This window comes from Rhipicephalus microplus, unplaced genomic scaffold (genome assembly GCF_043290135.1).
Source record: "Rhipicephalus microplus isolate Deutch F79 unplaced genomic scaffold, USDA_Rmic scaffold_12, whole genome shotgun sequence".
Taxonomy (NCBI): domain Eukaryota; kingdom Metazoa; phylum Arthropoda; class Arachnida; order Ixodida; family Ixodidae; genus Rhipicephalus; species Rhipicephalus microplus.
In genome coordinates, this window is record NW_027464585.1 from 41,814,695 (window position 1) to 41,886,783 (window position 72,089).

Genomic DNA, 72,089 nt, shown 5'->3' on the forward strand with positions numbered 1-72,089 from the left:
TCTCGAGAGGCATTTGAAGCAGAAAAGTATGTAGGCACAACATTCTATAAAGTTATAGTATATTTGTGCACGGCAGCAATAGTTCCTACACTCGAGTATTAGAGCTGCCGCGACGCCAACAGCCACTGTTATAGCTCATAAAAAAATACGGTCGGATGCGAGGTCATCGCTTATTTCTCTCGCAAGACCCGCATTGTGTTGTACGTACACACTACTAGGACAGCCGTTACCACATCAAAAACATTGTCATTGAAGGGCTAGTGGTGTACTGTATCCATTGCTAACAGTCACACTTGTGATACGCACGTAAAAAGAATATAAGAAAACAACACGAAACGACTAAACGAGGTTGATGTGACCACAGAACACCTACCACGATGGAGACAAAGTTTAGTCTGCATGCTGCGCCCTCTCCAAGTAACAAGAAGAGGAATAAAAAAACGTGACCTCCGAAATGGCTCATGCGCTGCAAGTGTTTGCATTCTCGGAGGCTTCAAGAAAAAAGAGTAAGTGTGGCAGTGATCGAGAGATGGCGAAGTGTTCGGAATGCCGTGGGCATTGTATGCATGGCTTGAGGGTATTCGCCTTCGTGAAAACCTGATAAGCTCTAGTAATTATTTCTTTCATTATTAGCGGCCATTGATAAACTTATGTTTGTCTAAGCATCAGAAACAATATATTCAGGTGTGCGCATGTTGTGGTATTGATAGAAAACGTAAAATATGTGTAAGAAAACCTACTTGTAACTTGTGCCACTATGGTCAGTCGAAATTCATCGCTATATAAGCTGGTGCGCTTTTACTGTAGTGTGTGAGTAAACACTTCGAAGTCATTTTTTCGTTGGCACTCACGCGCGTCGGACGCAAGAATCAAGTGCTTCGTAGGAGCGGCGTTTGCGGCACATGCTAGCCACGGTAACAGGATGAGCGAAGAGCAAGACGCAGGATACGAGATAATTTTGCCCCCATTGCCCAAGGGACGTGTCAAGCAAAACACTGTGTTTTTACACGGTGATGTGCCTGGCAGACTGTATCGAGTAGAAGATTTTCGAGACGCACTCGGACCTACTGGACTGCTGCTGGAGGTGTTGGCACTGGGGGCCTACCAGATAAATCATGTCTGGGCAGTCACAATGAACAACGCAGACGCTACGAGACGCTTGCTGGACGTGAAGGAGCTGAAAGTCAAGGGTCGGCGCTGCATGATCGTAGACCCCCAGGATTTGCAGATGCAGCTGCGTCTTCATTGGCTGCTGTATGGCATCAACATTTAGGGCGTGCGAAAGGCGTTGGTGGCCTATGGGAAGGTCGTACATGTCACCAGGGTGAAGTGGCGTGTTCAAGGAGTCAGAGACAAGGGATCAACCACACGGACAGTGCTTAAGCTCAAGAGTGGCGTGAAGGTTGAAGATCTCCCGCATCAAATCATGGTGGCTGGTAAACTGGCACTTGTGCTTGCACCTGGTCGGCCAATGCAGTGTCTGCACTTCCAAGGTACCGGCCATTTTAGAAGTGAGTGTAAGGTACCCCAATGCTCACGTTGTCGGCGGTATGGCCACAACGAAGACGCGTGCATGCGCACGTACGCATCGGCTATAGGATAAGCTCAAGGTGAAGACACAGCAGAGTTGATGATGGACGCCACCGAGGCTGAAGACGCGGCGAAAGGCGCAGGCGACGTGGTGAACCCAGAAGCTTCAACAGGTACAGCCACACCGACTGGTGGTGATGAACGAACAGCCCAAGCAGACATACAATCTGGGGAGGTTACTCAAGAGCCAGCCAGCCAAACCGAAGAAGGCTTCACAAGCACCCCATCGAAGGAGCCTGAGCCGGTGGAATTAACCGAACTTTTAGTGTCGTGCGAGAGTATCAGTGGTGGGCCGTCAAGCAAAAAACCCCGCGAGCAGTCTGCAGGGCGGCGTGAGGTGTCCAGTGAAAAGCATGAAGAGGGGCTACCTACGAAGGCGACTTCGTTCAGATGCAGCAGCATAAGGCTGCGTCCCAACCCGATATTGAACAAACACTGGCCACCTATGTCCTCCAGTGGCACGGGTGCACCTGGAGGCTCCGAAGATGTCTAGCTCTATGCTAGACGCTGAAGGTAAGCATCATGCCCCGGGCTAACTTCACTGTGTAGACATGGCTTTTGCACCGAAACTTAGAGTGACAACGTGAAATGTTCGAGGTCTTTCTGCCAAGCAGAAACAGAGCCAAGTCTACAGGCTGCTCGTGGATCATGATCTAGATATACTAGCTGTACAAGAAACAAAAGTAGACTGTACGGAAGAGACCCGGGGCATGGTGCTGAGGTTTACAGCGTGTTACTACGCAATTGTAAATCAAGCAATATGCACGTCTGCAGGCTGTGTTTTGTTCATTAGGAAGTTACCCGGTATGGTAGTGCAAGATACCTTCTCTTTCCCGTCTGGTAGATTGGTTTCCAGTGATTTTGTATTTAATGAATGTCGGTGGTGTATAGTGTGTATTTATGCACCAACCATTTGCGAGAAGCAATACTTTTTTTTCAGGCATGAAGAAACACTTCACTTTGGAAAGAAAATATGCATTACTTGGTGATTTTAACTGCGTCCTAAACGGGCGAGATTGAGCAAACGGACGCGCCATTTACCCTAAAAGTAGTAGGACGCTAGCTGACATAGTTACTGAATTCGAGTTAGAAGAAGTGGGCAGCTGTATGGAGGGAACGCGGGTTGTGTGTTTCACACATTTTCAGGAGAATAGCCATGCGCGCCTTGATCGCATTTACGTGTCGCTTGATTTAATAGTCCACTGTAAGATATATGCTGTCTACCCAATACACTTCAGTGATCATTGTTTAGTGAAATGTGATATGGGAGAGAAAACAAAAGGTGGAACTTTCTCATGGGAGCTGTAGAAGATGAATTCCACTTTCATCACTGAAGAATATTTCTTAGATCAGGTAATGAACTGCATCAATGAAATAAAAATGGATGATAAAGCTAAACTTGCTGAACAAAGGGAAGAGTTCAAGCAGCGAATAAAAATAAAAGCTATTGATCGTTCTTGCGCATTGAGTTACGAAAGGAAAAAGAAAAAAAGGAACTCCGAAACACTTTGGAAAGGCTAATCGACAGGGAGTGCAAACAACTGGGAGAGTATAAAATAGACATACGGAATATTAAGCAGAAACTTGCACTACATGACGAGGAACGCTACCGCAGTGCACTCGTCTATGTTAGCGCTGAGGCTTTAGCGGCTGGAAAGACGCCAACTAAAAGAGCATTAGGGGTGGAGAAAACGAACACTCGACAGAATCATATCGAAAAAATAGAAAAGGATAGTCACAAATTAACCGATACGGACAACATTTTATCCGTATTTTCAAGTAATTTTGAAAACCTTTTTGCGTGTAGATAAGTAAACCTCGGAAGATTTAAAAAAGAGTATTTAGTACACATGCCACAAGTCAGTGAGGAAGTGAAAAACGCTTTGAAGTTATTTATAACTGCATCTGAAGTTGAACGGGCGATTGATAAGTAAATCCCGGGAAATCTGCAGGACCAGATTGTCTTTGTGCCAAGTGGTACAAATATTTTAAAACTGAATTGTTTTCAATATTTGCGGACGTTTTTAATGAGGCATATGAGAAAAAGAAATTACCACCATCCTTTGGTGAATCGCGTACCGTTCTGATTCCGAAAACAGACGAGGTTGAAAAGCTCAGGCTCGTCACAGCGTACAGGCCCATCGCACTGACAAACGTAGACTACAAAATATTCATGAAAGTTTTGGCGGCTAGACTTCAGTCAGTAATACAAGATATCGTCGGTCCACACCAAGCGTGTAGAATCAAAGGTCGTACCATAGTTACAAACGTTCATAAAATGAGATCCGTGATCGAATGTGTTGACACCAGTCAAGCTCGTGTGGCCACACTCCAGCTGGATGTGGAGAAAGCGTTTGATTGCGTGTCCCACGCTCTCTGTTTGCACTATTGAAGCACATTAATGTTGGTAAGATAATTTTGACGGAGTAGCCATGGCATATCGGAATGGTAGTACGAGACTAATTATCAACAAGACATTGCCCCCCCCCCCCATTATAATTGAGCACTCACTGCGTCAAGGTTGCCCTGTAAGTTCACTGTTGTTTTACATCTATGTTGAAATTTTATGTCTGTCGATATTGCAGAATGACATCATTAATGGGTTTAGAGTACAATCTTCAGAGGTCAAACTACTCGCATACGCTGCTGATGTTGCGATTTGTAGCACTTCCTATGATGGTATTTCAGAATCAATCAGAGTTTCTAAATTTTTCGCCGAAGTTACAGGAAGCCACATAAACTGGGGTGAATGCCTCGGCTTCTGACGTCGATATTGGCCTTCAACACCAGATTTTTCAGCAGCCATTAAATGAATAAGAACACCAGTTAAATATCTCGGAGTACCGCTCGAGTCATACAAAAGTACTGATGAAGATTGGACATGCAAACGAAAGAAACAAAGAGAAAGCGAATAGGTGGAATGCAACTTATCTGCCCATGTTTGCTAGGGCTACTGCATTCAACTGGTTTTTTGTGTCTAAGCTGGGGTATGTGATGCAAGTGCTGCACTGTTCCCGGGTCAATGTGCAAAAATTACATCGGGTGTTTGCAATATTCGTGTGGCGGTGTAATTGGGAAAGGTGCAGTTGCATGAATTTGTTTAGACGGGTGAAGTATACATGCCTTGGGCTAGGACATCTGTTTATTAAGCACTTAGTAAATTGGTTTTTCTTTTTTCGCGAGACAAGAGATCCTTTCCTACTAACAGTGTGTCAAACAAGACTGAGTAGACTGTTGCCCGAGTATGTTGTGAGCACTCAGGTTACCACAGGGGCTGTGCAAAAATGCATGAAGGAAGTTGTGGCCAGCGCGCGGTTTTTGTTTGTTCGTTTTTCAACTCACTACCTGCGGTCCGTTGGAAAGAAAAAACTGTACAAACATTCATGTGACACGATGCTCCAAATCTCACTGTACAGAGCGCTATATACAGCACGCAAGGGTCAGAATGTACTTAAACGAGTTAAAAAATTGCCAGCAGCTCTAAGTGCGAAAACGTTCTTTTTCAAATTACACACTGAAACACTTCCTGTAAGAATCTTTCTAGAGGAGCGTGGGTTTTATATGCCTTGGGGATCTTACTGTCTAATCTGTCAAAAACCGAAAACTATTGACCATGTTTTGCTGCACTGTTGCGAAGGAGTTTATTTTTGGGACGCATTACAAAGGACAATCAAAAAAGAGTTCCGGTTAGACCCTCATGGGATCAGGTATTTGGCAATAAAGAATGGGGATGGATTACCTTTTGATTTTATTATGATGACTGCCTTGCACAGTATATGGCGCTCTAGAGTGGCTGGATTTCATTGTGACCCAGAAAGAAGACCAGCAAGAAAGTATTTTAAAGAAAGCATCTCAAGATTACTCGAGGTTGTAAGAACAGACGAATGTGTACCTTTATGGGTAGAAAGGGTAGAAGCCCTACTGGCCATGCAGGAATTCTAGGACGTGATGTGTTATAGTAATGCTTGACGAGCTTAGTTATTTTTAAGTTTTTTGTAATATTCGTTGTGAATTGGGATATAATAATCTTAGCAACCCGTATGTGAAGTTTGACCAGAAATAAAGAAAAAAAGTAAACACGTCGAAATGTGGGCCGTTACTGTGAATGGTTGATTGTGATCTTGTTGCGTACTTGTTAACGTACTTGTTGCGTACTATATGTGTAGTATGTGTCCATGTGTGCATGTGTAGCTATATTTATTTATTTATTTATTTCAAAGTACCTTACAGGCCCCATGGGGGGCATTGAGTAAGGAGGGCTATACATATATACAAATAAACTGGAAAAAAATATACAAGACAGACAATTGAGCAAGGGGGGAATACATATAGACACCTCAAAATGAAAAAAAAAGTACAAAAGAAACAATTGAGTAAGGGGCGCAATACTTATATACATCTCAAACTAAAACAAATACAAAAGAAACAATTGGAAAATAATAAGTCAAACAAAAAGCACCAGCATGTACAAAAGTTCAACATGTACAAAAGATACACGCATAGTAACCGTGGGCGAAACACTGTATTTCCTGCGCATGCAGCGGCCACAAGGCAGAATCCTCGCGCACATGAATGTGACAATCACAAAAATGAACCAATACGGACCAATGAATTATGATACGGCATCTACTTGCTGAGGCATGTGAAGTGGCTTGATAAGATATGACGGAATGTGTCAAAGTTTGTCTGGGATGCAATGTCGTCAGGCAAACTGTTCCACAGACGGATAGCACGTGGAAGTGTGGACTGATTGAACGCGTTTGTTGAGCCGTATACACGGGAATAGCTAAGATGATTGTGTAGTCTACGTGAAGTGAGATATGGTTTTTGCAGAGCAGTAACGGTGATTCGGGAAAAATGGGTAATTTTATGAAAGAATGACAGCAGGGCAATGTCGCGACGAATGTTCAAGGGTGGGAGTGAAAGTTCCTGTTTGATTTGTGATATACTAGAATGTGGACTGTAGTTATTGGCAATGAAACGGAATGCTCTATTCTGGATTCTTTCCAATGAGTCAATTAAGTATTTTTGATGGGGAGACCAAATAGAACAGGCATATTCTAGTTGAGGGCGAACCAGTGTCAAGTAAGATAATTTGCGAATGCCTGATGATGCAACTTTCAAGTCATGTCTCAAGAAACCTAGTGATTTCGAGGCGCTGGCAGAGATTGCCGTAATGTGGTGGGACCAGGATAGATTAGGTGTCAGTATTACGCCCAAGTACCGATATTGTGTTGCAGTCGATAGAATGGAATGATTAATACTGTAGGAGAATTCGGATAAGCTAGGTTTACGTGTGAACGACATTACTTTGCATTTTGAGACATTTAGTGTCATCAGCCATGCACTACACCAACCATTAATTACGTCGAGGTTGTTTTGGAGTGACAGGTGATCTTCACTGTTCTTGATTGGACGGTAAATAATGCAGTCGTCACCGAACACCCTGATGCAAGAAGAGACATGTTGCGGAAGATCATTGATGAATATGAGGAAAAGTAATGGCGCGAGTACACTGCCCTGTGGTTCACCTGAAGAAACGTCAGATAGGGAAGAAGACAAGTTGTTAACTGTTGTGTATTGCTGACGATTCGACAGGAAATTGCGAAGCCATGATAATGTACGGGAGTCTAATTTCAGGGCGAAAAGTTTCGATATCAGGCGACAGTGTGCAACCCTGTCAAACGCCTTCGAATAGTCGAGGAACACGCAATCAGTTTGATAACTATTGTCCATATTTGCATGAAGCTCTGTGGTAAATTCAAACAACTGAGTCTCACACGAAAAGCCCTTTCTGAAACCATGCTGATTTTTGAAAAAGAAATGATTGGATTCCAGATGCCTGTAAATATGTGAAGCGATGATGTGTTCTAGAATTTTACAACAAATACACGTAAGGGAAATAGGACGGTAATTTTCGCATGAGGTTTTATTTCCACTTTTGAATATTGGAATTATTTTCGCCAGCTTCCAGTCAGACGGTATCATGCCTGTTTCGAGAGACTGCCGGAATATATGAAGTAGTATTTTGCTTGTGATTGTTACCGTGTTCTTTAGCACCTTTGAGTTGATTCCGTCCACGCCGCATGAATACGACAACTTAAGATTATTTATGGCTGTAATTATGCCTTCTAATTGAATATCTATTGGTTCCATAAATTGGTAATCGAACTCAGCTACGTTGGTTATGTTGGTACTGTTCTCTTTTGTGAAGACAGAAGTGAAAAAAGAATTAAATGCTGTTGGGCACTGGCTAGCTGTGAGAGGGACGTTGTAGCAGTCATGCAATGATTGATTGATATGTGGGGTTTAACGTCCCAAAACCACCATATGATTATGAGAGACGCCGTAGTGGAGGGCTCCGGAAATTTCGACCACCTGGGGTTCTTCAACATGCACCCAAATCTGAGTACACGGGCCTACAACATTTCCGCCTCCATCGGAAATGCAGTCATGCAATGAGATGTGTTGGTTTTCGCTGGAGGGGTTTATGACTTTCCAAAATTTAGCTGGGTTGTTTTTCAGTAGTGTGGGTAGGTCATTAGAATAATACTTTTCCTTAGCCTTACTTAAAGCTGTGCAATATGCTTTTATGCAGGTTTTATATTTAAGCCAAGAAGAACTACCCGAGCACTTAGCATTATTGTAAAGCCGTTTTTTTTTCTTATTCCGCATTCTCAGAAGCTTTTTATTGAACCATAGATTTTATTTACCATTGCTAATTTTAACCAGTGGAACATGCTTGTCAACTAACGTACACAAAACTTGCTTGAAGAGTAGCCAGTTCTCTTCTACGGATCTATTGTGGAAACACGGCAGGAGAGTGTTTTCGGGAAAATAACCTTAGCTTTGTGTTAATTGCCTGATAATCGCCTTTATTATAGTCCCGAATTTGTTTTGTATGTACACCGGCTACGGGAAGGGGTATGTTTATATCTACTTGGAGTAAATTATGGTCACTGAATCCGTCCAGGTAATCTGTATTACGTATTGTTTCCGGAGCGGTCGTGAGGATAAGATCAAGGGTGTTCGTACCACGTGTAGGGTTCAGAACAGTTTGAAAGAGGTTGAAATCTAGAGTTAAGTTAAGAAATTCAGTTGACATGTGACAGGGCGATGACAGTGTGGCCCAATCAATGAGCGGATAGTTGAAGTCGCCTAGTAAGTAAATGATATCGGCTTGGAAAATTTCAGAAGCGTTTTTTATACTGTCACGTAGCATATGAATGAAGGAAGAGTCCGAGTCCGGCGCACGATAGCAGCAACCTACAAGGATTTTGGAGGAAGGGACTGTACAAGCTACCCAAACTATTTCGAGGTCAGAATTAGTGTTGATAAAAAATGAAGTAATGGTTTTCCTTCTGGCGACCAGAACACCGCCTCCTCTTTTACCAGTGCGATCACACCTGTAGATTTGATAAATGCTGGCTAAGGTGAATATTTCGTCGTCACTGATAGCAGGATTTAGCCAAGTTTCCGTGAATGCAATGATATCAGATTTACTGTCATCCAGAAAAGCAGATATCAAATCCTGCTTCGACATAATGCTGCGTGTGTTAGCGATTGACAGCGACAATGAGGTATTAGCATGTTTCGGTCGTTGATTCTGCACGCGCGTGCAATGCTGTAGCTATCTGACAGATTCGATAACTGTGTTCGTCGCAGAGTCATAAATGTATGTCTTTGAAGCGACGCGTAGCTTGTCCACAGATAGCTTATACGCACTTTTCTGCGTTTTCGCGAATTCAATCAGCTTCTTTCGGGACAGCCGAGTTTCCAGTGAAAAATCTTCTCGTTAGGAAAATGCGGAACCTTTATTTTGTGTGCAGACGACAGGATTTGTTCTTTATCCTTAAAGAAGGCTAATTTCGCTATTATAGGTCTCCGCTTGTCTTCTGTATATTTGCCTATTCGGTGCACACGTTCAAATTGCCGTTCCGTCAGAGTGATGCCTAATTTCTCTGAGCAGTAGTCGATTATTTTCTGCTCAGATTTTGCCCAGTATTCCTTAGGTTCATTGTCCAGTCCAAAGAAAAGAAGGTTAGAGCGCCGTAATCTATTTTCAGAGCTGTTACACCACGACGAAATTTCTGTCACTTGGCTTGATACTGTACGCAGTGCATTGGCACTTGCCTCGGTTACACCTGTGTTATGTGGTGACGTGGTAGTGCTTTCCAGGGCCGCGACTCTAGCCATAAGCAACTGAATTTCCTTGGTGGCTTCAATATGCTTCTCTTTCAGAGCTTTCAATACGGCTAGTAAGGTATCCTGGCTTTCTTCAAGCTTCCGTATGGCGTCTAGAGCTTGAGAAAATGTGTCGGTTTCAGTTTTCGTCATAGGGCCCGGGTTAGATTCCACGTCACCGCCGAGAAGTAACAATAAAGAGCAGAAAGCGCGGCACTTCACAAAAGAAACATCTTTTATACGCTGTATCTTATCTATGAATTCGGGTGCGCACGACACCGCAACTAGGACATAATTATTAGTTCTGTAGCAAATGGCACCTTTCAGGTAACTAACCTGTAAGAGCAACCATCGTAAGCTTGGCATGCTTGGCGCGATGTCGTGCCCGAAGTGGACGGCTCCTGGCTGGCTTATGAATCCCGCGCCGTCTGTGCCACCACCTGGTGCCGCGATTCCAGGTTGCCAGATGGGGTAGTTTGTTCCCACCGGAACTGGCGTGCGGTTTGCCGAAGCAGGCGGCAGCTGAAGAGGGGCAGCGGGCAAGTCACATATTGGATGGAGATGTACGGAAGGCACCATCCACGAAATGGCAGCCTGTAAGAGCAACCATCGTAAGCTTGACATGCTTGGCATGATGTCGTGCCCGAAGTGGACGGCTCCTGGCTGGCTTATGAATCCCGCGCCGTCTGTGCCACCACCTGGTGCCGCGATTCCAGGTTGCCAGATGGGGTAGTTTGTTCCCATCGGAACTGACGTGCGGTTTGCCGAAGCAGGCGGCAGCTGAAGAGGGGCAGCGGGCAAGCCACAATTCGGATGGAGATGTACGGAAGGCACCATCCACGAAATGGCAGCCTGTAAGAGCAACCATCGTAAGCTTGGCATGCTTGGCGCGATGTCGTGCCCCTATGCATTGCCCCTATGCATATGCATTGCATCAGCACATATTAAGCTTCCGGTGTCAGTGAGTAATGCTGTATGGGCCGAGGCGTAAACAATTCGCAAGGGAGCCGTGATACAGAGTATGGCAACGTACGTCGCGGCAGAAAACTTTTTTGTATCGTTCAGTCCCTCTAGATGGCGCCAGCTACCACCTACTTCACGGCTATGACGCTCTCACACCTCCATATACTTATAACTTTGAACATTTAACTATCAAAGCTGCACTACTGAGTCGGAATAGTTTCGCTGCGATCGAGTGTACGGTTTGGAGGCACACCTCATGACCTGCGGACCCTTTAACGCATGTATAACGTCGCTACACTATGTGAATCTGCGAGAAATAAATACAGCAAGCCTAGCATGCACTCAGCAGGTGAGGGCTCTGCAGAATCCGTGTCTTTCGGAGTGAACGTAGCTTCGTTGACCGAACGAAACCTGCTTGCTCCGTCGTTCTTTTAAGCAATGTGTTCATCGCCACAGGTTCGTCTGCTTGTTTTTATAATCATTTCGTTCAATATCAAGCTCAGCGGGACCGTTTTTGTAACTTTCAGTGCCGTGTACTCCTTATTGGTCGAGAATTGTTGCATTTGATAAGCCTACACGCTTCGCCTGGGGGCAGCCATGTTGATTTTCATAAGGAGGAACACGCTTCTGCGTGGATGAGGGAGCAATGTTTCTCTATATAAAGACGAACATTGTGGCATCGCCATTCCTCCCTAAATAGAGAGATCGTCACTCCATTTTTTAAGAGTGAATACGAAGAGAGAATACAACGGCTGGCCCAGGATTCGGTGCTGTCTCTGTCTGATTCATGACCATAGCACACTCGTCGAAAGCTTTAGCGAACCTTACCTGCCAGCTCGAGGTACTGCGTCTTCCAGAAGAACGCCACTCCGCTTTTTCGCTGATGGAACCCGCAAGGTGGCCTTCGTTGCAAGTATCGATCCTACCACCAATGGATGGCGTCGAGGCCTTCATCGTAGTTTCGGGGAACTTGTCCTGCGACGTGATACGTCGCGTCAACCATGCGCACAGGCCCCTCTTGCCTATAAATGGCATACATGCCTCCTAGATACCGGGCAACCTGTTGGCGCTTCAAGCACCCGCTTGGTATGAAGTCGGGGCCTACTCGGCGGCGCAACACCGCTTCTGTACGCCAAAGTACCAGGTTACGACACATCACACGGGTTCCGCTTGCCTGGGAATGCCGTTGAGGCTTTCAGTGGTCTGTATCTCGTGTCGACGATTCCGACCACAGGTGGGTTTCCAAGGGAGGACGCCCACGCGTCCTTGGCCATCGACTGTCCCACCTCGAGTACCGAAGTCACTGTACCATCCGTAATGGCTGGCCTTGGCTCCTCGTGCGCATCACCCGACAGCACAATGGAGCTGCAGCTTACGATAGCACAATTCCGCGTCGACTAAAACACTCGTAGCGTTGAGCTCCTAGCTATGTCCTACCGCCTTGCCAACACTGTGCGCAATTGCCATGTTGTCATGTTGGCTGCAGCCACTTCACAAAACCTTTAAGCAAGCCCACCCAGAACCGTCGCAAGCTCGGGCGTTCTCTCGCCGTGGTCTCAGAGCATGTGAACTGCTTGGCACGGGCACACTCCGCGTTTTCACTCGCCGTCCCGCCATCGCCAGTTTCCTGCTAACTATCAGTTTTTTGTGGCTTCGAGGATAACTTCTTCGTGTCTACTGACACCGCGAACTCAGTCGGCTCTCTTCATGCCCAACCGCAAGATCCAAACTGGGTAATCACCATTATATAGATCGGCCAGAGTAGGGGCTAGTTGGTTGTACATGATTGATTCTCACAACCACTAGAATTGAACCTTGAAAGGCTCAGTGAGGCACAAGTAAAACACACACAAGCACGACTTAACAACTGTTTAGTCGATAGAATTACGACAAACATATATAAGGTGAAAGAAAATATAAAACAAAGCATAAACCTGTGAACTATTTACCACAAAAAGGCAACCATGTGTGCTCATGTGTGTCCTACTTGTGCTTCAGTGTGTCTTTTAGTGTTCAATTCTAGTGTGTCGTGAGTGTCACCATTAACTACCTTCGCTGTGCGGCCAAGGTATGGCACAGCTACGAAAGAGTTATGCAATTATCCTGGACAGATTGGTGTACAAAATTCACGAGTGTTTTGACCACTTTTGGATGCATGTGGCTGCATTTCTCCTGACGAAGACATTCGCATGAGCTGCGGGGAACAAAACATAGATGGTGCAACTCAGCTGTCCACGAACTTGCCCTCCATTTAAGATCAAGCTCCCGTGGCGCACCAACTTGTTTGTCATTGGTACCCTCAAGCCACACAACGGATAGCTTTTGTAGCTGCTGTACCGAAGGCATCGAAAGCATGGGCTGTGCTTCGATGCTCGTGTCCGTTTTTGCGCTTGTACCCGATGCCGTAAAATTTCCAGCAGAGGCTGAGACAACTACTCGTGCAGCGCAGATGGAGGAACAGACCGCAACTTAGCTGTCACATGAACACACGCAGACGTCCGCTCTTGTAGTGCTTGACATGCCTCCAGTGCTGGCACTGGAAGAACCCATCGCATCCGCTGCCATGCTCGCCGACCTGCTGGAGCCACTTCCTCAGCTTCTAGAGCCGTCACCTACTAAATAGCTCCTCTATCGCATTGCGGTACAAGCTACGAAAAGGAAAGAACATTTTCACAACAGGCACTCATCGGGAAGCTGCCCTCACACGCCTCAGTATGAACATAACGTAATTCAGAAAACATACCTACATTTAAAGCAAGAAGCAGTCTCGTATCTGCAAGAAGCGTGCGGGAAACGCACACACAAGAGACGTGTCAGCCCGGTTGGCTACTCGAATGCTGCTCCGGCATGTGCCTCTTGGTATGCCGCGTGCCTTGTTTTCTCTGCTACTCAGCCGATACCGGCCTCTCACTTCATTGTTGACAGTTTACGCGATGTCGCTTCGTGGCCGAGGACAACCACTACAACAATGGGAATGTCGTCCCCCGGAGTGGCCGTCAGTTGGATCAGACAAGCTGCTATCAACACAAACCCAACCGACACAAAATCGACCTTAGTGGTGCACTGAAAGGAGCTCTCTAGAGGTCTCTTCGCGAAAACATCCAGGCAGGTGGCAACGCTGCAAAGACCAACAACCGAGGCGCAGCACAGAGCACCAGAGACGCTTGCTACTGGTGACGATAATTGGTTCATGACGGCTGTAGACTAGACATTACGGACAAAATGACCTACTTGCAGCACGGCTGCTTGTAAGAAAACAAGCACACGTCTAGGCACTGGTGCGAGCTCAGCCATCTGGACAGAGAAGAAAACGAAGAGAGAATACAACAGCTGGCCCAAGATGGGGGCTGTGCCTGTCAGCTTCCTGACATAATAAATAAATAAATAAATATATATATATATATATATATATATATATATATATATATATATATATATATATATATATAAATATATATATATATATATATATATATATATATATATATATATATATATATATATATATATATATATATATATATATATATATATATATATATATATATATATATATATAAGGGAGAGAAGTGTATACCTAAGGGCTCGTATTTCCGTGTTTTAACACAGTATTAATGAGCCCCAATAGACCCCAAGAAGTGGATGGAGGGACGGCCGCTGTGATAGCTCAGTGGTTAGAGCATCGAACGCGTTATTCGAAGGTCGTGGGTTCGATTCCTGCTCACAGCTGGTAATTCTTTCATCCACTTTTCTTTCTTCTTTCTTCTTATTTACATTCCATTGGTTTCAATAACTTCCCCTGTACATTCCTTGGCATTACTGTCTGTTACATCTCATTATTATTGTGTTAAAACACGGAAATACGAGCCCTTAGGTATACACTTCTCTCCCTTATTTCATTGAACGAGGGTCTCGTACTGGCAGACTTGGTGTGTTTAGGTTGTATAAGAGGGACAATTAATCAGCTGCCCGCTCATAATGAGTTCACGTGCTACGTGACGCCAAACATGCGAATAAAAGTGTTTTCACACTCGTTGTTTGGCTTATAGATGGCGCTGACTGTCACTCCTATTTATAAATTCACATATAAACCCCAAAAAGTGGATGGAGGGACGGCCGCTGTGATAGCTCAGTGGTTAGAGCATCGAACGCGTTATTCGAAGGTCGTGGGTTCGAATCCTTCTCACAGCTGGTAATTCTTTCATCCACTTTCCTTTCTTCTTTCTTCCTATTTACATTCCATTGGTTTCACTAACTTCCCCTGTACATTCCTTGGCATTACTGTCTGTTACATCTCATTATTATTGTGTTAAAACACAGAAATACGAGTTCTTAGGTATACACTTTTCTCCCTTATTTCATTGAACGAGGGTCTCGTACTGGCAGAGTTGGTGTGTTTAGGTTGTATAAGAGGGACAATTAATCAGCTGCCCGCTCATAATGAGTTCACGTGCTACGTGACGCCAAACATGCGAATAAGAGTGTTTTCACACTCGTTGTTTGGCTTATAGATGGCGCTGACTGTCACTCCTACTTCTAAATTCACACATAAACCCCAAAAAGTGAATGGAGGGACGGCCGCTGTGTTAGCTCAGTGGTTAGAGCATCGAACGCGTTATTCGAAGGTCGTGGGTTCGATTCCTGCTCACAGCTGGTAATTCTTTCATCCACTTTCCTTTCTTCTTTCTTCTTATTTACATTCCATTGGTTTCAATAACTTCCCCTGTACATTCCTTGGCATTACTGTCTGTTACATCTCATTATATTGTGTTATAACACGGAAATACGAGCCTTTAGGTATACACTTCTCTCCCTTATTTCATTGAACGAGGGTCTCGTACTGGCAGACTTGGTGTGTTTAGGTTTTATGAGAGGGACAATTAATCAGCTGCCCGCTCATAATAAGTTCACGTGCTACGTGACGCCAAACATGCGAATAAGAGTGTTTTCACACTCGTTGTTTGGCTTATAGATGGCGCTGACTGTCACTCCTACTTATAAATTCACATATACACCCCAAAAAGTGGATGGAGGGACGGCCGCTGTGATAGCTCAGTGGTTACAGCATCGAACGCGTTTTTCGAAGGTCGTGGGTTCGAATCCTGCTCACAGCTGGTAATTCTTTATCCACTTTTCTTTCTTCTTTCTTCTTATTTACATTCCATTGGTTTCAATAACTTCCCCTGTACATTCCTTGGCATTACTGTCTGTTACATCTCATTATATTGTGTTAAAACACGGAAATACGAGCCTTTAGGTATACACTTCTCTCCCTTATTTCATTGAACGAGGGTCTCGTACTGGCAGACTTGGTGTGTTTAGGTTTTATAGGAGGGACAATTAATCAGCTGCCCGCTCATAATGAGTTCACGTGCTACGTGACGCCAAACATGCGAATAAGAGTGTTTTCACACTCGTTGTTTGGCTTATAGATGGCACTGACTGTCACTTCTACTTATAAATTCACATATAAACCCCAAAAAGTGGATGGAGGGATGGCCGCTGTGATAGCTCAGTGGTTACAGCATCGAACGCGTTATTCGAAGGTCGTGGGTTTGAATCCTGCTCACAGCTGGTAATTCTTTCATCCACTTTCCTTTCTTCTGTCTTCTTATTTATATTCCATTGGTTTCAATAACTTCCCGTGTACATTTCTTGGCATTACTGTCTGTTACATCTCATTAATATTGTGTTAAAACACGGAAATACGAGCCCTTAGGTATACACTTCTCTCACTTATTTCATTGAGCGAGGGTCTCGTACTGGCAGACTTGGTGTGTTTAGGTTGTATAAGAGGGACAATTAATCAGCTGCCCACTCATAATAAGTTCACGTGCTACGTGACGCCAAACATGCGAATAAGAGTGTTTTCACACTCGTTGTTTGGCTTATAGATGGCGCTGACTGTCACTCCTACTTCTAAATTCACATATAAACCCCATAAAGTGGATGGAGGGACGGCCGCTGTGATAGCTCAGTGGTTAGAGCATCGAACGCGTTATTCGAAGGTCGTGGGTTCGATTCCTGCTCACAGCTGGTAATTCTTTCATCCACTTTTCTTTCTTCTTTCTTCTTATTTACATTCCATTGGTTTCAATAACTTCCCCTGTACATTCCTTCTCATTAATATTATATATGTATATATATATATATACAGTCGACTCTCGTTAATACGAAGTTCACGGGGACCGCAAAAACTTCAAATTAAGCGGAATTCCAATTACCCACAATGAACCAAAAATACATTTATTTCAAAGCAGTTTATGAGAAAAATTCTGTGATTGCCGTTTGCTTCTGTTTGCTGAATCTTGCAGCAGAAAGCAAGTCTTGCAGGCTGTATTACGCCCCGATGGCATCAGCGCCAAACTACTTAAATTAACCTGTCAACATTCAGCTAAGTTGCTTGCATTCATTTTCCAGCAATCCCTTGACTCTGGTTGTATACCAGATGACTGGAAATTGGCTAATGTGGTACCCATCTATAAGTCCGGTAACAGCAATCACCCCAACAACTATAGGCCGATTTCACTCACGTCCATTTCGTGTAAGTTACTAGAGCACATCATACACTCCCAGATCATGCGTCACCTCAACCGTAACAATTTACTTCTTCAAACCCAACATGGTTTTCGAGAAAAATTATCATGTCAGACTCAACTTCTCGAACTCGTGACAGACCTGCACACAGCTCTTCATATGTCCATCTGCATCGACGCGCTTTTCATAGACTTTTCCAAGGCTTTTGATCGTGTCCCCCATAACCGGCTAATGTTAAAAATACGTCACATCAGCCTCGACCAGAAAACGACTGCATGGATACAAGAATTTCTAAACAACAGGTCTCAGACAGTTAAACTTAACAACTACATATCTCATCCTACCCGAGTAACATCTGGTGTGCCACAAGGCAGTGTGCTGGGTCCTCTTCTCTTTTTAGTATACATTAATGACATTGCATCAAACATAAGTTCATCAATTCGTCTTTTCGCGGACGATTGCGTTGTTTATAGGAAAATAACTTGCACAGATGACGTTGCAGAACTACAACAGGATCTTACCAGGTTAGGGGAATGGTGCAGCAAATGGCAAATGGAAATTAATGTCGAAAAAACCAAGCACCTAATGTTTACTAATATCACTTCTGCATGCTATAGCTCTTATAAAATAAACGATTCGATAATAGAAAAAGTCACGTCATTTAAGTATCTGGGCGTAATACTCACTTCAGATCTAAGCTGGACTGCTCACATAGAGTATACTACTAATAAGGCTCTCAAGAAACTCGGCCTCCTTAAACGTCGCTTGCATTTCACTAATAAGGAAACAAGACTGCGCGCTTTCAATTCATTGATTCGGCCATCCCTAGAATACGCTTCAATCATATGGCATCCTCACCAAATCGGTCTTACTAACATGCTCGAAATGGTACAGAATAAAGCTGCTCGGTTCATCTCATCACCCTACTCGCGTTACATAAGTGTTTCTTTACTAAAATCGGACCTTAGCCTTACCACACTTGCCATGCGCAGGCGACATACACGACTATTGTTCTTTCACTCACTTTATCACAGCAACTCATCCTTCGCCCAGTCTCATATCTTTCCAGCCCCTCATACTTCATCCCGCCTCGATCATGCGCACAAGGTGGCCCCCATTTTCGCTAGGACCAAGAAGTTTCAAAATTCGCCATTATCATTATGCATAATCGAGTGGAATTCTCTTCCACCTAACATCGCCGAAATAACAGATCCTTCCATATTTAACTCCATGCTTCAGGGCTATTTGCATAGTGAAAAACATGGCTGACCTGTGTCTGATTGCCCTCGTTTTGTCTGCTGTTTCTGCTCCCGATACTTATTCAGTGTTCTTCGATGTAATTTTCTTAAGTGTTTTCATTATTATTGTACTAATGAATATGTACTCGATTAATGTTGGTGAACGTACTTGACTTGATGCTGTGATTTGATTTACTCGCTGTTTCCTTTTTATTGTTACTTTCTGGTATTCTGTTTTCTGTTCATGTTGCTTGAAATGTATGTATTCTCTTAAATCCCCCCCTATGTAATGCCCGATTGGGCCTTTAGGGTATTGAAATAAATAAATAAAAATAAATATGTGCCCGAGTGATTCCTCGGCAATGCTTTCAGCAGTGAAAAACCACTGCGCGAGGGCAAAGCCTGCGGCTACATCAGCAGCCCGTGGTAGTGGCTCTCTTGCGGCGTCGTCGTCGTCAACCTCAGTTTCATGACTAGGCTCGCTGGGCCGAACCATCTCCATGATCTCAGCGTCCGACAGTGCACCGCACGTTCCTACCGAAATGTCAGTGGCAATGTACTCCTCGGAAGGGACATTGCCGAGAGCTGGCAGGAGACCATCAACGTCTAGCTCACTTGTCAAGTGAAGCGTCTGATAAGGCCCGCGAGTTCCCATAGGAAATGCACGTGGAGCTTCGTCGCACGTGGAAACGCTGAGTCCGCACATGACCGAAACGAGATCAACAAGGAGGCCCGGAACCGAAACCGCCGAAGCAGCCGCTTCATGATCTGAGGCGCCGCATGCAACTGCGATGCCATCAGCTGACGGTAGCCGTCGAGAGTGCTCGGTAAAGGGACCTGAAGATCAATTACTACATGATCAAATGCATGCGTTGGACAAGGCGAACGCTGCATTGGGGCAGGTGAATTGCGAGAAAGCTCCTTGCGATGTTGGCACGCGAGATAGGAGTGTAAAAAGTGACGGACAAAGCGGTACATGGCGCGCAGGCAAGAGCAAAGCCGTAGGCGCTCGATAGTCTTTGGCACGCCTGCATGGGTGCAATTTGAGTCTGCGTGAGACGCTGCACAGATGTCCGAGCAGAGATGCCGAGAAACGACGAGCAATCCTTTTCGGCCGTCTGTAAGGTACTTGTGCGGGTAAAAAAAATGGCAGATCCCACGCACTGTCAGAATCGATGATATGCAAAGCACAAATGAGGGAGCTTGATATATCGTTTCAAAATGGGCACAACGTTAGGAGGCAAACGTAAGTTACGCCGCACATGACTTCCATGCTATGATTCTTATGTTTGGATGTTTCGTTTACCTTCGTCGTCTAATCACGTCACGTGGTATCAAATTTGGTATCACGTTGCATGATATGTTGAGCTAGCAAAACGAGCACCAGCGCGTTATCAGCGTAGCATGTAGCCACGTTTTACATCACTCGCATATCAAGATTACCATGTTTGGAAGCGTAATTTACCTTCGTCATGCATTCACGTTACGTAATACCACACTTTGTATTTGAGGAGCTAGCTAACAGCCGCGAGCAGTCTATGAGCGTAGCAAGTCGTCATATTTGCATGGCATGCATATCATGATTTTCATGTTTGCATGTGTCATTTACCTTCGTCGTTCATTCAAGTAACGCAATACCAAACTTACTATATGTGAAGCTAGCGATAGGGCAGTGAGCGCAACGTGAGCGCGGTATGTTGTCATGTTCTTACATAACGCTCATGTCACGATCATCATAATTGCACCAGTAATGTACCTTCGTCATTCATTGACGTTACGTAACACCAAATATGGTATATGTGAAGCTAGCGAAATTGTCGCGAGTGCATCTTAAGCTTCGCCTGTAGTCATGTATGACAGGCATCTCATGACTATCGTTTTTGCACCAGTCATGTACCTTCGTCATTTATTGACGTCCTGTAATGCCGAATTTCGTACATGTGAAGCTAGCAAAACGACCGCGAGCACACCATGAGCATGGCGTGTAGTCATGACTAGTCATAAGATGAAAATGATGACACGCATGTCATGATTTCTCTGTGTCTGTCACTTATGTTCACCATGTAGTCATGCCATACCATATAAGTTTCGCATCATGTGAACTAAACCACCACTAGAGCAGCAAGACCATTCAATGTAAATCTTGAGATTAATGACATACATATCATCCTTTTCGTGTTATAGCTAGTCAGTTGTGCTCCTCAAACAGGCATATTATGCTATACGAATTTTGATATTTTTACCGTTATCGAGACGGCCAGGAGGGCTAAGTGTCGTAGGCGGCAGGATAGATATGTAGATAGATACGCTAAATGTCACCGAATTTCGTTAAGAAGTGCTTCCCATTTAAAAGTTCATCGCAAACAGAGAACTGGTGTGCTTGGCGATGCAATGCCCGGCTGGCAGTATGCCTCAAGGGTTTTTGCAGAACGATGAACACATAAACAATCCACGGGTCGCTCTTCTGCACAAAATTCATATCGTTGGCACAGAGTGAGGACTCGGCTAACGGTGTATTGGAAAAATAGGTCTCGCCATGTGGTACTGAGTCAGACAAGGCGTCTTCGTCGTAGTGTTTCCTGTCGGAGTGGTAGAGCACACTATTGTTGTTTTGTTGTAGCCGAAGTGCCCATCGAGTGAGACCACATGAAGGCTCTTTCAAGGAAGCAAGCCAACACAGGCAATGGTGGTCTGTTAATACATTGACCGGACGCCCATGGAGGTATGGTCGGAATTAGTTATCGGTGAAATTATAGACAAACATTCCTTTTCTGTTAGAGAATAGTTTGTTTCAGCCTTCGCCTGTGCGTGACTGGCAAAAGCGACGACGTACTCATCGAAGCCAGCCCTTCGTTCAGCAAGGATGACGCAAAGGCCCACACAACTGGCGTTCATGTCTATTTCTGTTGGTTCGCTTGAGTCGAAATGGCGCAGGTTCGGAGGAGAAGCGAGAAGACGACGCAGCGTTGTGAACGTTGCATCACTATCTGGTGACGAAAGGCTGTGGTCAGCACAAAGAAGCTGTTTCAAAGAGAATTGTAGCGTCAAAAGAAAGAGCATAACCTGAATAAGCTGCGCAGTCCTTTCAGGATTTCAGGCTGTAAAAAGTCAGAAACAGATTGCAGTTTCGTCAGATCAGGAAGTACGCCGTATTTTGATTCAACATGGCTTAGGATGGCCAGCTGCCTAACAGCAAAGCGACATTTCTTCAAGTCGGGTGGGAGGCCGGCGTTAGCAGTGCATGTGAAGGCGCGCTTGAGTCGAAGTAGGTGAGAAGAAAAGTCCGGTGCAAAGATTATTGTATCCTCCTGACAACAAATGCGTAATGACCTCTTGAGCCCCCGCAGGACGTTATCCATCACTCTTTCCAATGAGGAATGCACATTGCATAGGCCGAAGCACATGACGGTAAACTCATATAAACCATCTGGGGTGACGAAGGCAATTTATGTGGCTGCAGAAGCCAGAGGTACGCTTCAGCCATAGGGATTTGTCAGTAGCTTTCTTTCTTTATTAATTTATTAAGAACAACTACCAAACTATTTATGGAGACACAGATATAAGCAAACATTGCCTGACTGGGCCGTGCCACCCATACAGCAATTGTAAAAGGGTACATTAAAATCATATACTACTCCTCAGGTCAATATTGTACCGTTATATAGCGCTACGAAAAAAGAGAACATATTCACAATTGAAGCAATTAATATGCATGCACGATACTCGAGCAGAAAAAAATTGTATTACACTAATCCACAAACACAAAAACAAGGTACAACTTGTTGGGCCCCCAAGCCACATGTGAGACGAGAAAAAGAAAGGAAATCAAAACAATACATAACATTTGGTGCAGAACATATTATCCTTCTATTTGCTTTAGTCCTCTGAAAATAACAATAGTTTTACAGTTATTCGATACGCTTGCTTCCTAAATTCAAGTTTCAGGAGATCTATCGTAAAGGTATAGTCAATGAGAAGTTTTGAAGTTTGAACAGCCAGCTGGATCATCAATCGAGAGACGAGAAATATTCAGCGCCTTGAAGGCAGTCTAGCGCGTCGTCAATATGGAGAATACGTAAACATTCTTACAAAATATGTTGTTTAGAAGACGGTAGTCCACAAAATTCACAGTTTCGCCGCAAGTGCAAAGCAATGAGTGTGACAGCAACAAATTGGAATGTAAGCGGCTGACAATGGCAAGCAGGCCGAAACGTACAGTGCGCTGCACACGCAAAAATTACTCATGGAAAGAACACACTCAGGATGAGAGTCAACCAACAAGGCTTACAGCTCGAAAGTTGACCCACTGTGTAAACAAACTAAAACGGTGCACTAAACATAATTACAGGTACAGGCACGAGTCTGTACCTGTGCTTAGGTTTCGTGAGAAATAACAAGTGCCAATGTGAAATAACAAGTGCCCCAGCTGTTACTTCTCCATTTTAGAAACGCGCTCTTTTCGAAAGTGGCGCTGTCCAGCGAGCTAAACTATATTCGCGCCCCGCCGCGGTGGTCTAGTGGCTAAGGTACTCGGCTGCTGACCCGCAGGTCGCGGGTTCAAATCCCGGCTGCGGCGGCTGCATTTCCGATGGAGGCGGAAATGTTGTAGGCCCGTGTACTTAGATTTGGGTGCACGTAAAGAACGCCAGGTGGTCTAAATTTCCGGAGCCCTCCACTACGGCGTTTCTCATAATCATCAGTGGTTTTGGGACGTTAAACCCCACATATCAATCAAACTATCTTCGCAAACTCGAAAACTAAATGCAATTAATCCAGTCAAAGTCGAAGCGTGCGATTCTCCCCTATCACAGGTAAGTGCGCTGATAACTTTCCTTCCCTCCGCGAGCCAAAGCCCACGTGAGAAGAGAGTGCGCATCGACAAGTCGCGAAGAGCTGGGCGTCGACGCTGAAGCTTCTTTGAGTGCACTCATCGCGTCATCTCTCTGGTAATGCTGAAAACAGATTATTTCCCCCTTGTTAGATATAAATAGCTTGTCGTTTTAACATCTAAGGTGGCGTTCTTTTGTGGCTCAATGGTTAACGTCGCGCTCTCAGAGTCGAGAGGCCAGATACTCGATTCTGCGCGCCGGGGTCTTTTTCTAAATCAGTTTTCTTTCTCGCGTTTTCATATAGTTACGTTCGTTTCCTGAAGTCTTATTAACGCCCCAATACACTACGTTCAGCCCAAACCGCACCTGCGATGTCCTACAAACTAAACGAAAATGACCTCAAATAACCCCGAAAACTCGGTAAACCATTTGTCCTCTAGCGCACTACCTTTCTTGGGTTTCTTTTACCACCTACTATTGAGGTAAAAACTTACTCTCGTGCTAACTAAGTTTTTTAACATAGGGAGAGTAGTAATTATGTACCCCAGGGAGGTTTTGTGCGAGTATAGAGAGAGTAAATTTTTAGTGCCTTCACAAGTTTTTTGAGGTGACTTTTGGGAATTATTTACGGTGGTAAAAAATAAAAATTTACGAGTGCATTTTCCCAGAGTCGACAAACTATTTGATAGCAGAATCGAATTTATTAAACGGCAGAATTGGTGACACATAGATTCACATACAGACAAACACGCACACACAACAAATGCAGAATAATACACCACTCCTACAGACTGCCCGCGCTCATCGACTACACTTCGACAATCCGGTATATATAGGCATGACTTTTTGACCGGCCGTGTAGTACCGGTAGAGAACACTTTTTTTGATCGATTAACAACGCTCGAAGGTGCAAGCGTAAACGTAAGGTGGACTGCAGGGCACTAAATATCACGCCGACTTTTTATTAAAAATCTACCCGATCTAACCTTTTTGATTATCCAATAATTACTTGGCACACCGTGCTCATGGCCCCACGCGTGTTAGCCCTCTTGATGCACAAGTCCATAAAATATACCTAAGTACGCACAAACCATGGTAGCTGAATGATTTTCATTGAGCGACGGTGCATCTAAGTACGCACAAATCAAGGTAGCTCAATGATTTTTATTGAGCGACGGTGCACAAACACAGTAGCAGCACGTATTCATCACAACGGGCGTAGAACAGCGGTCCACGCCTGCATACAAGCTGCTTACTGACGGCGTGCTAGGCCTTTTTGAGGAGCACGGCTATACGATGAAACACAGCTTGCGATCACAGATCACATATTCTGTGCTAATTTCGTCGTCATTTCAGACACAAACGAACACGTGACCGCTATCTTACGGGGACGGGGCGGTGCATGCATACTTCCAACGAAAGACCACCGTCCGGGTTTTCTTCGGGCTCACTGGCAGCCGCTTGTTGGTTCCGTCTGCCTCTTATCGGCTTCGTGCTACATGTTTGAGAACAGTTGGTGCATGAGGCGGGCAATTCATGCAGCACTTTGCTCATGCAGACATCGCCTACTGTGGAACAAAATATATGCGATGCTTCTTTCACCTGCCCCGGCGACACACTCCCACTGGTCACTGGCGGCCGCGGCTCGGTGCCGACGACAGAGTGAAGCATTTTGCTTATTGCTTCTCCAGTAGGCAAGCACGGACGATGACACTAGATTTATTTTGTTACCACTGGCAGATCTTCGCGATTAGGCTCGGAAGCAAGATATCCGCGACGTGCAGATTTGGAGGCGCTCGAAAGCGCACGGTCGCTTGATGATGTAGGAAACACGTGAGATCCATCAGCTCAACCAGACACACAGATACCGAGCTTCTTGCACCGTCTGTCTTCAAGGCCACCGCCGAGCAAAAATCCAACAATTTGCGAAAATATGCAGGACAACATTCCACGGCAGGTTTTCTTTCTTTTTTTTCTTTTTAGAGAGCGCCCCCTCCCCCCCGTCTTTTTCTTTTCGTTCACAGAATGCTGTTCTCGCTTGTTGTGCTTATGCTTCCCCTAGTTCCAGTAAAAGTGCGTTGACTCGAGGTCAGTCCTGAGGCACGGCGATGCCAAAAAAAAAAACAATTTGTGGTCCTCGCGTACCTTCAGGATTCACTGAGAGCGTCACAAGGGGGGTATGGGGCAAAAGCCGCCGAAGCAGCTGCACCTTGCCGTCACGTGGTATTAAACTTTGAAACGCAGGTTAAAAATCACGTGATAGGAAACTCCCTACGTGGTAAAACTATATTTTGACATCCTTTTACAACTTGCCTGAGAGGTGGTGGTAAAACTATGTCATGTACCATATTTTACTCCTACACGAGGTAGTAATTTTAAACCCGAGAGAGTTTTCAGAGGTAATTAGCCGCAAAAACTCCAAACTCGGATAGTTTCTGCTTACAGTGTAGAAGCTTCGAGGCTGTGGGGCATTGTTTTGTTAAGATGGTGCCCTCCTCAAGAACATTACAGAGTATTCAGGAACCTTGTTCGTCGGTAGCATTAAGGCTAGAGTATTCGATGGCAAGTGTATAAATGCCGACACGCTTCGGCGCTTGTCAGTTGATCGACAGCGGACGCTCCGTTTGCCGCTACACTCTAAGCCAAAACGGAGCAACAGGGGTATAGGGGTTGCTCCTTTCAGGGAGCAATTGCATTGCCACTCCCATTACTCTCCTAAAAGGAGTAACTGCAGAGGGAGGAACCATTGTTCTCCTTTCAGTTCCTCCTTCGGGGGATGAACTGTTACTCCCTCCAGTTCCTCCCTGCAGACCAACAGTTACTCCCACCAGTTGCTCCTTGCCGACCAACCATTACTCCCACCAGTTGCTCTTTAAGAGCAACAGTTACTCTTTACCGTTCCTCCCACGTGTTCGCAGTTACTCTTTGAAAACCAACTGCACATGCTTCCAGTTACTTCTTGGGGAAATGAGTATTTATCTCAAGTATGCTTGTCACACGCTTAACACATGGCGAGAGCTCCTTGGAAGACCACTGCTTGGGTGCTTCTAACACAAAAAGTGGACAATATTGAAAGGAAAATAAATGATTCATTGTTCTTTTTATGAGGCGACGTGACCACACGTAAAAGTAGACTTCGCCACACCACAGCCAGCACTAAACAAACACCATAATACATCAAAGTTTTTCTGCGTCATCCGTGGAAAAACAATCTTGAATTTCTAGCATAGGGCAGTCTGTGCCATCATTGGTGAGAGAAGGGCAACTTCTCCAATTCTGAAGAACTCAAGTTTCGCAGCTGGTGTTTCCATCAGGCTAGCGCAGCAGAACGTCACCGCAGGCATATGTGAAGCATCTCATTGCTGCAAGAAAAAAAATAGAAGTGTGAGGTTAAACATGCCAGAATCAATTCATAACAATGAGTCACACACACTGCAGCAGCGCTTACATTCTAGGATGTCTACTGCAAAACGAAATGTGAAAAAAAGGAAGGTTCGGCCAAACGTTACTTGGCAAGCCATATAAATGCTTATGTGGTAGACGCTCTTCACATGATGTCTCAGACAGCAATATTCTGGAAGAAAATGTGCAGCACCTCAACAAGGCATATTTGTAGCAGTTAAAGATACCCTTAGGTTCAGTTAACTTGTTTCCTATACACAGCTGAGTGACATTTCTATGAGCCCATTCACCAATGGGCATTCTAAATGAGGTCATGTGTGTGGCAAATAACACGTACTGTCCGCTCATGTTAAAATACTTATTTAGCTCGTTCACATAGTTGCTCTCAATTCTACTGTTCTATCATACGCTGCTGCGTCTTGAGTTGTGCAATACCTGTAGGCACAAGCCAAGCATGCAAAGCCTGCTTGAAAGCAACCATTTGCAGAGGCTACATGATAATCTTCAGTATATTTCTTTGTACCTGACGCAAACGGCTGGACAAAACTATAGACAAATAAATGTAGACCGTGCTACCTTCAAAAAATGCTTTAAATTTAGAAAACTAGGGTGCATTTGTTCACTCGGTTGACGAGTCACAGCCACGAGATATGTAAACGAAGCAATATATCTTAAGGCATGCACAGATATTCTGATTCTTTTTTTGACAGTGTCACAGATAGCTTGCCAATACATATATATTTGAGAGCAACAAGATGTGAAGCTTTTATTAGTTCAACGTCTTGTTGGTTCACAGCCAAACAGGTTTTTGCTTGTTAGACAAATTGGAATAAGCTCACCATGCTTTCAAAAAAAAGCATTATTAGAAGTTAGCTCCCGGTGTGAATGTCTGCCTATTTATTTTGTACTGCCTTCTACATGTGCCACAAAGACATTTGTTGAGGATGTGCTACCAGTCAAGCCAAGATCGCATACTTGGTCAATGTGATGGAAATACAAACGTTGGAAACAATGCCACCTCTAGTAAGAGCATAACACTTGAGTATCTTGGACTAGCAAAGAGGTGCACAAGAAAGTTAAGCCCACTCTTGCGGAACTTTGAACGCGAATATTTCAGAGTGGGGGAGGTCAACATGTTGTGGCACTTTTAAACCCACGAAACATCTGCAGAAAACAGGGTAAAGGCAAGTCAAGAAACGCTGTTATGAAGGCCTGCGCATGGACAGCTTTGTGAATCTAGGCCCAAGTGTTATGCTTTGTGCAAGCCAAAATCCATGTAAATGGGGAAAGCATACTTTTAGGACTACCAGCGTAAACAAATCTTGGCAGTTGGCTTTTTAGTACAAACAGCAATCCCTGCAATGAAAACATAAACATTTTATCTTAACGGTAACAGTGTGAGCACACACACGGGCCAGCGGAGCCATGTCGAATTGTCAGTGCCAGTGTAACCATGTGGCATAATGAACTATTCTCTGGCCAACACATGCACAGTTTGCCCCTAAAAAGCGATGCTTTCATATACGTAGTACAAAAAGTCTGCACTTACCAAAATTCACTTGCTTTCTGTACTTTAGCATCGTTGGGAGCATCTTTATCTGCAGTATAACCAAATTTGTGTCATATCCCTGAAAAAAAAGTAAAACACATGCATCAAATATTGGTTCATTTGGTAGCAGTGAAGTCAGGTTAAGAACAGCCAAGTGGGAATCAGCCTAATTATGTGCATGCGGCAAATCCAAAACGGCGTTATTGAGGTTGTCGAAATTTTCGTCGATTGGTATTAACGTCGATATGTGACTTCAATGGCATGCCGAGTTTTCACAGCGCATAAAGATTTCATGATGCAGAATAATGACAGCGCTAACGAGAACATACAGCATTTATGATTGTCTTTTACAATATTCAGTTTTGCTAAGGTTTTGCATCACTAAAGAAATCTGAAAGATTTGGGTCATTCCTCCTCCAATCGTTCTGTCAATATGTAAACTGCTCGCTTGATGGTGCGCTTATAAAATAGTACGTTCAGCGCAGAGGTGAAGCAAGTGACGCAGTGATGTGGGCATATTTTTTTTAGGCGTGCGGGGAGGGGGGGGGGGTCCGCTTATCTGAATAGGCCGGGCAAGCGAATATGGTCGTCAATTTGGGCTCCCTACGCCCGGCCTAAAAAAATTCTGTGCGCAACCGCCTGGCTATGCCAGTGAAGTGATGCGACAATGATTTGTTCACTTACTGATTTACATACACTTTACATCTCTAAAAAATGCGGCCCAAGGCCCCAACACTCAGCCGTTAACATTACATAAAGCCAATGGTAGAAAAGTGCCAGTATGAATGCAGCTACAACCCCGCCCCAATGTTTTTTCAAGCGAGGTAGTGTTGCGGAAATGAACTTTTAACTGCAAAAGTACACTGGCACTGCAGTGGTGACAGGGGAAGCAAGAGGGTATGCAGGCGGTAATGGAGGTAATTTAGTCCGATACGGCTAGCAATGGATACGGTGAATAAGAGCAAATAATTTCTCTTTCAATAGCGCAACCACTCAACAATGTATTGTAAGAGCATTAAATGTTGCTGGAAATACCACTCACCTGCACGCTGATGCATGCACAGTCCTTTGTCCGACGAGCGAACAGGCTTGCAGATAGCTGAAGACGTGTTTACGATGTGTTTGTTCCACCCAGCAGCAAAATACACAACTACTTCGCGCTCCATAAAGATACATATACACTAACCTTCATCACGAATAAGTAGAAACGCAAATCTGCGACACACACACACGATCAAAACATAGCTTACAAGCTCGCACGTCCATGTGCTCGCCCACGACAGACCATATGAAAATGAGTAAGTAATGAAAACGCGAACCTAGTTGCGCCGAAAAAAAAACGTCGAGCAGTGGCAGCACAGGCGTCAGCGCAATAATTTCAGTGTGTTCTCCTAATACAATTATAAAAAAAACTGAGGTACACTAAAACTCATAAATAAATATAAAAAGTTGAGTGTAATTTTTATTTAATGCTAGTCAACACAAACACTGAATAAAAATACTTTGTAACTTACATCGTTTGCTACACTAGCGCCACACTTGTCGTGCGGGCGCAGATGGCGCAGATTTGTCATTCTGCCCTCAAACTACACGGTGAAGCGTGCTACTAAGTGTATGGCTGATGAGAAGCGCGTCTGGGTCCGCTTTTTTTCTTTTTCTTCTCCGATATATCTGGGGGGGGGGGGGGCTTCTTATGCACGTGTTTTGGTGCTTGATCGACTTTGACGCCCTTACTTCGCGGACGAACGGCTTGTCTAGGCTTTTTTTTATCATTGTTTTGCTCGTGTTTCGGCGTTCGGTCCGCTTTGACGTGCCAACTCTCCATTCTGCTGCTGCGTGTGTTAGGTAGTACTGTATTCTCAGGCCTTCTGTGTTCAGCCAGCGCTGCTATCTTATTATCTACGGATGCCAAAAAATAAATTACTGTTTTGGTTTGGTGAAGTTTGGCACACAGAACAAACAATAATCTGGCCCATGAATATCAATGTGGGTGGCATGCATATTTGTGTGCGGTGTCCTGCCGGGGAGTAACCGTTGCGTGACGAGAGCATTTACAGCGGTTCCTCCTTCCGTTGCTCCCTTACAAACTTAAGATGAATACAGTTGCTTCCCCATTCTCGAACAAGTCGGCCATCTTGTTCCGCTTGGTCTTTTCGGAGAGTAACAGTCGGTCTGAAGGAGTAAAAACAGCCGTTGCTCCCATTTTGGCCATTTTTGGCTTAGAGTGTATCTGTGCAAGACTGCTACTGTAATCCGACTTTCCGTTTACTGGGCAGAGCTTCCCCCAAATAAACAGTTTATTATTCGACTCGAAGTATGCTCCATTCGTCGACATCTCGACCTTGTGGCATCTGGTGGAGGTGCTTTCCGGCCCATGTACCGAACGACCCCCTTTAGGCATGAGCCGAGCTCGCACTGTGACGAGAATGTTGAGGCCAACTTCAATCAGCGAGCTAGCCGCAGGAAGCGCGGCCTACAACTAGGGTGCAGGCTCTATCCAATAACTTTCGCAAGCCGAAAGCCACCATCACTACTGCGACCACTATGACCGCTCCTGCGCCAACGCCCGCCATGGTCGTAATGCAGCAGACGAGAGAGCTACCGACCTTCCACGGATCATCATATAAAGAAGGACGGGACCGTACGTTTTTGCGTCCATTACGGACGCCTTAACAGAATCACAAAGAAGGACGTGTACCCTTCTCCACGTATAGACGACGTCCTAGACTGACTCCACAACGCCAAGTAGTTTCCTCAATGGACGTCAAAACGGGCTATAGGCAAATCGAGGCTGACGAAAGAGATCGAGAGAAGGAAGCTTCTATAACATCAGACGACCACTTTGAGTTTAAAGTCATGCCAGTTCGTCTTTACTCAGCGCCTGCGACTTTTCAGAGCGGTATGGACACCATACTGGATGGATTGAAATGGCAGACTTGCTTCATGTCCTTGAATGACGTCCTCGTGTTTTCCTCCAGCTTCGGCCAGCATCTCCGGCGTCTCTAAGCGGTACTTCAAGCTATCAACACTTCTGGAATAACCCAGACGCCAGATGAGCGCTGCCTCGTATACGATGCGCTGTTGTTTCTGGGACACGTTATTAGCAAGTCTGGAGTCCATCCTGACCCGCGAAAAACAGCCGTCATCGCTGATTTCCCGCAGTAAACTGACCAGAAGGCCGTTCGCCGGTTCCTCGGGTTGTTCACCTATTGCAGGCGTTTTTTCAACCGTTTTTCACAGATCACACCAAGCCGCTAACTTACCTCACAAAAAACAACGTCACATTCACAAGGGAACAGCACAAGAGTGACCAATTCATGAACTTAAACGACGCCTCCAGACACCACCGATACTTGCGAATTTCGATGAATACGCCGTAACAGAAGTGCACACCGACGTAAGCAGCTTAGGATTTTGCGCTGTCTTTGTGCAAGAGACTGATGGCGTGGAAAGGGTTATCAGGTATGCTAGCTGGTCGCTATCCAAGGCTGCGGCCAAGCATTGCACAACACAAAAGGAGTGCCTTGCCATCAGCGTCAAAGCTTCGCCCCTACCTCTACGACAGGCCTTCATAGTTGTGAGCGACCACCACGCCTTGTCTTGGCTAGCTAACTTGAAAGACCCTTCCGGCTCTCGAATGGTGGAGCCTCAGACTTCAACAATTCAACTTGACTGCCGTTTACAAGTCTGGAAGAAATTACTCTGAGGTGGACTGCTTGTTTCGCGCCCTCTATCGAACCACCGCTGGCCAACGGCCTGGATGAGGACAGTTTCGTAGGAACTATAGCTGCCGACGTTTTCACCGAGCAACAGTGAGCTGATTCAGAACTCAGAAGCCTTGAAGATTACCTTGTGACTAACAGCACAACTTTTGCGAATGTTTTCGAGTGAGGATTTGAGTCGGTTTTCTTGCCAAACAGAGTTCTCCCAAAGAAATACTTCTCGCCCTTCTAGCCTCACACCATTCGTGGTTCCTTCAGCAGTGAAATCAGAAGTACTTGAAGCTCTACACAACCACCCGATGGCTGGACACCTCCGTGTTTCCCGTACGCTTGGAAGAATACAAGAAAATTACTACTGGCCAGTACTTGCCACTGACGTCACTCGTTACGTCACAATCTTCCGGGACTTTCAGCGACGAAGGGCACCGTTGACAACGTCAGCCGGACTTAACAGCCCATCGAGCCACCTCGCTGGCCATTCCAGCCAACTGACATGGACGTACTGGGACCGTTGTCGACGTCGAATTTCGGGAACGAATGAATCGTCGTAGCCACTGACTACCTCACATGCTGCGCCGAGACAAACGCCCTGCCCGAAGGCACTGCCTCCGAAGTAGCAAGGTGTTTCGTCGGGCACAACGTTCTCCACCACGGATCTCCACAGGTCCTCATTACTTTACGGCGGACCTTACTCAGGCAATGCTGAGGTAGAGCCAGACAAGTCACCGCCGGACCACCGCCTCACATCAACAGACCAATGGCCTCAACGAGCGTCTCAATAAGACCATCGCTGATGTGCTCGCCATGTGCCTTGACGTCGACCACAAGACATGGAATGAAATCCTTCCGTATGTGACTTTCACGTACAATACGGCCGTCGAAGAAATGACGCAGATCACGCCGTACGAGTTGGTCAATAGAAGGAGCCCCTCTACGCTATGCTTCCAAACGTCACTGATGAAGAGAACCTTGACGTCACCGCCTACACTCAGCGCGCTGAAAAAGCTAGTCAACTCGCCCGCCTGCACATCAAGAATCAGTAGGCGTTCGACAACCACCATTACAATCTTCGGCGAAGGTTCGTGGAGTACCAGCCCGGGGACCATGTCTGGGTATGCACGCCGATGCGCCGACGTGGGCTCAGTAAAAAGCTTTTGCGACGGCAATTGAGATCAAACAGAGTATTCCGATGTCTCAGCCCACTAAACTACGAGGCTGTTCCCGACGGCATTAGGAATTCTCAACGGCACCGCGCTCAACCAGAAGTCGTCCATGTCGCACGCATCAAGCCATTTCATGCGTGAACCTGAGGACTGTATACTGTAGTAGTTGTTGTGCTTTAGCGCTTGTACTTTCTGTTTATGGTCTTTATTATTGTATTTTCGTCTTTTGTTAAAGCATTGGAATGGTGCCTTTTTCTGAGAGGGGCACTGCCAGCTTTCTTTCTTTGGGGTTTTTATTGCCCCGTTACACTACGTTCAGCGCAAACCTCACCTACGATGTTCGAGAAGCTTCGAGGCTGTGGTAGATCGTTTTGTTAAGATTACGCCTACTTCGAGGCACTGCAGACTATTCAGGAAGCTACGTCGCTGCTAGCCATCACGCTAGAATATTTGATGGCAAGGGAATAAATGTCGACACGTTTCGCCACTTATCAGCTCATAGACGGCCCGTGCAAACATCGAGTAAAACTATGTTACGCAGTAAAGAAAAGCAGCTACTTCATTTGCTGTACTAGAGTGCAGCGAGGCTGATTTGATTGATTTGTGGGGTTTAACGTCCCAAAACCACCATTTGATTATGAGAGACGCCGTAGTGGAGGGCTCCGGAAATTTTGACCACCTGGGGTTCTTTAACGTGCACCCAAATCTGAGTACACGGGCCTACAACATTTCCGCCTCCATCGGAAATGCAGCCGCCGCAGCCGGGAATCGAACCCACGACGTGCGGGTCAGCAGCCGAGTACCTTAGCCACTAGACCACCGCGGCGGGGCAGTGCAGCGAGGCTGTTTACGCGTAGCGAGTGAGGTAGAAACAGCCGTCACAATCCAACAATTTGCATTCTAGGTCGCAGGAAGGTGGCCCTACATGTCAATCCTGACAATTTTGATTGGCAAAGCGGGTCGAGGAAGGGGTTGCAGGAAGCCAGAAGGAGCAGTAGTTGATCGTTTCCGCCGATGACATAAGGCACATGAAAAAAACACATTTGGCAATGGTGAATGAGAGGCCAGGCCAGGTGAAACGACTGCTTATTTTGTCTTACGTTTTGTGATAGCCCCGTCGAGGTAGTCTAGTCGCTTAGGTACTCGGCTGCTGACTCGCAGGTCGCGGGATCAAATCCTGGCTGCGGCGGCTGCATTTCCGATAGAGGCGGAAATGTTGTTGGCCTGCGTGCTCACATTTGGCAGCATGGTAAAGAACCCCAGGTGGTTGAAATTTCCGGAGCGCTCCACTACGGCGTCTCTCGTAATCATATGGTGGTTTTGGGACGGTAAATCCCACATATCAATCAAATGAACGTTTTGTGAGAGCCGAGATGCCCAGCAGCAGGATAAGCGTGAAATGTCTCAAGAACGTTAAACCACGTTGTAGACAACGTGGTACAACGGGGACCTATTTATTTCCTTCAACATGGTAAATATAGCGATGTAAAACAATAACGTGAAGTCTGAATAGTTTAAGTTGTCGACGAATTTGGGCACTCGGAGGAGCGTAGTAGCCTTCTAAGCGTGCTATTTTGAAGCTGTGGGAAAGGTTAACGTGTCGATGCGACACAAGGATAGATGGGTGGCCGTAGCTTAGCCTACAGAGACCCGAGATGGGTAATGCCATAGTGGAAATTGATGATCCTGGGTTATCACGGTTATCACAGTGTAGTAGAGGGTAGCAAGAAACAGCATCAGCATCTTGGTATTTTTACCAGACCTGTAGGCGACATCGCAATTGTGCTTCTGTAAACGAAGCGTCCAGAGACCAAGGTGCGCTGATAAGTTCTCTAGCGACAAAATCCAGCAGAATCTGTTGTGATCGGTGACGACTGTGATGTGGCAGCCATGGAGGTATTATCAAAACCACCCATGAAACAGCAAAGCTTACTTGTTCGCTTATTGTGTAACTTTTCTCGGCAGCAGTCAAACAACGACTGACTTAAGTGATGACACGTTCGCGTGCGGTATCGTCACGCTGCAGTAGAACGGCGCCATGACCATGACCACTAGCGTCAGTGTGAAGAATGTTGGGTGCACCTGAATCAAAGTGACAAAGTACCGGGTCGGATGTCAGGGCTTGTTTCAATGCCAAGAAAGCCTTCACAGTTTTAGGACCAGATGAATGCTGTGTTACTTGCGAGCAGTTGATGAAGTGAAGCTGCAATCTTTGCGAAGTCCTGTATGAAGCGCTGAAAATAGGATGCCAAATCGAGAAAACTGCGCAGGTCTTTTTGAGCAATAGACGGGAAAACACGAGGAAAGTGGCAAGCTTTTCATGACCTGCTGGAATACCGTCTTTGCTGGCTAAGTATCCTAGAATCTTGATAGTCTTGCTTGCGAAGGGGCATTTTATTCGTATTTAGCTGCACACCAGCTCTTGCAAGGCAACCTAGGAAGTCTTCAAGACGTTGCCAGTGTTGCGAAAAGGTAGAGGAAAACACTTCGATGTCGTCGAAGTAGAATAAGCAGGTTTTCCACTTCAGGCAACGCACTACGCTTTTGATCCTCCGTTCGAAGGTAGTGAAAGTAGCGGTAATGCCATTCAGACAAAGTCCGAAAGGCATTACGTCAAGTTCATACAGCTCATCTGGGTTGGGAAAAGCGGTCTTCTTTTTGTGACATTCGGACACTGGTATTTGCCAGTAGCCCGATCGCAGGTCAAGGCTGGAAAAATACTGTGTTCCATGCAACAAATCTAGGGCGTCGTCGATTCGTGAGAGAGGGTAAACATCTTTGCGTGTTATTTTATTCAGTGCCCGGTATTCAACGCAAAAACATACTGTTATGTCTTTCTTTTGCACCAAAACAATTGGCGAGGAACACGGACTCGAGGAAGGATGTATGATATTATGTAAAAGCATGTCTGAGACGTTTTCCTCTTGCCCCGTCGTGGTGGTCTAGTGGCTAAGGTACTCGGCTGCTGACCCGCAGGTCGCGGGTTAGAATCCTGGCTGCGGCGGCTGCATTTTCGATGGAGGCAGAAATGTTGTAGGCCCGTGTGTTCAGATTTGGGTGCACGTTAAGGAACCCCAGGTGGTCGAAAATTTTGGAGTTCTCCACTACGGCGTCTCTCATAATCATATGGTGCGTTTGGGACGTTAAACCCCACATATCTATCAAGACGTTTTCCTCGATTATCTTGCGTTCTGGAAGAGGGACGCAGTATGGACACCAGTGAATAATTCGGAAGCCGTCAGTTTGAATTTGGTGAGTCACGAAAATTGGCATACCAAGGACAGCAGAATAAACGTCGAACAAAGAGAGATGTCGCTTCAATCACTTCAGCGATTTTCGACTGTGGGCTGCTCTCAGATCAGGGCCTCTCGTCACCGATAAAGGAGTGAAAGTGTTGAGTGGCGGCGAGCTTGCTTCTGGTAGGTCTTCTTGGCTTCGAAGGGCAACTTTTGCAACAGGATGCGGTTGAATAGCAGAAGTGACTGTTGATCCACAGAGCGCAGATTGTTTGGGAGTCTGATATAACGCAGTATTAAAAGCAGACCCTTCATAAAAACGGAAAAAGAGAGAGAGAATTAACTTTATTAAAGATCCTGAAGGGGAATGGGCACCTCTTACGGGGGCCAGCCCGCTTGCTCCGTCCATGTGGGGACTGGGAGTCGGAGCTCGCCAGCCACATTTTGGCCTTCTGGACGGCCTGGTGTTGAAGGGCCCTGTTGGGGCTCCTGAGGTGGTTGATCCACTCGTCCTCGCTGGCAGGGGACCCGAAGCTAGCGTTTAGCGCGGGACACTGCCACAGCATGTGATTGAATTGTACCTTGGATTTTGGCATTTGGGGCATTCTTGCCCTATATCTGGGAGGTATTTGCTGCAGATATAGGGGCTGGGGTAACTGTGCGTTTGCAGCAGTCGAAGCGTTAATTGTTGTGCTTTATTTAGTGTTGAGTGAGGTGAGGCCCTATTCAAAAAACGCCCACCATAGGAATGGTGGATTCCACCATTCACCATTTTGGTGGAATATGGCGGTGAAAATCTTGGTGGCACATGATGTAGGGTGGCTATGGTGGAGCGGATGGTGGATGGCGCGCTTCAGCTGGCAATTATGGAGCACGAAGCAGCGTCAGAACCACCGTGACAAGCTGCCACTAAAAATAATAAGAATAATTCTATAAAAAAGATGTAGAAAGCACCCGCAAAAAGAAAGTGCGCCAGCGGGGAATCGAACCTTCCACCTCCGAATTCTGAACTGAGCACACTAACCATTGCGCTACGTCGACAGATGGCGATATAGTGTTAAAGCGGTAGTCAACGCAGGAAGTCACTGTTTAACTTCTGTTCTGTTTGTTGTTTACTCGGGAGGGACGGGATCTGTATCTGCTAAAACTTACACATTTGATCAACACGAAGAACTGCTGCCTGTAGCCATTGCCACTGCAATAATGGCAACCGCGCTATGTTTTTGTTACAATTTAAAACCGCAAAGAAAAACAACAACTCAGTGGACTAATGAGCAGGTAGAGTTTATCGGCGGTTGCTGCCAAGTTTATTATCCGTTTCTCGCTCCTTCCAGAAAGCGATATCAGTTCAAGCTTTATGACGCTTCTATGATCATTCGATAGATACGCCCACACAATTGATTCTGATGTTTTTCGCGCAACGCAGAGCGCAGTCGTGCCAGCGCACCGCTGTTGCTCTGTCGTTAGGAAGAACTACATAACGGCTTGGCCAAAACGAATTCAGTGTGCCACATACGTTCTCTATCATATTAGTTCAGTAAGCATACAAATTGACGTGTCCATGTTCTCGCATAAGAGCCAGTCAAGGGCCGGCGAGTGCGACCGGCGGCTGTCGGGGAAGGGAGGCGTACCTTTGGTGGAAGTGCTGCAAGCGCGTTGCATTGATGTTTGTCGCTTCTTGCGCGGACACCGTCCACGTTAAAAAAGGCTTCATTTAGGTTAAATGATGCCGCAGCTGTGCTGTATTGTCGTTTTTAAACAGCAAAATTGTGTATTCTGAAACCCAGAAGCACCGAAAACACTTGTACGGGCTTGGTCGGTATGACTAACCTTCGGTGGCAATCATGGTGGTAGAACATAGAGGTAAAAATCAAATTCGCTGGGGCTCATCTCGACGTATGTCGAAAGTGAAGGTTTATGGAAATTCGCTAGCACTTTGTTAACTTAAAGATACGGCTCAAACAATCGAGTGTGCAAGAATTACCAGGGTTGCGTTTCTAGCGTGGCGAAATCGAGAGACCGCTGGGTTCTGCTCTAACAATGAAAGGGGCGATTGCGAACTGGAACCCATTTATTGGTCGCAAACTGCGCACTGATGTAAAACATTTACTGTCAAGTTCATAGTGACAATGCTAGTATTCTAAACATCACAACAAAAAAGTACATCGCGGATTCGAACTTATGTAAGTACGTGCGCGAAATGTAAACATATTCCCTGCCGCATATTGTCACGGGGTCGTGACGTGGCCGAAGACAGGAGACTTCGTGTTAGGATTTAACTGTTTATTTGGGCGAATCTGTGCCCGGTAAACGGAAAGTCCAATTACAGCAGCAGTCTCGCACAGATAGCAGTCTCGGACTGATAGCGGCGAACGGAGCGTCGGCCTTCGATCAACAACTGACAAAGCGGCGAAGCGCGTCGGCATTTATACTCTTGCCGTCGAATGTCCTAGTGTTATCGCTGGCAGTGGCGTAGGTTTCAGAACATTCTGTACCGTTCGCACAGTGGGCGTGATCTTATCGAAATGATCTACTACAGTCCGGAACCTTCTTGAAAACTGCAGGTGCGGTTTGCGCTGAGATTCGTGTGGTGTTTTGGGACGATGACAAAAACTTGGGAAATGGAACGTGGCATTGCCCCTCTCTGAAAAAAAAGGCATCGTCCCGATTCTTTAACTAAAGATGAATGTACAATAATAATGCAAGAAAGTACAATGAATAAATTACAATGCAACAATAATACAAAAAAACACTGTTTCAGTTTGTTAACGCGCATGAAACGGCTTGAGGCGCGCGACATGGACGACTTCAGGTCGCGATCGGCGTCGTTGAGAGTTCGTGATGCCGTCGGGGACAACCTCGTAAACAAGTGGGCCGAGACGTCGAACCACCCTGTATGGTGCGAAGTACTGTCGCAGAAGCTTTTCACTTAGTCCACGTCGGCGTATCGGCGTCCACACCCAAACACGTTCACCGGCCTGGTATTCCACGAAGCGTCGTCGAAGGTTGTAATGATGGCTGTCGGTCGTCTGTTGATTCTTGATACGGAGACGCGCAAGTTGTCGGGCTTCTTCGGCGCGTTGAAGGAACTCGCTAACATCGAGGTTTTCTTTGTCGGTGACGTTGGGTAACATGGCATCGAGTGTCGTTGCCGGGCTCCTTCCGTAGACCAATTTGTATGGAGATATCCGCGTCGTCTCCTGCACCGCCGTGTTGTATGCAAAGGTCACATACGGAAGAATGGCGTCTCACGTCTTGTGTTCGACATCGACGTACATTGACAGCATGTCGGCGATTGTCTTGTTAAGCCGCTCGGTGAGGCCGTTGGTCTATGGGTGGTACGCTGTCGTCCAGCGGTGGTTTGTTTGGCTGTATGCCAAGATCGCTTGAGTTAAGTCGGCAGTGAATGCCGTTCCTCTGTCGGTGATAACGACCTCCAGGGCGCCGTGACGTAGGACGATATTTTCGACGAAGAACTTAGCTACCTCGGATGCACTGCCTTTTGGCAGGGCTTTTGTCTCGGCGTAGCGGGTGAGGTAGTCGGTAGCTACCACGATCCACTTGTTTTCGAAAGCCGACGTCGGGAACGGCCCCAGTAGGTCCATACCAATCTGCTGGAAAGGTCGGCAAAGTGGATCAATTGGCTGCAGAAGTCCCGCTGGCCTTGTCGGCGGTGTCCTGCGTCGCTGACAGTCCCGGCATGTCCTCACATAACGAGTGACGTCGGTGGTAAGACGTGGCCAGTAGTACCTTTCTTGTATCCTTGCGAGCGTGCGAGAACCACCGAGGTGCCCTGCCGTCGCATCATCGTGCAGGGCCTGCAGGAGTTCTGGTCGCAGAGCTGAAGGCACCACAAGTAGGTACTTGGCTCGAAGCGGTGAAAAGTTTTTCTTTTGTAGAAGACCGTTTCGTAGAAAAAACGACGCAAGTGCGCGCTTGAATACCTTCGGGACTTCGGCGGTCCGACTTCGAGGTATTCTATTAGGGCCTTAAGTTCCGGGTCGGCCCGCTGTCGTTCAGCGAAGTCGTCGGTAGTTATCGTTCCCAAGAAGTAGGCGTCCTCCGGGTCGTCGGGTAGCGGTTGGTGGACAGGCGCACGAGAGAGACAGTCGGCGTCGGAGTGTTTTTTGCCGTTCTTGTAAATGACAGTAATGTCATATTCTTGAAGTCTCAGGCTCCATCGTGCGAGGCGACCTGAAGGGTCCTTCAAGGTGGCTAGCCAACACAAGGCGTGGTGGTCGCTCAGAACTTTGAAGGGCCTGCCGTAGAGGTAGGGGCGAAATTTCGACGTAGCCCAGATGATGGTGAGGCACTCCTTTTCTGTTGTGGAATAATTTGCTTCTGCTTTGGATAGCGATCGGCTGGCGTAACTAATAACCCTTTCAAGCCCGTCAGCCCTCTGCACAAGAACGGCGCCAAGACCTACGTTGCTTGCGTCAGTATGTATTTCTGTCTCGGCGAATTCGTCGAAATGGGCAAGTAACGGAGGCGTCTGGAGGCGATATTTAAGCTCCTGGAAAGCGTGTTCCTGTGGCGTTTCCCACGTGAACTCCACGTCGGCCTTGGTAAGGTTTCTGAGGGGATAGGCGATGCGGGCGAAGTTTTTCACGAACCGCCTATAATAGGCGCACAGGCCAAGAAATCGGCGCACGGCGTTCTTGTCAGTGAGCGGCGGGAAGTCGGCGATGGCGGCTGTTTTCCGTTGATTGGGACGAACTCCATACTTGCTGATAACGTGCCCCAGAAATAAAAGCTCATCATACGCAAATCTGCACTTTTCTGGCTTCAGTGTGAGTCCGGAAGTCTTGATGGCTTGAAGTACAGCTTCAAGGCGCCGAAGGTGCTCGTCGAAACTCGAGGAAAACACGACGACGTCGTCCAAGTACACAAGGCAAGTCTGCCACCTCAATCCTGCCAGTACTGTATCCATAACGCGTTGAAAAGTTGCAGGCGCTGAGCAAAGGCCGAAGGGCATCACGTTAAACTCGAAGAGGCCGTCCGGTGTTATAAATGCCGTCTTCTCTCGGTCTCTTCCGTCGACTTCGATTTGCCAATAGCCAGTCTTGAGGTCCATTGACGAAAAGTACTTGGCGTAGTGGAGCCGATCAAGTGCGTCGTCTATTCGTGGGAGAGGATACACGTCCTTTCTTGGGTTTTTGTTCAGGCGGCGATAATCGACGCAGAAACGTAGAGTCGCATCCTTTTTCTTCACTAACACCACGGGGGATGCCCATGGACTCTTGGATGGCTGGATAATGTCATTCCGCAGCATTTCATCAACTTGTCTCTTCATGGCCTCACGTTCTCGCGTCGAAACCATGTACGGCCTCTGACGGAGTGGTCTGGCATTTTTTTCGGTTATGATGCGATGTTTCGTGATTGGGGTCTGCCGAATTTTCGATGACGACGAAAAGCAATCTTCGTACTGTAGGAGCAGGGCCTTGAGCTGTTCTTGTTTATCGTTCTGAAGTCTGGGATTGACGTCGAAAGCTATGGGAGGGGCTTGGTTCCCCTGAGCAGGTTCCGCAGAATCGACGAGGGCGAAAGCACTGGTGGCTTCGATAATTTCTTCGATGTATGCGACCGTTGTTCCTTTGTTCACATGTTTGTACTCATTGCTGAAATTCGTGAGCATAACCGTTGCTTTGCCTCCCCGAAGCTCTGCAATGCCTCTTGCGACGCAAATATTTCGGGTGACCAACAGATGCTGACTTCCTTCAACGACGCCTTCGAAGTCAGGTGATTTAGGAGCGCCGACTGAAATAATGACGCTTGAGCGAGGCGGAATGGTGACTTGTTCTTCCAGCACATTCAAGGCATAGTGTCCTGACGGCGTGCGCGGCAGTAGTGCTTCTTCTTTGGATAACGTTATCGACTTTGTTTTTAGGTTGATGACTGCACGATGGAGGCATAAGAAGTCCATGCCAAGGATGACATTTCTCGAGCAACGCTGTAGGACTACGAAGTCTCTAGGATAAATACGGCCGTTAATGTTGACTCTCGCTGTGCAGATTCCTGCAGGCGTTACGAGATGACCTCCGGCTGTGCGGATTTCAGGGCCTTTCCAAGCTGTCCTAACTTTCTTTAACTTTGCGGCGAACGACCCACTGATGACAGAATAGTCGGCTACAGTCTTGTCGGCTAGGAATAGTCGGCTCCAATTCTTGGTCGGTTTTCGGTGGGTTTCTCATCAGTCCCGCGAAGAGCTCCTGTTTGACCCCTCGCATGAGAAAACGAACTTTTTTCTCTTCAGGCATGTCTGCGTCAGCGTGAAGAAATAGGCGGGTCATTTATTCTGTGAAAATGGCGGCATTTTCATTTGGTAGTTGAACCCGGGTCTCTAATAAAGCAGCGACCCTCTCTTTGCGAGCGACGCTCGCGAACGTTTGCAGGAATGCGCCGCAGAAAACATCCCACGTTTGGAGCGTGGACTCCCGATTTTCGAACCAGGTCCTTGCGGTGTCTTCCAAATAGAAGAACACACGACGCAGCTTTTCGTCATGGTCCCAGTGGTTGAGAGCGGCCACACGGTCGTATGTTTCTAGCCAGGACTCTGGGTCTTCGAACGATGACCCATGGAAAATTGATGGTTCCTTAGGTTGATGCTTGACCATCGTGGGCTGGGACGCTGCGGTTGTCATTGTCGCTGCAGTCGCGGTCATGGCCTTGGTCTTCCGCGCCTTGTCTTGTAGAAGCCCATACTCCGGTGGTAGCCCTTGCTGTCGGCGGCTTGTTCGCTGCTCCTGGTTGGCGTCGTTGTCTTCTCCGCGACGTGGGCTGGGTTCACGGCTTGACGGGGGCGTCCGGTACATGAACGAAGCAGCACCTCCACCAAATGTCACGGGGTCGTGACGTGGCCGAAGACAGGAGACTTCTGGTTGGAATTTAACTGTTTATTTGGGCGAACCTGTGCCCGGTAAACAGAAAGTCCAATTACAGCAGCAGTCTCGCACAGATAGCAGTCTCAGACTGATAGCGGCGAACGGAGCGTCGGCCTTCGATCAACAACTGACAAGCGGCGAAGCGCGTCGGCATTTATACTCCCGGCGTCGAATGTTCTAGCGCTATCGCTGGCGGCGGCGTGCGTTCCAGAACAATCTGTACCAGTCGCACAGTGGGCGTGATCTTATCGAAATGATCTAATACAGTCCGGAATCCTCTAGAAAACTGCAGGCGCGGTTTGCGCTGAGAATCGTGTGGTGTTTTGGGACGATAACAAAAACTTGGGAAATGGAACGTGACAATATCCTTCGGTACCGGTAGGCCTGAGAATATGGAATACCCGTTTTGCAATGCTTTGAGTTGCTGCTGTGGAAATGTAGGTACATTTGAGGGTCTGTAGGCTTTTGGTAAAGGTTTGTTGACAAACGGTCATTTTTTGACCGTGACAGTGACGTCCAAGAAGTTAATGCTAGTTTTCGAAATTTTGTGCATGAATTTGTCGACGGGTGGCACTTGTTAAAATCCTCTGTGAAGCGGAAAAGACTTCCCTCTTCGTGGTTCTATATCATGAAAATATCGTCTAAGTATCTTCTGTAATAGAAAGGTTTCAAGGTGCGTCCTTCAATGAATGGGATTTCAAGTGAAGCCATAAAGTTGCTCGCGAAGTTTGGGGCCATTTTTGTGCCCATTGCGGTACCACTGACCTGAAGGAAATGCTTGCCACTGAACTCAAAATGGTTATAATTTAGTACAAGTTCAAGAAGTGTAAACAGTACCTCGCCACTTATACTAGTTGATGAGTCAGATTTTAGATATTCAGAAACCATATCCGCTATTCCGTCATGGTGGGGTATGTTGGTGTAGAGTGAGCAGACGTCCATGGTCACCAGAAAACTACCGCCTGGGATGTCGAGACTTGAAGTTTCGCAGATGAAGTCATTTGTGTTCTATAGGCAATAAGGAAAATTTGGGGGGGCTGTTCTTCATTAAGGAATGGATGAATTCTGATATATTTTCTGTTGATGTGCTGTTACTGTATACTATCGGACTTCCCGGGTTGCCTGCCGTGTGTATTTTGGGGAGCAAATAGAATCGACCGGGAACAAAATGGGCCGGTAACATTGCTTTTAACATTTTCCCCGTAATTTTCTCGTCCCGGCGGAGATTATTTAGGGTTACTTTTATCTCCCTTTCAAATTCGGGAGTCGGGTCCGTTGGAAGTTCTTTGAAGAATTTTGTGTCTGATAGCTGTCGTTCCCCTTCTTTTAAGTAGTCCGACGTGTTTAGAATTACTATGCAGCCCCCTTTGTCAGCCGGTTTGATAGTAATTCCAGTGTTTTTTCGTAGTTCATCGAGTGCACTTCGTTCTGACTTTGATATGTTGTTTCGAAATGGCCAATGTTTTTCATACGCTCTGATGATATCTTTTTGAACTGCTGATATATACATATCGAGGTGTTTGTCCCTCTGCTCACTCGGACACCATGATTTGTCACCACCAATCACTCTATTCTCGTCCGCACAGTCCCCGCGGTCATAAAAGTATTCACGAAGGCGGAGATTACGCGCAAAGTTATCGAGGTCTTGGTACAGTTCAAATTCATCGAATCTACCGGATCATAGACAAAAGGTTAAGCCTCTCGACAAAAGTTGAAGCTGAGCGGGTGTGAGAGTTGTGTTGGACAGATTGAGGACATTTTTCTCATAAGTTTTTGGCTGCTCTTGGCTATCACGTGGCACGGGAGTGTCAGCGTCGTATTCAAGAGTAAGTGTGTTTTGATTAGGACTGCACTGTAGTTTCGAGTTCCCATTTTTCTCCTCGAAGTTAGGTTGTGGGACGGCTGGTCCCTGGCGTTCTTGTACGGCCTCATTCCTATTTTCCTGTTGCAGAGAAGTGGAGCTTCTGCAGTGCCGATTAAATTTGCTATCTTTTGCTACTGAAATTTCGCCTCTCTTTTTTATTTCATATCTTTCCAGTTCTCTTGCCTCATGCTCTCCGAGATTAGATACCAATTTCCGCGTGGCCTCGGTGACACTGTATTCGGCGGCCTTGCGCTCACTATGGTCCGCAATGTCCCGAGTCAGTTGCAAGGACGCTTCTAGTAATATTTTTTCCCACTTCCCCCCTTCTGCTTCACTTAGTGTAGATATTGAGGTAATGCAGGCTACTAGGCAGAGGTTCTTTTCACGAAATTCTCAAATTCTCAATCTATCTCACGAAATTGCACCTAAGGTTCAGCTGTGGCAGATCAAATGTCGGGCAAACTGGAAGGTGTGTAAACACACGGTTTTGGGAGTATGACGCCGCATTACGTAGTTCAGGACGAACACATCTGGTGGATCACTGCAAGTCGTGTGGGTGCGTACCAAGTTTTACAGACACAAATATTCTGTCAACTCACAAGAGAAAAATTAACAGGGAGTATTGAAGCATTCCGTATTAGAAACATGGAAGAAAAATGTGTTAGCCAAGCTTCCGTCACCTTGTCCGATAAAGAATTTGATTTTTTGAAAGGCACGTGCAACAATCCGTCTGCAGATGCGTGAACTCTTCAATGTTTGTCGTTTGTGGTTCCTATCATGACGTAGCGCTGAATAAGCTTTCTTTAGGTTATCTCGTTTGTTCCTAGATCCACCGATGGGGGGCGTGTGGGCTACGTGAAGATATAAGTACAGTTCATTGTTCAAAATAAACCAGTTGTGAGTTTGCGCCCGTGTTGTTTGCCTCTTATCCTTGTGTTCGTGTACGTGTTTGCACAAAGTCATGAATGAGTACCAACTCGCCCAACTTTCAGTACTGTTGTTACGAATGGCTTTTGCCTCGACGTAGCGAAAAAGGTAATCGGCCGCTACTATAACCAAGCAGTTACCAGCAATAGAGGTGGGAATCGAGTCCAAAAGGTCCATTCCGATCTGGTCAAATGACGTTGTCGGGATCTGGACAAGGTGTAGCAAACCAGCTGGTTTCGCTGGCGGTAACTTGTGCCGCTGGCAATTGATGCAGGTCTGAACATGATGCTTCACGTTAGCGGTGGGTCTAAGCCAGTGATACCTCCCTCAAACTCTGCCCAGTTTGCGCGTGTAGCCGAAATGTCCAGTTGTGACCTCGTTGTGGCACGCTTGCAATACCTCAGAAAGAAGAGTGGTAGGGATGACAAGCAGTATGTGCACCTGTCTGACGAGAAGTTCATTTTGTAAAGGACATGGCTTCGCAGACAGAGCGACGATAGTCCTCTTGAAAACGCTTTGAGCCCATTCTGGTTTCGTTCTTTTTAATAATTATTCAAGCCAAGTAGCTCAGAATTGTCATGCTAGTGATCTGCGATGGTTGACGTGTCGAGGATTCCGAGGAACTTTGTCTGTCCATCAAGGGACATAGCCGACTCTATTGATGATTGAGACCAGCAGTCAGCATCCGTGTGTCGTTTTCCGACTTATACACCATCCTTATATCGAATTCCTGTAGTCCAAGGCTCCAGCATACCATTCGGCCGGAAGGATCTTTCAGACTTCTTAACCAATAAACGAATGGTGGTCACTGATAACCTTGAATGGGCGGCCGTAAAGGTATGGGCAAGATTTCACAATTGCCCACACCACGGTGAGGCATTCCTTTCCAGTGGTCGAGTAAGTTGCTTCCGTACGTGACATGGTTCTGCTTGCGTAAGCGATAACTCTTTCCTCGTCATTCTGGCACTGCACAAGCACAGCTCCAGGGGCAACATTATTGGCGTCAGTGTGGAGCACTGTAGGGGCTGTCTCAGAAAAGTGAGCGAGCACGGGGCTCGTGTGTAGACGTTGCCGCAAGTCATTGAAAGCAGCTTCCTGTTCGTCGTTCCAAACAAATGCAATGTCGTCCCTCTTGAGACAAGTTAAAGGTGACCTAATGCAAAAAAATTTCTAATGAACCGCCGATAATATGCACACAGACCCAGAAAACGCCTGACTGCCTTTTTATCTGATGATGCTGGAAACTGGGCGACGGCAGCAACTTTCTCGAAATCTGGACGAACTCCTGCGTAATTGATGACATGGTCAAGAAACTGTAGTTCCTCAAAGCAGAAGTGACAATTTTTTGGCTTGAGCGTCAGGCCTGCGGCCAGTTTGGCCTGCAAGACCACCTGCAATTGGTCTAGGTGTTGATCAAACTATGTGTAAAAGACGATGTCTTCGTCAAGGTATACTAGGCAGGTCTCCATTTAAACCCAGAGAGCACGGTATTTATGAGACGCTGGAAAGAAGCAGGCGTGGTGCACAAGCTAAATGGTAAGACCTTGAATTCACACAGCCCGTCTGGCGTCACGAAAGCGGTATTTTAACGATCCCTGGGGTCGACTTCAATTTGCCAATATCAACTCTTTAAGTTTATGGAAAAGAAGTAACGTGTGCTTCGAAGCCTGTCGATCGAATCATCTATGCGGGGAAGCGGGTATACGTGTTTTTTTGTAACCTGATTTAGCTTTCGATAGTCCACGCTGAAACGCAGGCTGCCGTTTTTCTTGACTAGAACAACGGGTGACGCCCAAGGGCTTTTCGACGGTTGGATCACGTCGTCTCCAAGCACTTTTGTTACCTACTGTTCTATCGCTTCTCGTTCTTATGAAGCCACACGGTAGAGATTTTGATGGATTGGTCTAGCGATGTCCTGCGTCATGATTCGGTGCTTCGTCAAGGACGTCCGGCCAACTTTCCAGATCGACGCAAAACAGCCGTGGAACTCGGCAAGCAGCCCAAGCAGGTGTTCCCGCTGTTGCTGAGTTAAAGTAGGGCTGACGTCAAGGTTAGGTGCAAGGTCATGTGGGTCTCGTGTAAGCGTTGCTTCGACAGCTGAAAAGCAGTCACAAACATCTGCTATCTTGTCAAAATATGCCAAAGTTGTGCCTTTTGGAAGGTTCCGTTGCTCGGAGGTGAAATTAATCAACAGCAAGCTCGTTCGGCCATCGGTGACATTGACTATTCCTCGTGCTGCTGAAATCCCCTGAACGAAAAGCAGTGAGGTTAGTTGGTCGGCGACTCCTTGACCGTCGAACGGCACGTCACATGCTACGGAAACGAGGATACATGACGAGGTAGCACAACTATATTGTGGTCTTTTAGACGAAAGGATTTGTGCTCTGGTGTTGCAGAATTAGTCAGACGAGCACTCTCGTAAAACAAAACCACGCAGTCTGGGATCTTGATAATTGTGCCATGCTCCCAGAGAAACTCTATTCTTTTAAATAAATCTGCGCAGCACTCTGGGAGAACGATGACAGTCGCGACGAAAGAGGAATCTCCTATGCTGATTTTTGCTGTGCATTTTTCAGTAGAGAGCAGCCATTGACACCCGCTGTTTTAATATAGGGTCTTTCCATGGCATTTTTACTTGTCTTAGTTGATCAGCTGGCATGTGACTTATTATTGAAAAATCAGCAATCGTATCGACAAAGACCGTCACTTGCTCTCCTTCAATATTTACATTGAGGTCGGCGCTCACCAGTTCGTAGTTCTCAATATTCATCGGTGTCGATTTGTTCTGCAGCGGCAGAATTGGGGACATTTTATCGTCTTGTGGTCGAGCTGCGACCTTACCCAGAGAGGTCCCTGCCTTCAGTTTCCCCGGTAAAAGCTGGGTGACGTTGTTCCCCGAAGGTCAGCAACAATACGTCGATTCGGTGACGATATCTGCGCAGGGGATGGAGAGCGTGACCTGCCGGCGGAGTCGGGCTGGTGATAGGAAAGTGACTCGTTATAGGAAGACCACGTTGTTGGAGGTCCTTGAAAAGCAGGGTCGTCATTGCGAACAATGTAGTCGGCGTTGGCACGGTGACCGTTGTACCCTGGCCAAGACGGGCGAAGCGATGTGTCGCGGTACCAACAATAGCGACCTATATGGCTGGCACCACCACAGCTGAAGCGGAGAGGGCGCTGAGCGACAGCGTGCCAAGCGTCCATTCTGTTAAATTGTGTGCGTCCCATGTCCTATGTGGTGGTCAGTAAGGCGTGGCACGTGGTGGCTTCTGCAAAGGTTGCGACGAAGATGCAGCTGTAGGTGGCTGGTAGTATAACGTAATAAGCGGGACTAGTGGTGGATGGCGGACAGCGTCGGCGTAACTTATTTCACACTGCTCGCGACCAAGATCAGCTGCTGAAAGAGCGTGCCTAAGTTCGCCATGAATGACTGCGACCACGGCAGTCACTGGTGTATCCGTAGAGAAGTGCAAAGCTTCTGAATTTCTTTTCGGACAATATCTCTTATCAGGTCGCGTAGGGAGCCCTGAGTGTCAAAAGTCACTGAAGCGGCGTTGAGGGGGTTGGTAGTGGACGAGCGATCATACTGCCTCAATTTTTGGTGCAAAGCACGCTCAATGGCAGTGGCTTCTCTTATAAAATCAGCCACGGTAGTTAAAGTGTTGCGCGCAAATCCGGTGAACAGTTTTTAGTTCACGCCACGCATAAGATAGCGCAATTTCTTTTCCTCGGACATATCAGCATCAGCCCGACCACATAGGTGTGTGACGTCTCCAGCAAACATTGCCACAGATTCGTTAGCTTTTTGAAGTCTTGATGGTCAACGCTAGTAAAGGTGTCTCAGCTGCTGACGAAACTCATCCATTGTCAATATACGCTTTCTCGATTCTCAAGCCGCGTGTAAGGGCGGTCATCGAGAGTGAAGTACGGGCAGGCGGGCTTCTGTTGAGCATTCCACTGGTTGATGTCGACAACGCGTTCGTATTGCTCAAGGCAATCTTCAACATCTTCATGTGGGACACCACTGAAGCGATCAGGTACAAGTGGCTGAAGAAGTGTTACCTGGGCTGAATTGAAAACAGGGCTGCCTTGTATCCATTGGAGCACCTGTGGCTGGTTAGAGGACACCATTGGCAGAGGTAGGGAGTGTCTGGTAGAATGTTCGTCCAAGGAGGTCAGCTCAAGAGAGAGGCCTAGCAACCACTGAATGAAGCGGGGCACTGGTGTCGTACCAGGTGACTGCGTGTCGGGACTTGATGAACAACTCCCAGATGGCGTGTAGAGCATCGGCAGGCTTGCAGCTCAGCACCTCCACCAATGTCGCGGCTCAACGTAAGCAGATCACTGAGACGTTGAGTCCGAGAACCGACGACGTGTGTTTTTATGCAGGAGCCAAGGTCAAACAATGTAAACAGAAGCACGTCGTCTTCTTCAGTGTCCCTTTTCACGAGACAGTTGGTGCGCAACTCGTCTTCGTTCTCTGTCTATTTCGAGAGCGCGGCAATATATATATATATATATATATATATATATATATATATATATATATATATATATATATATATATATATATATATTTATATATATATATATATATATATATATATATATATATATATATATATATATATCATACTAGATTCTTTGACAGTCATTTACGCTGACCCGACGTATTGTATGCAAGAAGGAGACGACGAAACTTTTTCACGGAAGCGTCTTTACTTACTGTTTTCAGCTGGTGTACCAGCCTTCATCAGAGATCAAGGCTGGTCCACCAGCTGAAAACTTTAATTAAAAAGGCTTTCGTGAAAGTTTCGTCGTCTCTTTCTTGCCCACACACACACACACACGCATATATATATATATATATATATATATATATATATATATATTTATATATATATATATATATATATATATATATATATATATATATATATATATATATATATATATATATGTGACGCTATGATGAATGGGTGACGCGGCCTGGCTCATACGCCATGTTTATTTCGTTCTCACTTCTTCCTTCTCGGCTTCTATCAATCATCGCTTCATACGTCACACGATTCCCCCTTCCCCCGAAAGAAGGCATGGATTACGAACACGGAAAAGTACACAAGGAGAGGTTGAGAAGTCACAAATGTCAAAATGCACAATTGGTTTCATGGCCCCGTGGTGTTCCGTAAACTCGCAAAACTTCAGGAAAGAGTGCCGCAGTCCGGTTAACGCAGGAGTTCTAGTGGGAGAGGCTGATGGTTGCGTCCTGGATAATACAAGAATGCTTTGGACGTGGAGATAGCGGAAATCACAGCCGGCATTCTTGTGAAGAACAAACGAGGTTCGAACACCTTGCAGAAGGGACAGTTCGGATATCGTAGGCATGGGATTCTTCGTCGTGGCACAGGTCGTGCAGGCAGCTTGCGTGCGCGTTGATCGAGGTTGATTGGGCGCTGCCTGTGTTTCTGCCGAGTACAAGGGGTGCTTTTGTGGCTTTTGGAGATTTTCCTATGGCGATGTCGCAGATGGTTTGATGGAAGGCACATTCTTGATCTTTGGTGGAGAATGTATCCACGACGATGGGCCTTTTTGCAATGTTCTTTGAGCCTTAAAAGTGGTTTTGATGAGGTTTCCTTTCGTCGTTGACAATGTTGAAGTATACGTTGACGTTGTAGTTTCTTGGTTTCGTCGACTTGCTTGTGGTGTGACATTGATCGTGCTGTGTCAGGATTCTTAGCAAGTCCTTCGCAGGCTTCTGCGACGTGAACCAATGCAGATATTTCCGGCACAAAACAATGTGCGGGTTTTCGTGCACTTCAATATTCTGTATTCATAAATCGTTCATTGTTGGTGGTTGCCTGAAGATTACTTGTGTCATCAGAAGTCGAAACCTCTGCTTTTGTTTTCATTGTTGGCAGTGAGGTTGTATACTGGATTCACGTCACTTCGATCTTGTAATTGATTAACACTAGACGCTTCTGCAGAAGACTTTCCTTCACAAAATGCTAATTGTGAATGCTTCTGTCTTTGTGGCACTGCTGAGCTGAATGCCAAGTCAGTTTGCAAAGTACACATGTGGCATGAAGAATTAAATGCATCTCGGTCAATAATAGTGGATTCAATTCTTTTATGCAGCGGTGAGTTGAGCATTGGTGATATATCCGCGGATGAGGAACCAGGTGGAAGGTTGGGAACACGACCACGTGGTCTTTCCGTGAGCATGTGGCTAACTTCACCTGATGGCAATTGTAAATTCATGCTCTGTGCTTGAGTGCGTGAAGGCTGCTTATGACTGCAATGACTGTGTTTGAATGCACTGAGAGTGCGTGTGCTAATCGAATCTTCATTATAGTCTTGAAACCAGATGATCATTCCTTCTTTTATCTTTTGCCAAGACTCGTCGTTGTCGAATATGTGGGGAAGGTAAAACTTAAATGCCTCACCGGTGACATAGTCGCTGAAGTTCGTAACCATCTCTCGTTCCGACCAAGATGCAGCGGTAGCGTGGAGCTCGAACAGGTCGAACCAGTCCTGTACAGGTCCATCGTCCACTGCTCCGGTGTACTTGGGGATGGGAAGGTCGGTCGATGGTTCTGCCATTATGCCGGTAACTGCTTGCGCCTGAGATCACCTCTTCTGTGGTCGATATTCAGTTGAGGCGTATTGCTGGTGACTTCGTGAATGATGTGTGGCTGGTTGATGACGTGGCCGCCAGGTCTTCATCCTGTCGACTTGTGTGACGGTATGATGAATGGGTGAAGTGGCCTGGCTCATACGCCATGTTTATTTCGTTCTCACTTCTTCCTTCTCGGCTTCTACCAATCATCGCTTCATACGTCACATATATATATATATATATATATATATATGTTTGTATATATATATATATATATATATATATATATATATATCTACATATGAAGGGATTGTTTACCTAAGGGTTTGTTTTTCGGTGTTCTGGCATAATAATAATGAGATCTAACAGAAATTAATGCCAAGGAATGTATAGCGGAAGTTAATAGAACCGATGTAATGTAAATTAGAAAAAAGAAAAGTTGATAAAAATAACGCTCATGCCAAGTTATTTTTTCACCCACATTTCTTTCTTCTTATTTACTACCTTACACTGGTTCTAATAACTTCCACTATACATTTCTTGGCATTCTTGTCTGTTGGATCTCAAATATATATATATATATATATATGTATAAATATATATATATATATATATATATATATATATATATATATATATATATATATATATATATTGTGGTGAACGAGACAGAGAACAAGAGACAATACCTGATCCTGGGCCAGCTCTTCTTATTCTGCCTTCAACTTCCTCTACTTTCCCTTAGCCCCCCACGCGCCGAAGCACCAGTGTCTTTCTTGGTCATGACACTCGGCCATGGCTGCGCGCGCGCGGAGCTGGCGCCAAAGTTTCCGGTGGACGGCACTGGCTGCCTCGAGCTGGTCGCTCTTTTGCCCGCCACGATGTCTTTTGAAAAAGTGCTGTGGACTCAGGCGGCCGGCACTGGCTGCACTGTTGCGGCTGACGCTCTCGGCCGTGAGTTGGTCCTGGTATCTGCCAAAGGTAGAACTGGCGGTCGATATAGTGGCTGCATCTTGGAGGTCGGCCTTGGCCACGCTGAAACTGGGTGCCAGAGTCTTCCACAAGTCTATCGGGAGGTCGAGACTGGCTGCTGTCTGCATCTTGAGCGCCAACGTTCTCCTGATGATCTTGGTCATTGACACCAGCAGTGGTTTCCTTGGGCTCTACCGGTGCCATCACCGTAGGCGGTTCAAGCATAGGCGATGCTGGTGTCTCCACTTGCCTCATTGAAGGTGATATTGTGGCTGGCTTCTCTTACTGAGCTGTATGAGGACTGGTATCAGCCTCTTCCAGCAACATGATGGCATTGCGTTCCGGCGTGGGTACTGAGGACAGCAGTGGCGTGTCGCACCTGCGTCCGACTTCATTCGTAGGACAGGCGGAGAAGCTTTCTGCCGCGCGGCTGCAGGGCTCCGGGGAACCTTTGAGGTGTTGCTCCACTTCAGCTCGGTGTGCGAATGGGGTTGCGTCGGTGAAGGGCAATGCAGCACAGTCGAGATTATTCTCTGCGGCTGTTTTGTTGCAGCAACGCCCTTCAAGAGGTCCGACTTCGGTAGCGGCCTCTGACCGCAGTTAACTTCTTTCGAGTAGCGGCCTCTGGCCACAGTGAACTTGCTTCGGGAACTTCTCGTGTGGTAAGCTGCAGCGCACAGCTGCAGCCTCGAGGTAAAAAGCCTCTGGAGCTTGCTCCTCGCTAACGGCCAGGTTGGACGGGGTGGTGGTGGAGAGCTGGTAGGGATTATGACCGAAAGCAGCTATGAGCTTGCAGCTCCACTCCACCCATGACTGCTGCTTCCAACCTTCATACCGGTGCCACGCCGCTGAACCTTCTCGAAGACGGTCTATAGCCACATACCATTTCCGATTTTCTGTCCAGGCCTCGCGCATTGCTATCGCGTTGACGGTTGCCACGCAGCTGCCGGTGCTGTTGCAGACCCCGTGAAATTCCGGTTGTTCGCAGACGGCTGGTGATTGTGAGGTGGCAGGTGGCAACGCTGAGATCACCGACGTGAAGCAGTCGAGCTGGTGTGAGAGCTCGATGAGAGAAGACCGTAGCTCCCGCCTTTGCTCCAGTGTGCTTGCCTCAAGGTCGTACGGGGCAGCTACATCCTACACTGCGATGATGTCACACAATGCTGGCAACATTGTAGGAGCTCGCTTGGCGATCAATGCTGTCAGTTTGTTAGTCTTGGCGCGGAGCAGTGCGATGGCACGCCGCAGCTCCACGGCACTGTCGCGCGAGGCTTCTGAACCGGTTTGGTTCGCGTCCGTGAAAAACGTGGTTCTATTAGTACTCACGGTGGTGACACGCACGTCCAACGAAGCATGAACAGCATTTCTTGGCGGCTTATGTGTTGGAAGAGTACCGGACAGGGAATGCAGGCCATCAGAAGCTTGAACAGCATTCCCAAAGGACAGGAGCCCGTGCGTATTACGGCCGCGAAGTGGTAGCATAGTGTCTATTGGGTCATGCCCTGGTACCACAGAGGGGGCATGGACACCGTCCCCTGATGTTCCGATGGGCAGCTGAAGCGGCGGCCGGGTTGTTGACTCCATCGCCAAAGAAGCGTGATCAGCGTTCCTGGAGGGAGAAGCCCGCACTGCCGACGAACCACGAAGACACATGAAGCGGTATGAGCCTTTGGACAGAAGATGAAGAAGCGCGAGGGCCGGGGCAGGAAAGAAGAGGAGGATGAAGTGAAAAATAAAGCAGATTAAGATGGACGCCAGTTCCATACTGAAGCTTTAATGCTGTTCCGTTATTTTAAGTAGGAACACTACATTATTTTGGCGCAGCCGGCCATCGAAGCCATCATGTGGGTGACGTTCTTCATAGACGAGACCTCCGAGGAGATCATCTTTTCGAAGTACCAAGTTCAAGACGAAGCAGCGGTAGACCTACCTCGTGAGCTCAGCTCGGAAGAACTCGTAAACCTGGTTGTGGAAAAGGCAGCCGTAGACACTACTGAACTACGACGGAAAGGTGCTGTGAAAGTGAACTTGCGTGTGGCGACCTTCAACGACCTAGTTCTTGAACCAGCGCGTCGAAAACACTCAGGATCACGATCTTCGACGGAAGAGGTGAGCCTCGTTTTGAAAGCTTTTCAGCTGCAACAGGAACAGATGCTTCAACAAAACCAAATAATGACATCTCTTATAAGCTCTCTGAATGCTGAGAGACCGACACCTAATTTCGTAGAACCTGATGCTTTCGACGGTGTGTCTTCAAATCCAGAAAGTTGGCTTGATTTCTACGAATATGCCGCTGGAAAAAACAAGTGGCTCTCTGATGAGGCTAAAATCACCAACATGCGCGTTTACTTGAGAGGTGTTGCGCGAAAGTGGTATGAAACATGCATTCTGGAAGACAGTGACGACTCTTGGAGCCAGTGGAGGAAAAAGTTTTTGACTACATTCCGAAGCAATCCAGTAGAAAGATGGAACACGGCGCTTAATTTCAAGTCTGAGCAAAGCTGCCTTGTCGAGTACTTCTTTGAGAAACGCCGTCTTTTAAAGCTGGCGGAGCCTTTGCTTCCATCTACGGCCGTAGTTGCCTTAATAATGCATGGATTGCACACTAACGTGTTGAAGCAAGTGCAAATACTGTCACCAAAGACTCTAGATGACCTCCTCGCGTGTCTTCAGAACATACCATCAGCTTCGGAAACAAGCATAACCGCCGAGTCAAGCAGCTGTTTCAGTCGGAGTAAATCGGACTGGTCAAGCCGCGCTCAGCGAGAACCGAGCCACCTCGCAACTCGCACAGATAACTTGCCCTGGCGTGTTCCAAGAGGTCGAGTGAATAATATCGACACTGAAGCTCAGGAGTATTCGACAGAAAAAAACTAATAAACGAGGGTGATCAGTCCCACCCGATGACTCCAAATGAGACTGTTTATTTAAGTTGCTCTAGCCTACTTCACATTCCCGTCAAAGTAGGAAACAAACATATGATGGCTCTGGTAGACAGCGGTGCTTCTGTGTCCATTATAAATGCCAAGCTGGTGGATGCAAATCGCTTGCATAGTGGAAGAATTCTACGAGTACAAGGCTATGATGGAAAAGTAACGTTGCATGATCAGTGGGCCTTGGTAAACATTGAGTTCCAGGGTCAGCAAATAGAGAGCGAAGTGTTGGTGATAGAGGGGGTAACGTACGACTTTTTGCTATCAAGACCAGATATAAAGAAACTAAAGATCAACGTGTACTGGGACGATGTGGTTCTAGTAGAAGGAGTAGCAAGGAACGAGACAAATCAAGGTAGACAAGATAATCTACGAGTTGTCAAGTGCGCGGCGGATATCGCAACGACCTACCCTGAACTTGTATGCATAGGAAGCTATCCTCAGGCGATGAAGTCCCACAAGGTTCCTTTCGAACTCGCTGACAAGACCGTCATCCGGAAAGCACCTTACAATATGTCAAGGGAGCGAAAGATGTGGCTCAAGAAAGAGTTGCAGGAGATGCTAGATGCTGATATCATACGACCTTCGGTATCACCCTTCGCTTCTCCCATAACGATCGCACCGAAAGAAGACGGAACCTTCAGATTATGCACCGACTACAGGGTTCTCAATCGTCAGACAGAACTCATACCATTTCCTATGCCGAAGATCGACACAATTATAGATGAGACCGGGGGTTGCCGACATTTTTCCCGCATCGATTTATGCAAAGGTTTCTGGCAGATCCCACTAACCGAAGAAACAAAAATGTACACCGCTTTTATCACGCCATTCGATCTCTACGAATACAACCGGCTCCCTTTCGGTTGGAAAAACTCGCCAGCGTGGTTCCAGAAGATCATGAACGACGTCCTAAAGCCATTCCTTGGTGTTTTTTGTAATGTGTACATAGACGACATTATAGTCTTCTCCAAAACAGAGGTTGAGCATCAGGACCATCTGTCTCAGGTGTTAAACGCCTTGAGCTTGGCACATCTCAAGGTTAATTTTAAGAAGAGTGTATTCTTTCAACAAAAAGTGGTGTTTCTTGGAAGAGTCTTCGATGGGAACACCAAAAGCACAAAACAAGAGTCCGTCGAGAAGATTTCCCAGTTGAAGAAACCATATGACGTCCATTCACTGCGTGTGTTTTTGGGATTGGCAGGACATTTCCGATCTTTCATAAAGGACTTTGCTGTCAAAACTAGATGCCTCACGCGCTTAACGCAGAAAGAAGTTCCCTTTGAATGGAGTGACGAATGTGAGAGAGTCTACCGTGACTTGGTGCACAGAATTTCTTCTGACCCCGTTCTGCGTATACCAGATTTCACTTTACCCTTTGAATTGAACACTGACGCCTCACATTATGGGACTGGTGCAGTGTTGTATCAAAAATGTATTGAAGCATCTGGCCGAGAAAAGCGACACGTAGTCGGTTACTACAGTTACACTTTCAAGCCGTCTGAAACAAACTACACTACTACGGAAAAAGAAGCACTGGCGGTTCTGAAGGCCGTTGACTACTTCCGCACGTACCTGGAAGGTACGAAGTTCACTTTGTTCACCGATCACCAGGCACTCACTCATCTCTTGAATATGACCCAAACTAAAGGGCGTATCGCCAGATGGGTGAATTACTTGCAGCAATTTGACTTTACCATCTCGCACCGACCAGGACCGCTTTTAACCGATGCAGATGCTCTATCAAGATTGATGGTACAAAACAACACAGAAAAATCTGAAGAAATCAATGAAGTGAAGCTGTGGGAAGGCTCAGAACAACTGGTTTTTACGGAAGGTCGGTATCAAGTCCCACCAACTCTTGTTTCCAAAGTGCTTTACTTGTACCACGATAGCCCAGAATCTGGAGGACACGACGGCTTTTGGCGTACCTACAACAAGTTGGTCAAGAGGTTTACGTGGCCTCACATGAAGAAAGACGTTAGTCAGTACGTTCGTTCATGCCATGTGTGTCAAGTACACAAAGTCAAGTATAAACAGCCTACGGACACCATGATACTACCTTGCCACTCGAACGTGCCTTTTGAAGTAGTTCACCTGGATTTCGCCGAACTTAACAAGAAACGGGAAGGAGTCAGAAAAACGCAAGCTTTTCTGCTGGCCATAGATGAATGCACCAGGATGGTCGCGGCACGAGCAGGAAAAGAAGATGCAAATAGCGTCATAACCCTTCTCGAAAGGGACATGTTTAGAACTACGCGGACAATCGTATGCGATAACGGCCCCGCGTTCAAGAGTGAAAAGCTAGTAAGATGGGCTCGAGATCACAATGTATCGATCAAGTTCTGTGCGCCATACCATCCTGCGGCGAATGGGCTTGCAGAACGTGCCATACGGGACGTGAAACAATACATCAAGATGTACGATAGTTTTCCTGGGGGATGGAAATGTTCTTTAGAAGCAGCCGTAAAACATCATAACCGATCCTACACCAGTGGCTTGGGGTGCAGTCCACAGTACGCTTCTACAGGAGAGACCCCTATTCTGCAGGCAGACCGTGAGTTGGGACTCTTGGAAAACCTCAAGATTGTCGAGGAGAGGCAACAAAAATCACAGGAGGAGAGGTACCGAAAACGAATGAAAAAGAATTTCGACAAGAGGCATCGAGCAGACATGCCAGACATTCAAGTCACCGACCTCGTACTAGTGAGAAAAGGAATAAGAGATTCCAGTGCCAAATTTTATGGGCCTTACTTTGTGACCAAGACAGCCACCCAGAACGGAATTTTGAAGACTGTCTGGTACACTGGTGAACGTGGATCTGTTGAATGTGCTTCAATTGGGAATGTCTTCAAGTATTACCCCAGGAGGGGTAATTAAAAGAAAGCGGGAAGGGTGAAGCGGTATGAGCCTTTGGACAGAAGATGAAGAAGCGCGAGGGCCGGGGCAGGAAAGAAGAGGAGGATGAAGTGAAAAATAAAGCAGATTAAGATGGACGCCAGTTCCATACTGAAGCTTTAATGCTGTTCCGTTATTTTAAGTAGGAACACTACAACACATACCGGTGGCTTTCCGCAGAGGGTTCACTTGTCGGCTTGCGCTTACGGCAGAATCCATAGCCGTTGTCCCTTGTGAAATGGTACCGGTAACTTGTACTCCAGCCACCGAGGAGGCCTTGACGCCGTCCCCGAAGGGTGGTGGCAGTGGCGGCAGGTGAACCGCTGCCGAGGAGGCCTTGACGCCGTCCTCAAGCGGCGCTTATCATGGCTGTCCTGGATGACGAAGCCGGCACGTAAGACTTCTTCTTCGTCGACTGTGCCATTGTGATGAGCGAGACAGAGAACAAGAGACGACACCTTATCCTGGGCCACCTGTTCTTATCATGTCTTCAACTTCCTCTGCCTTCCCTTAGCTGCCCACGCACCGAAGCGCCAGCGTCTTTCTTTGTCATGAATATATATATATATGTATATATATATATATATATATATATATATATATATATATATATATATATATATATATATATATATTTATATATATATAAATAAATATATATATATATATATATATATTTATATATTGTAACGGAGAGAAAAGAGACAACACCCGATTCTGGGCCACCTGTTCTTATTGTGTACTTCGTCTTCCTCTACCTTCCTTTAGCTGCCCACGCGCCCGAGCCCCAGCGTCTTTCTTCGTCTTGACACTCGCCCATGACTGCGCGCGCGCGGAGCTGGCGGCAAAGATTCTGCTGGGTGGGCTTGGCTGCATCGCCGCGGTCTTCCCGAACCACAATGCAACATGGAGTGACGGTCTGTCGGAAGCGTCTCTCGTGGACGACACTGGCTGCCTCGAGCCGGTCGGTCAACACCACGGTGTGCCTCTGCTTGAAGGTCTGTCAGTGTGTACTCAGGTGGGCGGAAATGGCTTTGTCGCTGCGGTTGAACTCGTCCATGGTACAACGTTTCCTGACAACTCGTAAAATACCACTCAGGTGGACGGCCCTGACTGTTCCAGCAAGGTCGCTGGGTAACCTGGAAATGCTGGTGTTTGCTCCACCGCCGTTGGTGCACTGAACTGCAGTGGGACGCTCTGTGAGGCAGGCGTGTGGATGTTTGTGCTATTTCTCGAAATGAGTTGCGACGCAGCTCATGGTTAGGCATCACTACCACAGCAGAACTCTCTGAAGTTGTCCAGCTGGTGGCTTCTGGCGAACTGTCGCGTGCAGACTTGGTGTGCTGCGAAAAAACAGCACGAGGGCTGGTCCTCGACAAGTTCTCAATGGCAGTGGCCTCAGCCTGGCTAGGTGTCTGGATTTTCTCGAACGAAACATCCCTTGGGAGCCAAGTGTCTGCGCGGCTGAGCACATGTGCGTCTTCGAAAATGAACGTATGAGCCGTCTGCAAACATGGCTGTGTCAGGTTACGGCTGATCTTGTTCGCATCCTCGGAAAGACCTGCTTTGTGAAGCTGTAAGGAGTGCATTTTGTTTCTGACGATCATGGCCTGGTGGGGTTCAGTTGTGTCTAGTACGATCGAAGTGAGCGCCTTCATGTCCTCAAACGACAACGAGCGTGAGGACAGTATCTCCTGAGGAAGGTCTGGTAGTGGTATTCTCGGGTCTAATACCGATGTAGAGTTCATGACCTGCAGAGGAGGACTGTGGTCACTTTGGTCAGGGTCAGCAGCAGGAAACTCCTCGATGTACCTCATTTCTCGTAAGGCGTCTTTTTGCAAGGCGGAAATGCTCTCATGTTCAGTTACTGAATCATGTAAAGCGTGAAGACCCGTTTCCGTCTGGTCAAAGATGAGCATGGTGAAATCCACAGGCACGTGCATTTGATGACGCTGTAGAATGTCCAGTAAGATGGAGGCTGGCGCCTCAGCGTCTACCGAATGGTCTGACGACTCTGGATGGCGTTCGTTGGGGCCTGTCGCAGGGCGTTTTGCTAAACTTGCCGTGGGAGACCTACCGGACACAGGTGCACCATCTGGCCGCTGCCCCATGACAGCAGAAGTGCCTGTGCAAGGCAGAGTTACACGATCGTGATTGTTCTTTACTACTTGATCACCGAGAGAGGACAGGATGGCAGGGGCTCAAATTGCATCCTCTATGTCGGGCTTTTCCCGAGTTCCGTCTTGAGAGAAGGTCGAGTTGCATGAACAGGTGGCACAGGGAGTCGGACCGAAAGCAGCTATGAGCTTGAATCTACACTCCGCCCATGACTGCTGCTTCCAACCTTCATACCGGTGCCACGCCGCTGCACCTTCTCGAAGACGGTCTATAGCCACATACCATTTCCAATTTTCTGTCCTGGCCTCGCGCATTACTATCGCTTGATGGTTGCCACGCAGCTGCCGGTGTTGTTTCAGACCCCGTGAAATTCCGGTAGTTCGCAGGCGGCTGGTGATTGTGAGATGGCAGGTGGCAACGCTGAGATCACCGACGTGAAGCAGTCGAGCTGGTGTGAGAGCTCGATAAGAGAAGACCGTAGCTCCCGCCTTTGCTCCAGTGTGTTTGCCTCAAGGTCGTACGAGGCAGCTACATCCTACACTGCGTTAATGTCACACAATGCTCGCAACATTGTAGGAGCTCGCTTGGCGATCAACGCTGTCAGTTTGTTAGTCTTGGCGCGGAGCAGTGCGATGGCACGCCGCAGCTCCACGGCACTGTCGCACGAGGCTTCTGAACCGGTTTGGTTCGCGTCCGCAAAAAACGTGGTTCTATTAGTACTCACGGTGGTGACACGCACGTCCATGAAGCATGAACAGCATTTCTTGGCGGCTTATGTGTTGGAAGAGTACCGGACAGGGAATGCAGGCCGTGGGAAGCTTGAAAAGCATTCCCAAAGGACAGGATCCCGTGCACGGCCGCGAAGTGGTAGCATAGTGTCCATTGGGTGATGCCCTGGTACCACAGAGGAGGCACGGACAGCGTTCACTGATGGTCCGATGGGCAGATGAAGCGGCTGCCAGGTTGTTGATTCCATCGCCAAAGAAGCGTGAATGGCGTTCCTGGATGGAGAAGCCCGCTCTGCCAATGAAACACGAAGACACGTACCGGTGGCTTCCCGCAGAGGGTTCACTTGTCGGCTTGCGCTGACGGTCGCTAAGGACGCGCGGACGGCGTCCCTTGTTAAATGGTACTGGTAACGTGTAGTGCAGCCGCCGAGGAGGCCTTGACGCCATCTCTGAACTGTGGCGGCAGTGGCGACAGGTGAACAGCTGCCGAGGAGGCCTTGACGCCGTCCTCAAGCGGCGCTTATCGCGGCTGTCCTGGATGACGAAGCCGGGACGTAAGACTTCTTCTTCGACTGCGCCATTGTAACAGAGAGTAAAGAGACAAAACCCGATTCTGAGCCAGCTGTTCTTATTCTGTACTTCGTCTTCCTTAACCTTTCCTTAGTTGCTTACGCGACCGAGTCCCAGCGTCTTTCTTCGTCTTGACAATATATATATATATATATATATATATATATATATATATATATATATATATTCACTCTGACGAAGGCTGGTCCACAAGCTGAAAGTGTTTAGTAAAGACGCTTCCACGAAAGTTTCGTCGTCTCTTTCTTGCATATATATATATATATATATATATATATATATATATATATATAAATAAATATGAAAGTAGATGCGCTTTCACATAACAACTGTTTATTGTGCCGACGTTTCGACAGGAACCCTGCCTTTTTCAAGGCATAATACTATTTACGTATGTTCCGTGCCTTTTTATATCCTGTCGAGACAGGAGGGGCGGGGTCAATTGAGAGAGAGAGAGAGAGAAAAAAAGAAAAAAAAAGAAACAGGGAAACCAGAGGACAAACATTAAATAAAATATAGAAAATCTAGGAGAAGAAGCAAGACCGACACGGCGTAATTAGAAAGGGGCGGCATTTCAACAGAGTAGGGCAGAGGTAGATGAGGAATGTCATCATTGTCAACAATACCTCCCCCGCACCCACACTTCCCCAAGTGGGCAGGGAGCCGCCGTTTTTGTATTTCACCTTTCCGTGTAATCCGCTCGCGGCTCGTTCCTCTTTGAAGTGTATGACAAGTTAATGGGGAGGGCTTAAGGGCTTTAGGTGCATGCTGGTGGCGTCGGGAGGGGCGAAAAAGCCGGTGAATGAGGCGCGGCCATCGATATTCATTATATGCATTGGCTCCTTGTCAGTGAAAGAACAGAATGTGCGTTAAAAATTAAAGAAGAAGAAAAAAAAGAAAGAAAAAAAAACCATTGGAGGGGGAGGGGGGAGACTGTACGACATCCGAGACAGTCACCACACAGTTGCGGCTCACTTGGGAAGACATGCGCGCATGCACGAAAAAGTTAACGAAACCACCTAGTTGTCAGCTCCTTGTCAGTGAAGGAACAGAATGTGCGTTTCAACTTAAAGAAGAGAAAGAAAAAGAAAAAAGAAAAAAAAGGGGGTGGGGACAATACGACATCCGGGACCACTTATCTGTGCGTTCCGGCTGTGCTTGATGAGGCAAATTATTTCTATGTTGTCAGATGCATAGGCCAAAAGCTTTGTTAGCGGGTAATATTATTGTAGTAATGAAACCGGACTGATTAGAGAGAAGCGTTTGCGTCTTTTAGTTGTCGTAACGCAGACAGAGTGCCTGGGTGTTCATTTATTTCGTATTTTATTGTGTTAAATTTGTAGATAAAATAAGATTCCCGTTGTTCCCGTTCTCTGATTATTCGAAAGTTGTTTTCTAGTAGTGTAACCCTGATGTCATCAAAGCTGTGGTCTTTTAATGTGCAGTGTTTTGAAAGTGGAAGGCCTGGCAGAGATTGTACATGTGCCCGATGGTTGTTGAATCTAATTCTAAACGGAGTGTCTGTCTGGCCCACGTATTGCTTGTTACATACCCCACATTCCAGGAGGTATATGACGTTGTCTGAGTCACAGTCTAGTGCACCTCTTATCCTGTGCTTAAAATCCGAGTGGGTGCTTTTCGCCACTTTCGTTGTCTGCATGTGTTTGCATACCCTGCATCTGCTTTTTCCGCAAGGGTGACACCCAATTTGAGGTTTCACACCTATCTTTGAATTTATTAAATGATCCTTTATATTTTTCGGCCTTCTGTATACAACACAAGGAGGAGAAGTGAAAATTTTGGATAGTCGCACGCTCTGTTCCAATATGTTAAAGTGTTTTCTTAGGACCTTGTTTATGTTCGGTGGGTTGCTCGTGAAAGTTAATAGCAAGTTTTTGTTGCGGTGTTGGTCGGCGTTTCTCTGGTGGTTGAGAAGAATCTGGCGGTCCAGACTTTCAGCTATCATCGATGACGCCATCAAAAAAGCTCAGACAACGTCATATACCTCCTAGAATGTGGGGTATGTAACAAGCAATACGTGGGCCAGACAGACACTCCGTTTAGAATTAGATTCAACAACCAACGGGCACATGTACGATCTCTGCCAGGCCTTGCACTTTCAAAACACTGCACATTAAAAGACCACAGCTTTGATGACATCAGGGTTACACTATTAGAAAACAACTTTCGAACAATCAGAGAACGGGAACAACGGGAATCTCATTTTATCTACAAATTTAACACGATAAAATACGGAATAAATGAACACCCAGGCACTCTGTCTGCGTTACGACAACTAAAAGACGCAAACGCTTCTCTCTAATCAGTCCGGTTTGATTACGACAATAATATTACCCGCTAACAAAGCTTTTGGCCGATGCATCTGACAACATAGAAATAATTTGCCTCATCAAGCACAGCTGGAACGCACAGATAAGTGGTCCCGGATGTCGTATCGTCCCCCCCCCCTTTTTTTCTTTTTTCTTTTTCTTTCTCTTCTTTAAGTTGAAACGCACATTCTGTTCCTTCACTAACAAGGAGCTGACAACTAGGTGGTTTCGTTAACTTTTTCGTGCATGCGCGCATGTCTTCCCAAGTGAGCCGCAACTGTGTGGTGACTGTCTCGGATGTCGTACAGTCTCCCTCCTCCCCGCCCCAGTGGTTTTATTTTCTTTCTTTTTTTTCTTCTTCTTTAATTTTTAACGCACATTCTGTTCCTTCACTGACAAGGAGCCAATGCATATAATGAATATCGATGGCCGCGCCTCATTCACCGGCTTTTTCGCTCCTCCCGACGCCACCAGCATGCACTTAAAGCGCTTAAGCCCTCCCCATTAACTTGTCATACACTTCAAAGAGGAACGAGCCGCCAGCGGACTACACGAAAAGTGAAATACAAAAACGGCGGCTCCCTGCCCACTTGGGGAAGTGTGGGTGCGGGGGAGGTATTGTTGACAATGATGACATTCCTCATCTACCTCTGCCCTACTCTGTTGAAATGCCGCCCCTTTCTAATTACGGCGTGTCGATCTTGCTTCTTCTCCTAGATTTTCTATATTTTATTTATTGTTTGTCCTCTGGTTTCCCTGTTTCTTTTTTTTTCTTTTTTCTCTCTCTCTCTCTCTCTCAATTGACCCCGCCCCTCCTGTCTCGACAGGATATAAAAAGGCACGGAACATACGTAAATAGTATTATGCCTTGAAAAAGGCAGGGTTCCTGTCGAAACGTCGGCACAATAAACAGTTGTTATGTGAAAGCGCATCTACTTTCATATTTATAACCTTGCGGCAACCGAAGTTATTCTTCTGCATATAAGCCTTATATATATATATCTATATATATATATATATATATATATATATATATATATATATATATATTATATATATATATATATATATATATATATATATATATATATATATATATATATATATATATATATATATATATATATATGGATATGCATGGACTGACGACGTGACGCTATCGCTAGCCGTAAGCCAACTGCGCGAGTTCGCCAATGCATGGCATTCATACGATAGCTGCAAGTACAAATCCTGGAGTGACTGGACTACAGCCTTCGTCACGGCCTTCCCACCACTTTCATCCGCATACGACGATCATTTCATGCGCATGCGATCGCGTCGGCAGGCTCCATCGCAAGACGCCCGTAAATATATATTATAAGCTCGGGCTTCTCGACAAATGTGGCATTACATGGATCTCTCTGGCTGCCCGCCAGTATGTCGCTGAAGGCTTGGCTGACCCTACCCATGCTGCCATCTTATCTTGCCAGTCACCTGAAGCGTCACCCCAGGTTTTCGCTCTAAGGGCAGCCGAACTTCAGCAAAACTCTCGTCGTCGGCTTAGCGTGGACACATTACAGACTGTCCGTTCGACTTACACCTCCACACGACACGCATGCTTCAAGTCCGATCGCATTGGCCACAACGCCAAGGAGTGTCGTCAACCTTTCCAGACCCGAATTTACTACCAAGCTTGCCAAACTCCTCAGATGTCCATTCATGTTGAGGGAATAGGTGACCTATCTGCTCTGGTAGATACCGGTGCGGAACGAACGGCACTACACCAACGTCATTCTCCGGACTCTATCCGACCGTGGACGCAGCCTCCCCTCTGCGGACATGGAAGAAGTGCTATGGCAGTCGGAATGCTCGACATTTCAGTCCGGACGGCCGCGGGCACTAAAGTTCTTCCAGCCACTCCCGACTTTGCAGACCTCCCTGGCGACATGATCCTTGGTGTTGACTTCTTGCTATCTAATGACATTGAGCTCACCATACATCGCGGCCACGTCGAGCTCCGGTCTTCGACAGCTGGGACTACCGCCACAACCCTACCACCACCGACAGGTGAGCCGTCTACTCCGCCTACCTTATCATATATATTGGCTCGCCATCAGCCAGTATTCGCTAGCAATACAGCAGAACTGCCAGGCACTAATAGTAGGTGTGCCCGGCTTCACCACAGTGGTAGCACAGTGGGTGGGAATCAGGGGTGTGCCAGACGTCAGTCTTCCTTGAAGCGTAGCGCTGGCTGGCTGGTGGGAGGCAATGCGTTGGCTGTGGTGGTGGCAATGCCTGGCGGAAGAACTGCGGCGGGGCTGTGTCCTGACGAGGGCATGGATGAGTGCTGCGGCGCATTGCAGTGGCGTAGCTCATTGCTTCCGGTTCACGCTGTGGTACTTCCGCGACTCCAACCGACTGCTGAACTTCTTCGCGGACAAAATCAGCGATCAAATTGGCTTGAGGCTGCGTTGAAGGCAACAACTTCCGCAGTTCCTCCCGTACGATTGCTCGAATCGTCTCGCGCAGGTCGTCGGTACTGAAGGCATCGGCGCAGTTGAATGAGGCACGGCGGATATATTGCGTTGTGTGCATCTCAAGCAGATTTTCTATAGTTGTGGCCTCCGCTAGAAATTCGCCGACAGTCTTGGGCGGGTTCTGAACAAGTATCGCAAACAGCTCCTGCTTGACTCCGCGCATGAGGAACCAGAGCTTCTTTTTCCAGCCATGTTGGAGTCGGCGAGTCGAAAGAGCCAGGTCATCTCTTTGACGAAGGGGGTTACACTTGATTAGGAAGTTGCATCCTTGTCTCCAGCACTGTGGCATTCTTTTCTTGCGGACGACGCTCGTGAACATGCTCAGGAACGTCGTCTGAAAGAGTTCTGAGGTTCGTAGTGTGAATTCGTGGTTTTCATACCACGTCTTCGCGGCGTCTTCTAAGTAAAAATAGACGCGGCGTAATTTTTACTCGGGGTCCCAGCTGTTCAAGGTGGCGACTTCATCGTATATTTCGCTCCAGATTTCCGGGTACTCGCCTGGCGATCCATGAAACGTTGAGTGCTCCTTGGGCTGCCGGAGAATGACAGGAGCCGGCTGCACGGGGGTGGTCATGGTTGCTGCAGTTGAGATCGGGATCCGGGGCTGCCTGGCTGCTTAAGGAAGCGGCCCATACTCTGGTCGTAGTCCCCTCTGCCTGCGGCTTGTTCGCTGTTCAGGGTTTGCGTCCGTGTGTTCTTTGCCACTTTGACTGGGCTCGTGGCTTGAAGGGGGCGTCCGGAACATCAAAAAAGCAGCACCTCCACAAGATGTCACAAGGTCGGTCGTGACGTCGACAAAGAAACATACAGTAGGATGAAGGTTAAACTGTTTATTTGGGCGAACTTGTGCTCGATAAATGAAAAGTTGGATAATACGCTCCAGAATAATCTGTATAGTACGCGACGTGGGCGTGATCTTATAAAAATGATCTACTACAGTTGTGAATTTTCACGAAGACTGCTGGCGCGGTTTGCACTGAAAATTACGTTGTGTATTAGGGCGATAACATGCTTGAGAAAAAAAACGTGGCAATATTGCGCTTGGACTTTCTGTCAGCTGCTTCCGCTGTTATTTCGTGTGGCCCATCCGTTATTCGCATTACGAGCACAGAGCATTCTAGTGCTTACGATGTCCCTTCGCCTCACCGTGTCGCAGCTGCAGATTTTGTACTGCCCCCGGCCCATGAAGGCATCCTCACCATTAGGTCGAGCAATATCATTGATGATGACGCCATGGTTGTCCACGATCAGCGCTGCATTTCTGGAGGACTCGCCATGGCCTGTTTTTTAGTGTGTTTCTCGCGTGGTCATGCCAGTCTCACCGCCTACAACACGACAACATAGCCACAACCACTGCAAAATAGGTCCATTGTTGCCAGCCTTATCGACATAGCACTCTTATGTGTCGTCAATGTATTGTCTCCGTCGTCAGTCACTAAGTGAACGCCACCAGGATGCTCATCTAATACACCTAAAGTGACTTTGAGTCCATATCTCACTCCAGCGCAAGTGAATGACTTCATGGCCCTTTTAACAAAACCCCAGTTTTGCTTGGATGCTTCATCGAAAGGCTTGAATAGAACTACAGTGGCCTCACATCGCTTCGCCACTAACGGGTTTTGTATCTTTCGCCGGCACCGCTTACCGCTTACCGTGTCTCGTCTTCAGAACGCAATGTTTTCGAAGAAGAATTCAAGGAAATGCTCGCACGCAACATTATCAGGCCTTCAGCAAGCTCTTGGTCTTCCCCTGTTGTCCTAGTTACGAAAAAGAACGGACCAGTGTGATTTTGCGCTGATTACAGGGAGCTAAACAAAACTACCAGGAAGGATGTATATCCTATGTCTCGGATCAACGATGCTCTTGAAGTCTTACAGGGTGCAGAATACTTTTCAAGTCACGATCTATGACCTGGCTATTGGCCGATTACGATGCATGAGCCTGATAAAGAGAAGACAGCGTTTGCTACTCCTGAAGACTTGTTCGAAATCGATGTGATGCCTTTTGGGCTCTGTAATACCCCAGACACGATTGAGCATATGATCCATACGGTGCTGTGGCGCCTAGAATGGAATACCTGTCGGTTACCTGAGCGATATTGTCATCTATTCCTCTAGCTTCTCGCAACGCCCAGAACGGCTAGACGAGGTGCTCACATGTCTAGCCAAAGCTGGTCTCCAGCTAAATACCAAGAAGTGTCGGTTTGCGAGCAACAGCGTCGAAGTGTTAGGACACGTTATCGGCAAGCTTGGCATCAAACTTGATCTCGACAAGGCGGTCACAGTGTTAGACTTTCTCAAGCTCACCACGCTAAAAGACCTTCGGAGCTTCTTCGGCGTAGCCTCTTACTTGCGCTGGTTTGTCTGTAATTTCGCCAGTATCGCGGCTCCTCTTCACAAACTTCTGACGACAAGGGCACCATTTATTTGGACAGTTGACTGTAAAGCTACTTTCCAGACCTTGAAGCGATGCTTCACGTACGGGCTAGTTCGTCATTTTGATCCCACAGCCCCTACTAGATTACACACTGACGCAAGTTGGCAGGGAATCGGCGCTGTCCTTCTGCAGCATGACCAGGCTTCGCAAGAGCAAGTCGTGGCTTACGCAAGCCGTACTTTCTTACCAGTGGAACGGAATAAGTGCATCACTGAACTAGAACGTCTGGCTATCTTGTGGTACATGCAAACATTTCGCCCCTGTTTGTATGGCCGCCGCTTCACAATTGTCACTGATTACCATGCGCTCTGTTGGTTGTCCTCTTTGAAGAACTTGTCAGGTCGCCTCGGTCGTTGGGGCTCCGACTGCAGGAGTATGGCTACAGTGTCATGTAGCGGTCGAGTCAAAAACACCTAGATGCCGACGCTTTGTCACGTTGTCCGCTGTTGAAAAATCTTGACACAGTCATGCAGTTCACTGCCCCGCGAGACCTCCTTCAGACCGCAGACCTCACCTCGCTGCAACGTGAAGGCGCATACTGCCGTACAATCATTGATCGGCTCACCGACTTGTTCCATACTCCCAAAAGCCGCTTACGATGACAACTCACGCGTTTTAAACTTTATAATGGGGCGTTATTTCAGCAAATTTACCATCCTCTCGGTAGCCGATGGGTCCCGGTCATACCTCGTTCACTTCAGGTCCAAGTTTGAAAAGCCTTTCATGCTGACCCGATGGCTGGCTACTTGGCTTTTCATAAATCCTACGATTGCATTAGGAGTCGCTGCTCCTGGCCTGGCCTCTTCAATAGTGTTTTCAAGTAGGTAACTTCTTGTTCACCATGTCAGCACCAATAACGTTCGACATCTCTTCCCGCCGGCCCTCTACAACCACTCCCGTCCCCGTACGCTTCCTTGGAGTTCGTTGGTATAGACTTCAACGGACCCCTTCCGCCTACCCCTGCCGATCACCGCTCGATTGTTACTGCCGTAGACTATTTTACTCGCTACGCTGAGCTGGCAGCTCTTCCTACTGGCGCTGCTTCCGAAGTGGCCGACTTTGTTCTGCTTGCCGTTATCTTAAGCCACAGCACCTCTCATGCTCTCCTGAGTGACCATAGCAAGACATTTTTACCATGTGCTCACTAAAATTCTACAGGCCTCTGACACCATTCATAAGACCACCTCGGCATATCATCCGCAAATAAATGGTCTACTGAGCGTTTTCATAGAACTTTGTAAGACAAGATCTCTATGTATGTTCAGCCCCATCACTAAATCTGGGACACAATACTACCTTCTGTCACGTTTGCCTATAACACTGCCATTCAATGCACCACAAGTTACAGCCCGTTTTTCCTCGTGTATGGCCGTGCACCATCTTTTGTTCTAGATACCACTTTCCTATCTACGCCCTCTGTCCCATCTGCGTCCATTACAGAACAGCTCGTTGTCCGATTCGACCGCTGCCGCACAATTGCCCACAAAAACTCCTCTATCATTCAGGCCTAGCAAAAAGTTCGTTGTGACGGGACACGTCGAGTTGTGTCATTCTGCCCAGGCGACGAAGTGCTCCTCTCGAAATCTGTTCGCACACCCGGCCTCTGTGAAAAATTCGTTCACAGATAGCTGGGTTCTTACACCATTTTTGAGCAAACATCAGCCGTGAATTATCGCATCGCCCCAGTTACTTTTGTTTTGACCGCCATCGTCGCGGGGCCGAGATCGTTCGTGTGTCTCGCCTGATGTCTTATATCTGGTGCTTGTACCATTTCTAAATAGGCGTCGTGCTGACCGTTTTCGTGTAGTTCATCATCTTCACCTGCAGATGCAAATTATCGCGATCAATATCATCGTAATCTTCCACCAC

At 46.8% G+C, this 72,089-nt stretch overlaps 1 long non-coding RNA gene across 1 annotated transcript; it reads right to left on the minus strand.

Moving 5' to 3' along the window:
• Positions 1 to 26,280: 26,280 nt before the first annotated feature.
• On the minus strand, positions 26,281 to 29,544 carry LOC142783756 (uncharacterized). The gene is made up of 3 exons (XR_012888442.1): positions 29,335 to 29,544; positions 28,293 to 28,371; positions 26,281 to 26,703 (listed from the first exon to the last, which is right to left on the minus strand). It is a non-coding gene; the product is annotated as an uncharacterized LOC142783756 (long non-coding RNA).
• Between the last annotated feature and the right edge of the window lie 42,545 nt (positions 29,545 to 72,089).